The following is a 72089-nucleotide window of genomic DNA, read 5'->3' on the forward strand; positions in this document are numbered from 1 at the left end:
GTTCCGTCCTCGGGCCTCTTCATTACCTCACATATGTAAACAGTCTGGTCAATGTTATAAAGTCTTGTGAATTATACCAATATGCCGACGACACGTGTCTCGTGGCAGCTGACCATGATCTCTCAAATGCTCTCTATCGACTCCAAACAGACTTTACCTTGCTCTGCAAATGGTCCCACGATGTAGGTTTAGTTCTTAACGCTAGCAAAACGAAACTCATGTATATAAGTTCCAGTCACAATAGAAGTCAAATTCCATTTAACTTAATTGCACATGGCCATGTATGTCTTCATAATAGCTCAAGTACCTCTATCTGTCATTGTCCCAAAATTGATGTGGTAGAAAAACAAACTTATCTAGGACTAATTATTGATAGTAGACTGAATTGGAGTGAACATATTAATTACGTATGCGGCAAACTACGATCCCTGCTCGCAAAATTTACACTAATAAACAATAAAACTCCATATTTTATACGTCTACTACTATATAAAGCCCTAGGAGAATCGATCATATCATATGGTCTTAGTAGCTATGGACGCACTTTTAAATCGCACTTGGACAAAATATATGAACTGTTATATATAATATATATAACTATCACGATCTGTTTACATACTGTAAATTGATATCCATACATAACAAAATAAAATACACTATACTGTGCGAACAATACTTTAAGACAGAGAATCAACAGATATCCAGACGAACGAACATAACCCGCGGTGTTACTAATAAAAAACTAGTACTCCCAAGGTTCAATAATTTCTACGGAAAAAGAACTTCGAATTACGTAACAGCTAAACTAATAAATAGTATGCCAACTAATCTTAAAACAGAATTAAATATAAAAAACATAAAATGGAAATTAAAACAATATTATACACCTACTTATTAAATTATAATATGAATAACTAATAATATACACTTTACATCTTTTTATTAATTGTGATATACATAAGTATTTGAAACATCCTATATACGAAGTTACTCACTCACCGGTACTGATACCTACCCTCAATTATTTTACCTCAACTGAACTCACCACATACCCACTCAATTACTAATAATTGTTCAAATATTATTCTAGATTGTATTGCTTGTTTACTAATCATAAAAGCATTTGTTGGCTGGTTTAAAAAGTAGTAAAGTAAGTTGTAATAAGATTTGTATACCTGTCATAAAACTAGCAGATAAGTAATTATTGTATTATATATGGCCCTGTGTGCGCACAAAGTATTCATGCTTTTTAGTACACAGTCATAATTTTGTAAGTCATTGTTATTTTTGAATAACATAAATAAATAAATAAAATAAATAAAAAAAAACAATATTAAGAAAATCAAAGTTTTAACAGTAGTTGTACATTTTGTAATTATTGTGAAACTAGTTCAAATAACTCAAGAGCATATCTAAGGTGTTGTATATACATACATATATATATATATATATATATATATATATATATATATATATATATATATATATATATATATATATATATATATATATATTAATAAGCCGTTCATGGTTTGACCGTCAGGGTATTTAATATTCATCATATATTTTCCGCTTCCTGAAAGTCATCATCATCTGACTGTGTTCCCAACCTATCATTCACTGCAGAGTCTTCTGAATGCGCCGAATCATTTGGTTCATACATTTCTGCTCTTCTCTCTCGGGCCCGGCAACTCCAGTCTGGCGACTCGTACGATAATGCCAATTTTTCCGGGTGCAATAAGGTAGGTGATAACGGAACGGAACCCATTGCTGGCGGTGACACGGGGACAGGCGTTGACGGCAGCGATGACGTCATAGCAAGTGGAGGAGACGACTGGTGCAGCGTCAATCGGGGCCACGGCAGTGACGACGGCGGCAACGGCAGAGGACTAGGTAAGTACGTACTTCCATCTGTACTTTGCTCATGGTTGTTACTACTCCCTTTATATAATAACAACTGATTTTTGTGTCTTTTGACACATTCTAGGCTATATGTACCTTGTATTATATACAACACTTTACCCAATCGTTTAACTATTATGCCCTTACTCCATGTAAAACAATTTTTATTTGTATATTTTTTATACATCACACTATAATTTTTGTTAAAATCCCTCGTTTTAGTTTTCGCGCGTAACTTAATTTGCGTACACTGTTTATTTTGTACATGATTAGATACGGTCGGTGACGAGGGTGATGATGATGTTGGATTAATCAAATCTAGTCGCGATCTTAACTTACGGCCATATACCATTTGAGCGGGCGATAAACCCGTGGTGGTGTGTACGGAGTTACGGTAATCCATGAGATATTTTAGTAATTTAATCTTTGTTTCTCTTACATTACAACGTGACAAAAGACATGATTTAATTCCCTTTTTCACTACTTTGACGAAGCTTTCAGCTTGCCCATTGCTCGCAGGGTGGTATACCGGCGATGTGACGTGTGATATTCCGTTGGAAATACAAAAGCTTTCAAAGTCGTGAGAACAAAAAGCAGTACCGTTATCACTCGCTAGCGTTTTTGGTACTCCATACCTCGACATAAAATCGCATAGTTTTTCGATCGCTGGACGTCGTATTAGTATTCATATTGTACACTTCAACCCATTTCGTGTGGGCGTCTACTACTACTAAATCCGTACAACCTTTTATTGGACCTAAATAGTCATTGTAATTGTAATTGTAATTGTATGTTGGACTCCATTCTCCGCAATTAGCCTCTCATTCGGGCCGTTGTGCGTGTAGAGCCAGACTACTAAAGTAGCCAGCCAAGCTCCTCCCAAAAGCGCAGAAGACTCCTGGTGTCTTCGCAGGCTTCACGGAGCGACCTCACCGTTCCGAGGATTTGTTTTCGTTGTTGGGCCACTGCCGTGCACTCCAGGATTACGTGAGCCGCCGTTTCTTCAGCTTCAAAGCAGCCCCGACAAAGGGGGCTGTCTGTAGCATCAATTTTGTATAAGTGTTTGTTTAAGGAACAATGGCCCGTTATTGTCCCTATCATTATTTTGAGGTTTTGTCTATCTAGATTAAGTAGACGTGTTGTTAACCGATGGTTCGTTTTTGGAATTGCCACTTTAGATTGTTTGCAATCAGTGGTTAGGTTCCATCTTTGGTTTTGTATTTCGGTGGATCTCTGGCGAATCCAGGTGCGAAGTTGCGAGAATGGTATTGGCATAAGCGGGAGGGGGCCTGCAACCACCATACCGGATCCTACTCTCGCTAGTTCGTCCGCGGCGTCATTGCCATATGATCCACTGTGCCCCTTTATCCACTGGATAATTACTCCGTTGTGCGTTGCAATTTTTTCCAGGGCGATGTGGCACTCGATTATTAGTTTGTTGGATTTTCTGTTCTGTAGTGCTTTAAGCACGGCTGCACTGTCCGATATGATTTTAATGTTGAAATTGTTGACCCCTAACCTGTACACGGCTTTTGCTGCCTTTTTTTTTTTTTTTTTTAACGTGTGGAAAAATCTTCAAAAGACCGTCACCCCGCCGGAGGGATGGCGAGGTGGTGTGTGGGACTTGTACCCACTAAAAAACCACACGGTGTACCTACGAGCGCCTATGCCGGAGCCAGGGGATTCGCGAGTGCATTCTACCCCAGCTCCGACGGCGACGGCCCGCCCTGTAGATGTTGTAGGGCAGGCCCCATCTCGTTTTGTGGTTAGGGCGACCTATTTCGCCCTACTCCATTGTGGAGGCGTGTGGGTACACGCGCACACCTCCGGGGCCTTTGGATTGGGGGACTGCCTCCCTCAAGGCAGTCACCCCGGCCCCAGTGGGGGATAGAGGGGGGCGGAGTTGGGTACGCCCCCACCTCTAGGCCTGGCTCTTCTGCGGCGGAGGGAAGCGGGACGATCTGACTCCCGCTCCCTTTCCGCCGCCTCCTTCCGCGAGATAACTTCCTCGCAGAAGGAGCTCACCGCCAGCCACGATCTCTCGCTACTGATCATCCTCCGAACTAAATTCGGCAGCGAGAGATCGTCCCCCACTATTCGTGTGAGGACACGGCGCTCACTCTCGAACGCTGGACATTCGTCCAGCGTGTGTTGCGCCGTGTCCTCAACACCTCCGCACTCGTGGCAGCCGGTCGTCGGCTCCTTCCTCGCCACATGACACAGATACCGCCCGAAGCACCCGTGCCCGGACAGTATCTGTGTCATGCGGTACGTCAGTGGCCATCTCCTATTCATCCATCTTTTGAGGATGGGACGGACAGCCTCGACGGTCCTCAGGCCGGCCGATGGACTGGCCAGCCTTTCTCTCCACCTGATCCTGAGGATCCGCCGAAAGTCGGACCTCCGCGCTCCAATCTCATGACCAGCGGGTGCCTCCCCCATGGAACGTCGCTCCGCGCGCCAGTGATACACTGACGCGTGGAGCTCCGCTACCAAGTCCCACGGAGGAGACCCCGCCAGCAGACCCGCCGCTTCCCCGGATATGGTGCGGTAGCCTCTTATGGCCCGTATGGCCATGACCCTGTGTGGCCTGTTGAGGCAGGCCACATTTTCCCTACCTAGGGCCCCCACCCAGATGGGGGCCCCGTACAGGGCCATGGACCGCACCACGCCGAGGTATAGGCGGCGGGAACCTTCTCCCGGGCCCCTCACATTTGGCAGCAGCCAGCTAAGAGCGCCGGCGGCTGCCATGAGGCGAGGGACCAGGTTCCGGAAGTGAGCGCGGAAGCTCCAACGACTGTCCAGGTCAAGCCCCAAGTATCGAATACAGGGCTTGACCCCCACCCTCCGGCTTTTGCTGCCTCGGTCAGGGCAACACATTCGCACTGAAAGATCGAACTGTGTTTGCCGAGCGGTATAGATATGTTCATGTTGAGGTCAAGGGAATGTGCCCCAGCTCCTGAACCGTTCTGTGTTTTGGAGCCATCTGTGTATATGCGTAGTTCATTTACTGCAGATTGGTCCCTTTCCTCCTCCTTCAATTGTATTTGGTATTTCCTGTTGAACGAGTGGTATGCTTGAGTTCTGTCACACGGAGCGGCAATCAAGGGTTCATATTCGATTGCTTGGTTCAGGATGGTTGTGTGAGAACTGTAATGGTTTTTGCCCCATAGACCAAGATGGTATAATCTTGTGGCAGCTATAGCTGCTTCTTGCTGTATGTATAGGTCAAGGGGTGTTATGTTAAGGGCTATTTCCATTGCCATTGTTGGGGTTGTTTTCATACATCCAGTAACTGAGGAGCACGCAAGTCTTTGGAAAGATCTTAGTTTGTTGACTGTGGTCGTAAGTTTCGACCTTGTCCACCAAACCAAGGCCCCATATACCAGCATTGGTCTTATTACTGATGTGTATAGCCAAAGAGTTATTTTCGGGGAGACACCCTATTTATTACCAAGCATTTTCCTGCATTGATAGAATGCAATTGTGCTTTTGTTAATTTTGTGATCAAGGTGTTTATTCCAGAGAAGTTTACTGTCTAGTATGACTCCCAAGTACTTGACCTCCTCCTTAAGTTTAAGCTCTGTATTAAAGAGTTTCGGTAAATTGAAAGTACCTGGAGCTCTTTTGTTGGTGAACATGATGAGTTCTGTTTTAGAAGGATTAAAAAAAAAAAATAGTCGATGTGTATCCTATCAAAAGGCGAAAATGGATATTCCCAGCAGGAGGGGGGTGCGCGCGGGGGGGACGGCCGTAACTGAATGCATATATCGCATGATCCTATCATTCTTTCCAATGCTTGATCGATTCCTGGAAACCAAAATCGTGACCGCGCCTCGGCCTTAGTTTTGACTATACCTAAATGAGAAGAATGCAATTCATTAAAAATAATCGTGTATAAACTCTCCGGAATGACGACCTTATGACCTCTCATAATACACCCATTTTCTAACGATAATTGTAATCTACAAAGGTGAAACGGTTTGAGACGTATATCATTAATTTTAACTGGCCATCCATTTTGTATATATTTTAATACTCGATTCAAAATTGCATCTTTCATAGTCTCTTCTCGCAACTTAGACAGAGTTATTGGTATACTGCCGTCCATAGTAAAACAAATATACGTCGCCTTATCGCATGTTAACTCGTCGCATTCGTTAGAGATACACTGTTCGGTGCACGCGCACTTAATATTACTAGGCGCGGACGACAGAGGCGGGAGCACCGGCGGGTGGGGGACGGGGCCAGGTACGGTCGCCCGAGACAGGTAGTCTGCGCTGTTATCAGCGCTACGTATATATTCTATAATATAACAATAACCACTAAGAAACAACGCATACCGTTGCAACCTGTTTGCTGTTATTTCCGGTATGCCTTTGTATGGTCCAAATATCGAAATTAAGGGCTTATGATCCGTTCTTATTATAAACGGTACAGATCTACCATATAAATATTGATGGTAACGCCGCACACCGAAGATAATGGCCGTTGCCTCCTTTTGGATTTGTGCGTATCGTTTCTCGGCGGCGTTGAGAGTGCGCGACGCAAATGAAATAGGTCTTTAGATCCCGTCCGCTGCAATTTGTGACAGAATTGCTCCTAAGCCACTGGGTGACGCATCTACCGTTAATATCAATTTTGCGTGTGGATCGAAGTGCGCTAGAGTTTGTTCTGACATCAGTGCCTTTTTTATTGATTTAAAAGCGATGTCATGTTGTATGGGTCCAGTCCCATTTACAACCCTTTTTTAATAGTGCATATAAGAGGTTAAGTATACTTGCTGCATTAGGTACAAAATTCCTATAGTAGTTAATAAGCCCCAAAAATGACTGTAGTTGGTTAACATTAGTGGGAACTGGAGCCTCCACCATAGCTTTAATTTTATCTGGTGACTTTTTAAGGCCTTCCTTGGTAATTATTTAGCCAAGGTATTGGATTTCGTCCATAAAAAATTGACACTTTTCTTTCTGTAACGTTAATCCTACATTTTGCAGACGTTCTAGGACCGTATTTAAATTATTTAAATGCTCTGCCCTGTCCTTTCCCGTTATGAGAATGTCATCGAGCATAGAGATGACTCCGTCCATGCCTGCCAGCACCCCTTCGATTGCACGTTGGAAAATAGCCGGCGCGCTTGCTAAACCGAATACCAGGCGAGTATATAGGCCGCGGTGTGTATTGATGCACGTTAAGCTTTGTGAGTCATCATCTAACAAAAACTGATTGTAGGCCATAAATAAATCTAATTTTGTGAACTGTACTCCACCGTGCAGCTTTGAAAATAATTCACTGATGGTAGGAAGAGGGTACTGTTCCACTAATAACTGTTTATTAAGACTTACCGAGTAGTCCACACATAATCTAACTGAACCATTTCGCTTTAAGACGGGTACTATAGGTGAAACATACTCGCTGTATTCTACAGGTACTAGAATACCTAAATTGACTAACCTATCAATTTCCTCCCCTATTTTGTCTCGTAATGCAAAAGCTATGGGACGAGACTTAAAAAATATAGGGTTAGAACCGTCTTTCAGCAATAACTTAATTTTGTATTTATTAAATGTACCTAAGCTGTCCGAAAATAGCTTGGGGTATTGTTGTTGCAACTGATTAACGGATAAATCTATTTTGTTACAAAAATTTACTGGGCTCAACTCTAATTTAAATAGGGATATAAAATCTCTGCCTAACAGCGGTCGACCACCATCCCGTACCACGGGCACGTCCAGTTCGTGTGTTTGAGTTTTATAATTCACTGGTAACCGTAATATTCCTAAACATACAATTTTTTTACCGTTATATAATAAATAATAATAATAATAAAGACATTTATTCAGCATTACAGTATTCTTAATGCTATCTATCTTATATACTATACAATTTAAAAGCTAAAAGCTAAAACATACTAGTAACGCTGAATGTGACTCCCACTCAGCATTTATACTGCAGTATATATATACCACAGTGCTGATTTTCAGTGGGGCCACCACACACGAGAGAGCGTACGTAAAGATTACTAAAGAAAATAAAACGTTAAAATTAAGACCATTTTATAAACAGGTATGAAAATGTATGTAAAGATAAATGCAATTTTAATTAATGTATGTATTTAGTATATTCTGTATATTATTTAAGTAGGTATATTGCTATGTAATGAGATATTTATTATAATAAAATTTATTAATAATATTTAAATATATAACGTACATAAATGGTGTAGTTGGTACATTTTAGATGCTTATTATATTATATGTGTTCCCTGCTACAATGATTTTTGTTCTTTAAAGAGGTGAGTGAATAATTTATGTTTGAAAGAACTAACTGTCACTGAATTAAGGATAGGAGGAGGCAGATTATTCCAGCACTTAGTGGCAGAGTATTTAAAACTACCACGAAATGCTGTGGTGTTAAATTGGGGATATATTAATCGAGAACAAGTTTGGCCAAAATTACGATTAGAAAATCGAAGTTTATCAAATAAGTAAGAAGGCTTTTGATGTTTAATTATTCCAAATAACAACGTAGCGAAGTGTAGCTTGTTCCGTCTATCCATTTTTAACCAATTAGTTTGTTTTATAAATGGAGTAACATGTCCTCGAAATGGTATGGAAAAACAAAACCTAGCACAAGCATTCTGTACTCTCTGTATCAGGTTTTTAGTACGGACCAATGTACATTGTCCATAAACAGCATCAGCGTAATTGAATTTGGATAATATCAAAGAATCACAGAGTGTCTTACGCAGATCTTCACAAACAAAGTTACGTACACGATATAGCACTTTTAATCTATAAAAACAATTACGCACTGTCTGCAATATATGATTTTCAAAACGAAGGGTTCCATCGAAAATTACACCTAGATTACGAGCTTCATTCGTTTGTTGTAGAGGAATCCCTCCTATCAATACTGTGGGCTTATAAGACGTGATCTGCTTAATTTGATTTTTACTGCCAGCAACATAAATTTTGATTTAGCTGGATTTAATGTAAGATTATTGAGTTTCGCCCATTCAATTATTCTATTCAGATCTTTATTTAACTTATACGTAGCTGAATGTGTTTCTGTAGGTTTAAATGTAATGTATAACTGCAGATCGTCTGCGTATAAGTGATAACTGCAATGTTTAATACAATTAATTATGTCGGCGGAGTATAATATAAATAATATAGGTCCTAAAATTGACCCCTGGGGAACCCCTCTTCTCACGGGGGAAGCCGATGATGTTACTGGTAAACCTACTACACTACGCAGCTCTATCACTTGAAACCTGTCACTTAGATAACTTGAAATCCATTTTACAGCTTTGCTATCAAAGCCGTAAAATGATAACTTTGCTAATAATAAGGAAATATTTATTGTATCAAAAGCACGGGAAAAATCCAACAAAGTTAAAATAGAACCCATACCCTTATCTTGCCCTGTCAATATATCATCCACCACATGTACAAGAGCTGTTGTAGTGCTACGACCCTTCCTGAATCCGGACTGTAATGCAGGTAATATGTGGTTAGCTTCCAAATAGTCTCTTATTTGTAAGCATATCGCTTTTTCTACTATTTTCGATAAGCAAGCTAAGATACTAATCGGTCTTAAGTCGTTTACATCAAGAGGGTTTGTAATCTTGGGTATAGGCTTAATCAACGCGGTCTTCCATGCATCAGGAAAGGTACAAGTTTCAATAGATAAATTAACTATTGTGGTAATAAAATAAAGTGTGCGTGGTAGTGTTAACAAAATCATATCCAATGAAATATTATCACTCCCAGTAGCATTAGTTTTGAGTAATTTGATAATGTTTATTACAGTGTTTTGATCAACTGTTTTGAATTTAAAATTTGAAGAGTTATATTTATTAGAAGAATAATATAATAAATTAGATAAATTGGCGTGTTCTTCTCCTGGCAAATCAAGAAAATGTTTATTTATTAGATTCGGATCATTTATATGAGATGGAATATCTAATTGTTTTTTATTAAAGTTAGCAACCGTTTTTTTTAGGGTTTTCCATAGCTTTTTAGGGTTCTTAAGATTATTATTAATATTTTGTTTAAAATATGCACGTTTCTCATTACGTAGAGCTCGTTCAACAATTACTTTTAGTTCCTTGTAATATTTTTTATGCACTGTGCTTTTCATTTTATGGTATTTCCTATAGGCTTTATCGCGCAAAATCATCATTTCCTTGATAGTATGTGTAATCCAAGGGTAATTATTCTCCTTAACATAAATAATTTTTTTGGGCGCAAAGTAATCAAATAATTGTATAACTTGATTATTGAATTTTTCCACTGTATCATTTATGTCGTTACTTAAATATGATTCCCAATTAATTAAATTAACAGCAACATTAAATTCTTCCAAATTTATATTTTTAATGGGTCTATATTGTACATAATTAGATTTTAACTTGTCTTTTTTAATATTGAAAGTACATGTAACAAAAGCATGGCTACTAAGATTGTGAATATAATCCACAGAAGATTCTTTTAGTTGGATGTTTGAACAAATTATATCTTTATTTATTTATTAAAACTTTAATGCACATAATTGAAAGTACATATGGCGGACTTAACACTATGCGGCATTATCTACCAGTCAACCATGGGTGGTGCAGAGAATAATTGTTGGCGGTGCAAATATAAAAAATATATTAAACGATACACATAAAAATATATATGAATAAATAACTACATATATATATATATATACATACATAAACCATACATAAATACATATTTAATAATCTGACAATGAAATATCATGTACTGCCACAATAATGGAAATAAATAAAAAAAAACCTATACGTAAAAATGAAAAACAATAAGAAAACAGGACACAGGTTACAAGTTTAAATAATGTTCCCGTAATTTACGTTTGAAAGAAAATCTACTCGTGGCGGTTTTGATATGAAGGGGTAAGTCGTTCCAAAGTTTGATTGCCTGAATGGCGAAAGAATAATGGACGAAACCAGACAAATGAGCCGGGATATGAAGTAATAATTTTCTAGTAGTGCGAAGAGAGCGATTGGTGTTGTCCCCATGGAAATGAAATTTGCTGCTAATGTATTCAGGATAGTTTGGATCGTACAGAATAGAATAGAGAGTGCATAAAATACGGACATTTCTACGATAACGGATAGGCAGCCATTTAAGCTGTGAACGAAAAGAGGAGATATGATCGAACTTACGTAAATTAAAAATGAAGCGGATAGAATTATTGAGAAGACGATCCAATTTATTTAGAAGGTCTACATTCATGTCAGAGCAACACACATCAGCATAGTCGAGGGTAGGGAGCACTAAGGACTGGATGAGTAAAATTTTTGTGCTTACAGGGAGAAAGTTTTTTAACCTATATAAGTTGCGCAATGTAAGTGTGACTTTACGGCCAATTTCGCTAACATAGTTCTGCCAGCTGAGAGTACTATCCATCAATAAACCTAGGTTCTTAACTTTAGTACTGTATGGGATAGGTTGATTGTTGAACAGGAGTGGAGGTAGAGTATTGAAATTAATTTTACTGACTTGGGCACTGCTTCCAAGAATGATTGCCTGACACTTAGAAGGGTTAACAAATACACCAAACTTTTGGACCAATTGAATATATGACCAAGATCATTATTCAATTGGTCGATGGCTTCATTGACCTCAGCAGCAACTGTCTGACAATATATCTGAAGATCGTCTGCATATAAATGGTAAGAACATTTTAAACTCATAGTGATAAAATCTATAAAGATAGAAAAAAGTAATGGAGACAAAATACCGCCTTGGGGGACGCCAGCGTCAAGATCGCACCAATCAGATAATGACTGATTGACACGAACCGCCTGTTGACGTCCCCGAAGATAGGAGGAAAACCATTTAAGGACTGATGATGAAATCCCAAGGTGAGAAAGGATAGCTAGTAAGATATTATGGTCAACAGTGTTAAAAGCATTTGAGAAATCGACTAGAATGAGAACAGTTAATTTTGAACGTTCCATACCCTCTCTCGTATCCTCGGTGATTTTCAATAAGGCACTAGTGGTGCTGTGTCCAGGTCGAAAACCCGATTGGAATGGGTTTAACAGTTTGTTTTTAAAAACAAAGTCGGATAACTGTCTGTGGACAACAGCTTCAAGTATTTTAGAGAGAAAGGGCAGGATTGAGATAGGTCTGAAGTCCTTAAGAAGATTTGGGGATGACACTTTAGGAAGTGGAAGAACAAAAGCATTTAACCATGCTGCAGGGAATTCGGAAGAGAGTAGAGAAAAATTAATGATGTGAGAAATGATAGGGAGCAAATGCTCAAGTAAGAGAATTATCATAGGTCTACTCACATCATCAGAACCAATACAATTAGATTTAATTGAGGATATTATCTTAAAGATTTCATCATCAGAGGTGGGTGTAAATAAAAATTCAGCTACAGGAAGTTTAGGCCATGAAGTTATTTCAGCTAAAGTACTTGTCTTTTGAGAAACACTCAAAGCAGGAACGGTGGAAAAGTGCCTATTAAGGTCATTCAATGAAAAAGAAGAGGAAATCTCATTAGGTTGTTTGCACAACCCAAGTGATTTGAGAAACTTCCAAGTATTGGCCGAAGAGGAGTTTTGAATATTCGAATGGATGTAACGGCGTTTAGCTGCTCTTACCATATAGTTGCAGGTGTTGCGGGCAGTTTTGAAATTACTCCAATTCTCATCGCAACGATCCCTTCTAAACAACCTAAAAGCACGATTTCGTTTTCTCATGGCCATGCGTACTGCCTCAGTTATCCAGGGAGCTGGCTCTCTTCTAACCTTGACTAGATGGACCGGTGCATGTTTATCCATGATTTGAAGCACAGTACGATTAAACTCGGACACCTTGTCATTAATACATGAGGAGGACAGGACACATGACCAATCAACTGAAGTTAGATCCTTGCCCAATTTAGTCATGTCAACTCTTGAGAAATTTCGAAGACGAACTACTGCCGGTTTTGGTTTAAAAGTTTTAATATCATACGAAACATATAATAGGTCATGTCGAGAGAATTCAGGTGCAGGTAGTTGGCCATATTTTAGTACGGATGCTGGTGATGAGATAAAGATGTGGTCCAACCAAGTGTCAGGAGAATCTTTGTTGATATGCGTGGCACCAAGGGGTAATACAGAAAGGCTTACCGAATCTACAATATTGCGCAGTTTGAGAGACCTGTGAGTATCTTGTAGCAAGTCAGTATTAAAGTCTCCCATGATAATGTGATGTGTGTGCTCCGTCATAACAAACTCGAAAACAGACTCGAGGTCTTGAAAGTAATCGATGGAAGGAGGACAATAAACAACACCGAGAACGATCTTGGTACCCCTAATATCAACCGCCACGAATAAATATTCAGCGCTACCGGTGATGGATGAACTAACTAAAATTTTATAAGTAATACTACCCCGCAGGTAAATGGCCACACCTCCTCCTCGCCTATCAGTGCGATCATTACGTAGCAAAATGAAACCAGGTAAACTAACATAGGTGGAGGGAATAGTAGCATTTAACCAGCTTTCAGATACCAGGATCACATCGACTGTATTCGTACTAAAAGTATTCATTAGATCTCCATGGTGCTGTGGTAAACTCTGCGCATTAATATGACATATATTCAAGGTTCGACCGGTGCTCACAAGTTCCCGGCTGAGATAGGTGGAAAGAGAAGGTTCAAATATCGATCCATCTAGCGACTGAAAAGAATCATTCGAACTATTGGCTGTACAAAAAGAATCACTATCAGACATTTAAGAATAAATATAATAGTAATAAATATATATATAATATAATATACACAACACGATATATTTATACAAAAGGTATAAATAAAGTAAAAAAAAAAATGAATTGCAAGCGTATCGCCGACAAGGATGCAATGCACAAACCGCCGGCCATCTGCTGTTAAAGCTAATAACTAATTAGAAAAATAATCACAAGTTCACAATTGCGTTATAGGAATTGAAAAGATATAAATGACACTTATACTACATATTATCAATTGTACAAAAAAAAAAAAAAAGAAAAGGAGAAAGTAATATAGCTGAATAAACTCAGTATCCAGTCACCAACAGTAATTAAAAGTTTATAACAACAGACGGTTTACGTCACCGATTACAGATTACTTCATAGAATGAATGAATGACATTTATGTTTATTAAATGAATCTGTCACTGTCATTACTGTTACATGACAATCTTTGACAATCCAGTCATGTAAACATTACATCTTTACAACCTAATAATAATAAAAAAATAAAAATAGAATACAAACATAAAAGTGGGTGAAATAAAAATAAAAATATAAAGAAAAATAAAGGTATATCAGTAAATGCATCCTATACTATTGTTTCGCCTTCACGGTACGCTTAGAGCGCGCAGGACCGCCAGTAGCTACTTGAGTATGCTTAACTGCGACATCAACCGCCTGTGCGGGCTTAGAAGATACATCAGCAGCTTCTGATGCAGGCAAACTTGACTCCGCAGAAATGCTCTCCAGTATTTCCAAGCTTGAAATACGCTGACGTGCGCCAGAGGCGGTTTTCGCAAATATACTGCCATTATGAGTCCACACCCGTCGAATACCTAGACGTTTACGAGCCTCCAGGAATAACAGCTGTCTCCGTCTAGTCAGGAATTCAGATAGGACAAACTGGGTTCCTTTTAAACGCGATTTGTTTGCCCATATGTCTAATTTGATAACCGAATTAATAGGTCGGAAAACAACTGGTCTACACCGACCCTCAGTGAATGAACCCATTCGATAGCAGCTAATGATGTCAGCCTCCCCAAGAGAACGGCCCACACGGTCTCGCAGTATTCCAGTCACGGTGGTAGTCAGTTTTTCATTTGTGCTTTCAGGCACACCGCTGAGCATAAGGTATTTGGCCCGATGACGCATTTCAATATCATCATAAGATATATTGAGTTCCGTAATTTGCTGCCTGAGAAGTGTGAAGATAGTGAGCATGAACTCTTTAAACTCACGGAATTCTTGCTGCAGTTGACTGATTGTTGGGGTTGGGGAAGATGCATTCTTCAGCTGGGACTCTAGCTCAGACATCTTCTTAAAAAGTGTAGCTTCCATAGTTTTCTGGATGGATGCAATATCAGCAATACTCGTCATGATGTCCAGATGGATGATAAAGTGATATTGGAGTACAGTGAACTTGTGATGTCAAAAATAGTAGCAGTGGCAGGCGGGTTAGTGCAAATAAATTATACTATAAATACATAGAAACGGCTACAAACACTAGATGATAATAATTACTATAAGAATAATAAAAAAATATTGATATTTAATTAGAAATATGTAAATTTGATAATAAAGTTAATTAATTTTGAGAGAATGCTGTTTTAATAGACTGAACTATGCAACTACCCGCCAAAAAAAAAAAAAAAGTTATATCAATCAATGTAGAACTATTTTCTGTGAAATGCGTCGGTTCTTTTATATGTTGGATTAAATCCATGTACTTTATAAATTTTAATAGTTTATCAGTTTGACGATCTTGAGTGGCTAACAGGTTAATATTAAAGTCACCTAACAATATAAAATGTTCAAAACATCCCAAGGTAGCCAACGAATCTGTGAGTGCATCTAAAAATGTATCAACATCTAACCAGGGTGGACGATATGCAGTACCGATAGCAATTTTTTTTGAATTAATATGAACACTCAGCCACAGTTGTTCGACAGATGATGAATTCAGGTGTGTCAATTGACGAATATTCAGACCACGACGTGTATAAAAGCCGACTCCACCACCCCGTGAACGGACATGTGCGGGTCGAGGAATGTGATGTAGCTGATAGCCTGGGACTGCAGGAGCGCGTTCTTCCTCTCCCGCTCTGAGCCATGTTTCATTAATGGCCATAATATCCACGTTATGACGTGACATTGCAGAAAGAAATTCATCATGTTTTGTACCAAGGGAACATGGGTTTAAGAGGCCGATAGAAAAATTTTCCCTTTTAATTTGAAATTTCATTACATACGAATATAACACTAACAAATTTTTATTGTTTAGCAAAAATAATGTTAAAAGAGTTATGTGTCTGTAGGTATAAACTGATATAGACTTGACTACTATTGTATATTGTAGTGTGCTATAACGTATCTTTGTGAGTTGTGTAAAAATACAAAACATATCATTATAATTACAAATCAGTCTGTGTATATAATATATATTCAAATGTATAGTATATATGTATTTGTTTGTGCCAATATACACAAAGTAATATATTACTGTATTTGTATTTATCATAAGCAAAAACAAAATTTCTTTAAGTACCTTATATAAATATATAGAAATTATATACAAGAAAGTATATGTATCTAACGAATTAATAATATATACTGAGTTCTCATATAAAATATTCCACATAATGGTGACCCCACTGAATACAACAACGGATTTAAGCAATAACACAACTACATACTCATTAACATAATCTATAAACATGAAAATATGTACACATACAGTATAATAAAAGTAAGAAAACAAAAACAATATATTAACTCTGAACAAAACAAAAAATAACAAAATTAGAAATAACATTGTAATAGTAATTTCAAACACAACCAACATGATCATTATTAAAAACCCTATCGAGGTCTAAGGTAGTACGAAATCTTATGGCCGGTCCTCCCACATGTTGCCGTGCGAAAAGCTTTCCATTTCGTGTCCACGAAAATTTCCAGTTGTATTGTTCACATGCCTCTCTAACTTTATAAAATAACTGCTTGTTTTCACGAGTGAGCCGTTCATTAATATAAAACTTGCATGGGGCACTCGAGAGATCAAGGCCACTTGTATCCAGTCCACGTCGCACGCGAGCCGCATGCAGCAGCTCCTCCCGCAGCTGTCGGCGCGTTAAGCGCACCACTAAGGAGCGCGGCCGTGCTCTGGCGTTCGCCTCATCTGCAGAGCTCGATGTTTTATGATTATTATAATAGTATTGGCCAAAACGATTTGCACTTACCACATCTCCCTCATTAATATCCACACCAAGTTTTTTGGCAGCCAGCACTGCTAAATGTACTCCACTCTCTCCTTTTTCTTCTGGGAGTCCCGTAATTTCCAAGTCATTGGAAAATAACTCTTGGCTTTGTTCATTTAACTCAATTTGTAAGCTAGCTACCTTCACTGCGAGATCTTTTCTGGATTCAAGACATTTTTCAATCGACTGTACTCTCATCTCAACATCAGTCATGCGACTATTAAATTTTTCCAATGCTGATGTAAATTTCTCCATCTCCATAGTAAAGTGGTTGGTTATACTTATATAGTGCTCTGAAAGATGTTGTTCAATAACAACTTTAAGAGATTCTGTAATCTCTTGTTTAATAATGTTTCGAATTGTGTTTTCGGTCATATTACAGTTGCAGCTTTGCTCAGTTGGAATACGTTTTTGGGTACGTTTTGTTATATTGCTATCGTCATGATCAGACAAATCTACAGAATCACTAGTGGCGTTTGCTAAGTTTTGAACTGGTAGCTGTTGTGGAGAATTAACTTTATTTGTTTTAGGCATCTTTTTAATACATGTATTACAATTCCAGCTATTTTTTCTGTCCTTTTCCATAATATTAAAACGTTTCTCTGACACGTTAGCACATTCCAAATCATAATATAATTTGCAAGACGCACAGCACAACATCTGTTTATTTTTAATAACAACTTTACATCGCGTACAGTAGCGATGACCGGCGCCATTTGTATTAGGTGTCATTTTGACTATAAAGCGAAAAACGCAATTTGAGTTCAGAAGTGCTTCAATCACGTGTACACGTACTAAATATTACAGCGCTGTGGTTTATTGCTTTTGTGCTGCACTCACTGTGTGACGAACGATAGCGCGGGTTGTCGTAGGTCAAGTTTTCACTAATTGTTGAACAAAAATAAAAATGTTTTTGAAGATTACTCACTAATTATAATGAATCCAATGATAATATATATATTAATTGGTAGCACTTTTCACTTAGTTTCTATCGATATGTTGCACTGTTCGCAAAACGAACTATTACTCAAGATATTATTTATTTTGACTGAGCGAATCATTTATGGTCTAATGGCGTACGTTGAACACCGTATACCATACATATTTATTTTATTTTTTATAAAATAAATATGTATGGTATACGGTGTTAATAATTAATTATACCATATATATGTCGACAATTGTTTACGAGCGTTTGATAACGGCACATTTTTAAAATGTAAATTATAATAAAATTCTGAAATCACCGTCACTGCCGAACCGCTATCAATTTCAAATTTGAATGGCAAGCTATTAATAAATATTATCACCACCATGGGTTCTCCCTTAATGATCGGATATGATACAACTTACCATCATCATCACTCTTGTCACCGCCATCCACGTCTACGTAATTCACTTTTGAACACATTTTACGCAAGTGGCCTTTTTTGTGATACTTTTTGCACTGATAATTAGCAAATTTGCATTCGGACGATTTATGATTTGTGTAACCACAGACACTGCACTTCACTTTACCCGTATTTGAGTTATTTCTGGTTTTTGTAATCTGATTTATATGACTGTCAGCCGGTAGGACGTCTCTGGGCGCTGCCAGACTACTCGCACTGACTGCGGCTGCCACTCGGCCTTACTTAAAATACCAAACTGCGTTGTCGCCATTTTGCTTTTAATTCTGCCAATATGTGGGTACCTCGTCGCCAATGATATGCGTAGTGAAGACAAGTGAAACGTACACGGGTTCGTATCGCACTGCTTTATTATAAGACAGCTTGATGGTGGGCGCAGCCACACAGGTGTACCAACATACCTAACAGGATGATTACAGAATGGTGCCGCGTGACCAGGATTATACGTCAGACAATCTTGAATTACTCCGTAGTTCAAGAACGTGTAATTAAAAGAATTTGGGTTACTACTGTTTATCTTACGTCATGTTGCGTTACGTTTACGGGTTCTCTATTCGTTTCTTTACGGTTTACTTTGCGTTACGTTGCGTTATGTTCACGGGTTCTCTATTCGTTTCTTTGCAGATTACCTTGCATTAAGTTTACGAATTCTCTTCTTCGTTCCGTTTCTTTTAATTTTATTTCGGTTTCGATTTGTTTTCGGTTTTATTTGTAACTTAAATTTGGTTTTATTTCTTTTGTTTTACTACTTTGATTTGGATTTTGCTCTATGTTACGTTTTTTTAACTTTTATGTGTTAGGTTAAGTAATTCTAATATAATGATTCTCTTTCAGGAACCTGATCGCCTTGTTGCTATGCGTAGGTTTGATTACCACTACTTGTAGTCATTTCTATTATAAGGTCATAGGGGCGTAGGAACTTAATTTTACTAATATTATAATCACGGAAGTTTTGAGTGTAGATGAATGGATGGATGTTTATTACTCTTTCGGTCATAATTTTTGAATGGATTTCAATGAAGCTTTAAAATAATGTAGCTTATACATCAGAATAACACATAAGCTAGAAATTACAAGCGGGTGAAACCGCGGGCGCAGCTAGTATGTAATATAGTAATATAATAAAAAAAAAGTTTAAGTAGAGGCTAGGGGCGTAGTAGGAAACCTTGTAACGCCAAGTTAGATATGAGGGGTATACTCGTTCAGCATAGTTTAGAATATGGACTAGATGTTATCATATGTATACACTGGCAAACAACAGAGTAGAGAGTAGGTCCTCAACTAGCAGAACTGACCTAACAGCAGTTTCAGGGTAGTAAGGGTTTAGGGGCGTAGTATTTAGGGTAGTTAGTATAATCAATATACATATATATCGTTAAACAAGGGGTATAGAATGAATATAATTATAATAGCTGTATAATTTAAATAGGGGTAGATTGCCGATTATCTTGTATGTATGTGCTTTGTTTACTATGGTATATATATATTTGTTAAACAATGTTTTTCAGGGATTGACTATCTGATGACCGGCCGACAGATAAGTAAGACGTGGACGTGGAGGCAAATTGCTTGAGCATTCTTCAGAACAATGGAGACCGGTATATGTATCATTTTAATATATTTACTGTAGATCTAAATGATCTACAGTTCGCGTAAACAAAATTTATATGACCTGTCTTGTGGTACTTAGTCATTTCTAATTGATAGTACATAAATGATTACATTTTTATTTAGCATATAAACTAGTAATAGATTTTATAATTCTCGGTATCTTACGATATACGGTATAACGTCTTCATAATATTACGAATTGTGCTCTATATAGCTATATAGGTGATCTATAATTAAACATTTTAAAATGAGGAAACAAAAAAAAAATGACAAATAGTTTCTTTAAGTGAGTTAAGTACGTATCTAAGAGTTGAATTTTAAAAATTTTAATTTTCGCACGGGAAAGGGATATAAACATGATAATTGATTGATAGGGAAATTTGTGTCATTAATTATCTCTTTTAGTCGCAAATAAAAAGGGAAGGGGGAGGTGTAGTACCAAACTTATGTATTATAAAAAATAATTATCAAAATCACGTTATACTAAAACAAGAAAATAGAATTAGGTAGATAATTAATCTCCTTTTTAGAATAATAAATTAACATTTGGTCGTCAGGGAAGTTTGTATGGTTTATTTGTTTCGGTCACAAATGTGTGATAATTTAGCCATACCAAGAGGAATCATCAAAATCATATTTACCAAATACTAAAATGTGTATTTTGTATAATTTATTATGCTTCCTTAGGAATGTTATACAATTAATCGGTTGACAGGAAAAGTTTGTATGATTTGTTTTAATATATTGTCAAGATTATTTCCGATTAGTCAAAATGTCCTATGGATACTATTTATTATGAATCGAAAGAATCATCATAATCAGTTCTATCTTTTAACAATGATGAAAGACTACTGTTCACCGGAGGAGTCATCTAAATCAGTCAGTCGAATTACAGGAGGTACAAAATTTGTCTTTTGTTATAAATCAGACTTCAAAGATCAGACAAAAGGATGGTTAATTTTAAAATAAACTAATTAGATTACGCTTGGTGTTGATAGAACAATAATTGTAAAACTACAAGAGTGAGATAATTCAGGTTCAGTAGTTAGCTAAGAATTAATAGTCAGGTACGTTTTAATTTTAATTTAGTTAGGACTACATAAACATATATTGTTTTTTCCCTCTTATACCCCATAGGTGGCAAACAAGTATACGGCCCATCTGATGGTAAACGGTTACCGTAGCCTATTGTTCATAGCCATAAATTATTATAGATGGTTAAAAAAAAAAAAAAAAAGAAAAAAAGGGGAAACAAAGTACAGCCTCGTTGGTCTAGTGGTTTAAAAACGTCGCCTCACTTTCAGTGGTAGCGGGTTCGATTCCTCACATGGCACAAGCATCTTTATTCATGTGTAGTATGACTGTTTCCTATATAAGTTAGCTTTACAACATCGCCTCACTCTCGAACGACGTCACGTCGACGTCAAAATGTTATTGGTGAGATAGAATAGCTACCACATGACAGGTCGTATAAAACTTTAATTATTATTTAAATTTAATGTAATATTATTTTAGTCATAAGGTAGATAATCTGGATACACTTTGGATCCCCTCCAAAGTGTATCCAAGCGCGGTGATATTAATAATTGTATTATAGATATGGTAATATCTATGATACATAAGATTGGGTTCCATTCATGTATATAGGTGACAATGACAAACAAGCTTAATTCACCATGTTTTAAATTTTATTAACGGCTGCTGTAACTAGAATGGATTCTAAGTACTGAATAAAGTATTAATTATTATAATATGCTCAGTGTAATCAACAAACTACTGGACCGATATTTAAGGAGGAGCGACTGAAATGATGATGATATTTTATTTATTCTGATATAACACTACACTATTTAATATAATTTAATAGATTTTGTTATTGATTTACTAAATGTGCTCCTGTCCATATGATTAATATTTAATTATTAAGTACGGCTTAATAACTGATCTAGACACGCGGTAGCGTGTTAAAGCCGAGTTTCAAGTTAACTGGCCTGCAGCACCGTGTGTATATTTACACGAACCATTTGGAGCCACTTTTGACCCCCTCATAACTCAAAAACTCTTTCACACAAACCTGTCAAATTTGGTTCATATATTGAGACTTGCGAGATAAATATGTGTTCCAAATTTCATAAACATATCTCAAACGGTTATTTAGATATTAATGTCCAAAAATCGTCATTTTTATCACTGATCAACTATAGATCAAAATTATAACCCACTTCCAGATGACCTAGGAAGTTCAAATTTGGCATGCAGATAGGTAATTAGGTGAATATAAAGGAAAAAATCTGAAACTGGTAAATTGTTATCATTTTACTACAATTTTTCACTTTAATTGATTCTATTTCAACTTATACTGGACTAATACTAAAATTCTATGAAAACGTCGATAGCCACCAATTGACATTGATCCCTGGCGAAATATCTCATCTTGTACTGGACGGAAAGTAATATTGTATGAAAACGTCGATCATTACCAATTTACGTTGACCCCTTCACATCAGTGTCGATAACTAGCAAACTTCAAATATTGCATTGAGCAGTAAACACTAGTTGCTATAATTTAGATTCTGTCTAAAATATACTCGTACTTATAACTAGGAGTATAGTCGAATTTCGTATTTATTATGTTATTAACTGAGTTTTGGTATTAATTATTGTTTCAATATTTAGCGCACATCGATAGTGTAAAATCATTATTTTTATAAATAATTATTAAATAATAGACATTTCGGTATAAGGCGCCGCGGCGGCGCGGCGCGGCGCCGTGTGGGAGCGGTGCGATAAAACTCAATGTTTTGTTTCTCGATATCTAACCTATAAGGTTGCGATTTATGCTACGAAATTCATAGCTTTCTTAAATTATACTTATATATTTGTGGTTATATTATTATTACATTATTTTAGTAAATACGTATGGTATAGACAATAGTTTAAACCAAAAATTAATAACAATTTTAGTATAGTTATAAGTAGGAATGTATAGTTAACTCGAGAATGAGAACTCATTGGTAATAAATTGTTTTCTTGAGAATTCAATAGATAACAGTCAATTTGTTACATAATCGTCTTTACGAACTATAACGTGTCAATACCAAGTTTCAGATATTAAATAATGTATATGTTGAAAGAGAACAATTCCGTATTTGCTTAACATATGCTATTACTATCCACAAATCACAAGGCCTTAGTTTTAGCAGTCCTCTTCTCAACATAGGCTCCTCTATATTTAATAAAGGGCAGGTTTACGTTGGACTCTCCAGAGTTACAACCTTAGATGGAGTAGGTACGTCTTAACAATTTAGATCCAAGTCACGAGAGCTCTATTGTAGAGTACAACCATCTGTGGACGTTATACCGCCCCGATTTGCCCAAAAATTCCTGATACTGAATTGGCAATGCACTTGAACATTTAAAAGTTACAAGAAAATATAGAAAATAACACAAAAAAAGACAATTATACCCCGTAAATATACGAAAATACAGTAATTTATCAAAAATAATTTGGTATTAATTTAGTTATAAATAAGTACCTCGTATAATTTATGTACAAAAAGTAATGATATCCCATCAAAAACATAAATGTGAAATGATAGCCGAGTTTAATATTATGATATATACCTTGATTGTTGACTTCTACGACAAAAGAGATGAGATCTAAATGGGTGCCAAGTTCAATGGTCTGTCCTGAAATGTATTTATAACAATATAAAATATCATTTCTTCTTATAACTTAGGATAATATACTGTAGCCTAAGGTCTAACTTGGCTAGTTTTCATATACGAAATATACTGTAGCCTTCACAAGTTCTAAACATGTTACTTGTCGGTTCCTATTTTAATATTAATAGTAACTAGCAATCGAAAGTAATAATTGGTATATGATAAATAAACACCCACACATTATTTCTGTATAACCTACAAAAATGGGTAAATAATTTAATATCGGATAGTGCCACACCACAACATTATTTAAAGAATGTAAAAAATAAAATGTGAAGAAATTGTGATTGTTATTAAGTTTCGTTAGAACAGAGAAACAACATTTGACATTTATTATTATTTGACATTGGACATTGACTTTAATTTTTGTAATTTATAGAAACTTTAAGTTGGGCTAAAATAAAACAAATTAATAAAAATAGTTGCCAAATTTGTCTCGCAATCGGCCAATTTCAGGTTTAAAGAAAAAACACAGACACACGATATACGATTTTATCATAAAAAAATGTCAAAAAGCAAGATCTTTCGTTTTACATCATGTTATCTGTGGTTTTGTTCTCTGTGATGGACACCTTATTGGCGCAAACACACGCGATGTGTTGATTGGTTGTTAGCTAGTGAATTGAACAGATGGCGAATGGCGCAAACGCACGCGATGTGTTGATTGGTTGTTAGCTAGTGAAATGAAAAGATGACGAATAAGTGTGCGATGTATTCAACCGCATAAAGATAACCTTGTATTTCCATTTTTAACCCCTTACAACCCTTTTTTCGCATTAAAAAGTAGCCTATGTCCATCCTCGGCGTCTAGACTATCTGCGTACTAAATTTCATTTAAATCGGTTCAGTAGTTTTGGCGTGAAAGCGAGACAGACAGACAGACAGACAGACTTTCGCATTTAAAATATTAGTAAGGAAGTAAGGATAAGGATTAGTAAGGATAAGGATAAGGATGTTGAGCAGAAAGACAGTGCTTTCTTTAATTATTGTGATGGATGTTTGTACATTTCCACAAGGTGGAGATTGCGAGTAATGAATAAGTAAATATTATGTTATTCACAAGGTGGAGAATATATTGAAATGGAATATTTAAAAGAACCACGTCATTAATATGAACATATTGACTGAGCATATTGAAGATAATCACCGGAGTAATAATATTAATTATTAAGGGATAATATTGACTATCTCTTTATGGAACGAGTTGTGAATATATCCTTTCTGGGACTATCAATTAGAATTTTTAACTAATCGGGTTATCAAGAATAATACAATCATACGAATGTGATACATATTACAAAGCGAATTGTAGTTAAACTATAGAATTATTCAAATACTAGATCGCGTATTTTTGTTAACCTCATAATCTTCGGGTTGCCTGCGAAGTTATGCAAATGGGTCGCCAGCTTTCTCGCTGATTCTAATTCGGAGCATAAAGATCGTTGTCGATGGTGCTTGCTCCGACCCACACTCTGTGAATGCTGGTGTTCCACAAGGCTGTGTGCTGTCTCCGACTCTGTTCCTTCTGCATATCAATGACATGTTACAAATCAACAACATTCATTGCTATGCGGATGACAGTACCGGAGATGCCTTGTACAGCGGCCATGCTAATATGTCGCAGGCAAAAGTTATAGAGTACCGGAACAGACTTGTGTCTGAAATCGGCACTCCATCAAGTTTCGGTTTGGGGTCAGGAAAATTGTGTTCAATTCAACCCCAAGAAGACACAAGTTTGCGCGTTTACCGCTAAAAAGAATCCATTTATCGTATCTCCTCAGTTTCAAGACACTCTCCTTGATGTGAAGCCAAATCTCGAGGTCCTTGGCGTTGATATATCCAGTGACGTTCAGTTTTGCGGTCATTTGGAGGACAAGGCTAAAATAGATAAAAAGCTTGGTGTGCTCAGTAAAAGAGACGGTATTTCACGGCGGCCCATCGCTTGCAATTATACAAGGCGCAGATCCGGCCGCACATGGAATACTGTTCTCTTATCTCTCGGGAGCATAATAATACCAGCTACTTCCATTTGACCGCATTCAGAACCGAGCAGCCAGAATCATTGGTAATCAACGTCTATGTGAAACTCGACCCGACTTTGCGGCGTGATATTGCATCTCTGTGCATTTTCTACCGCATATATCACGGGGAGTGTATGAAAACTAGCAAGTTAGACCTTAGGCTACAGTATATTATCCTAAGTTATAAGAAGAAATGATATTGTATATTGTTATAAATACATTTCAGGACAGACCATTGAACTTGGCACCCATTTAGATCTCATCTCTTTTGTCGTAGAAGTCAACAATCAAGGCATATATCATAATATTAAACTCGGCTATCATTTCACATTTATGTTTTTGATGGGATATCGTTACTTTTTGTACATAAATTATACGAGGTACTTATTTATAACTAAATTAATACCAAATTATTTTTGATAAATTACTGTATTTTCGTATATTTACGGGGTATAATTGTCTTTTTTTTTTGTGTTATTTTCTATATTTTCTTGTAACTTTTAAATGTTCAAGTGCAATGCCAATTCAGTATCAGGAATTTTTGGGCAAATCGGGGCGGTATAACGTCCACAGATGGTTGTACTCTACAATAGAGCTCTCGTGACTTGGATCTAAATTGTTAAGACGTACTCCATCTAAGGTTTTAACTCTGGAGAGTCCAAACTAAACCTGCACTTTATTAAATATAGAGGAGGCTATGTTGAGAAGAGGACTGCCAAAACTAAGGCCTTGTGATTTGTGGATAGTAATAGCATATGTTAAGCAAATACAGAATTGTTCTCTATCAACATATACATTATTTAATATCTGAAACTTCGTATTGACACGTTATAGTTCGTAAAGACGATTATGTAACAAATTGACTGTTATCTATTGAATTCTCAAGAAAACAATTTGTTACCAATGAGTTCTCATTCTCGAGTTAACTATACATTCCTACTTATAACTATACTAAAATTGTTATTAATTTTTGGTTTAAACTATTGTCTATACCATACGTATTTACTAAAATAATGTAATAATAATATAACCACAAATATATAAGTATAATTTAAGAAAGCTATAAATTTCGTAGCATAAATCGCAACCTTATAGGTTAGATATCGAGAAACAAAACATTGAGACATGAGGGCAGCTGCCATTCGCTCGGACAGGTTCGCGTCAACGTTTTATCGCACCGCTCCCACACGGCGCCTCCGCGGCGCCCTATACCGAAATGCCTATTATTTAATAATTATTTATAAAAATAATGATTTTACACTATCGATGTGCGCTAAATATTGAAACAATAATTAATACCAAATCTCAGTTAATAACATAATAAATACGAAATTCGACTATACTCCTAGTTATAAGTACGAGTATATTTTAGACAGAATCTAAATTATAGCAACTAGTGTTTACCGCTCAATGCAATATTTGAAGTTTGCTAGTTATCGACACTGATGTGAAGGGGTCAACGTAAATTGGTAATGATGATGACGTTTTCATACAATATTACTTTCCGTCCAGTACAAGATGAGATTTTTCGCCAGGGATCAATGTCAATTGGTGGCTATCGACGTTTTCATAGAATTTTAGTATTAGTCCAGTATAAGTTGAAATAGAATCAATTAAAGTGAAAAATTGTAGTAAAATGATAACAATTTACCAGTTTCAGATTTTTTCCTTTATATTCACCTAATTACCTATCTGCATGCCAAATTTGAACTTCCTAGGTCATCTGGAAGTGGGTTATAATTTTGATCTATAGTTGATCAGTGATAAAAATGACGATTTTTGGACATTAATATCTAAATAACCGTTTGAGATATGTTTATGAAATTTGGAACACATATTTATCTCGCAAGTCTCAATATATGAACCAAATTTGACAGGTTTGTGTGAAAGAGTTTTTGAGTTATGAGGGGGTCAAAAGTGGCTCCAAATGGTTCGTGTAAATATACACACGGTGCTGCAGGCCAGTTTACTTGAAACTCGGCTTGATACGCTACCGCGTGTCTAGATATTTACATCAATCTTGTATATGTTATCGCGTAATTCAATTTAAATTATTATAACATTCCTTTATTATTACTTATTCTGTGTTATGTTAATATTGTGGTAACTTTAAAAGTGAATTCAAGTTGTGCGTCGAGGAAAAAAAAATTACCCACTAACCAAATATTATTGTAAGTACTAACTGTAAGTTCTTACAAATAATAATCTTTAGTATTGTTATTTATAATTAACATATTTACTAACATTACTTACATATTATATATTTATAAATGTAGATGAAGTGATTGAGATGCACTTATTATCATTCCCAATCGTATTTGAATTTCTTTCGACAAATGCAGCTCTGCAGTTCGACGAAATATGGCCGTATGAATGACATTTGTAACACTTCACTCCTTTCGAACATGTTGTCGCAATATGACCATTTTCACCACATTTGTAGCATTTTCTGCTGTCTCTGTAATGTTCTTTCGTTACTATGGGTTTTCTTTCTCTTGTAGTTACGTACATCTTTTTCTTCATGGATTCGTATATCATTAATTTTTCTTTTAACGAGGCATAGGTAGTAACCCCGTACAACATGACCTTGTTTATCTCATAATCTATAATACCGTCTATTATGTACTAATCAGGTAACTTGCCGCGCTTGCCCAACTCCTTCATTATCAGCATATATTCATAACAACTTTCGTTTTTCCCTTTCTTTAAATACGACGTGTCCACCTCGACATTCGTATTCTTCGTCCGCGTCACCGTCTGTACCGCGCCGCAATTCGGGTACTTCCGTCTTCCATAAAAATCCGTTAACATCCAAGTAATCTTTGATCCTCTATCCCGGGCGAGCCCCCAAAATTGTGGGAATGAGGATTTGCGAATAACAGGATGATTATTTTATAGAACTCCTTTTATTTAAATTACAAAAAAAAACATTTACTATGATACATGAAACGACCTAACTATATGGCAGTCTACGAGGAAGAGAGCGATGCCCATCCTCTTTTTCCGTTCATTCCTTTCTCCATCCATTCACTCTTTCGTTTCTATCCATTTGCTCCTCTGTTTCCATTCATTCATACTCATTCGTTCCCATTCGTTCATACCGCCAAGTTTCAAATCCTACATAAATAAATTTTATTGTAAGGAAATAGCACAAGTTTTAAATTCCGTTAAGTTCCTTTATATTTAAATTTATTACTCAGCATATTTAATAATGATGTCCCGAAGAGCCTGTGATCTTGATGCTAAACTTAAGGTGGCACTCGTTGAATTAAAGAAAATCCAAGACTTGAATAAAGTATTGTTACAGGAACGGGATGATAGTGAAATAGAGATGAAATCTCTATTTGACAAATATGTGGCCCTGAAGGGGGAACTTGTAAACATTAATGTGTTCTGTGAGGACATACGCGTTGACAGGGATATACTTCAGGAACTTGTTAATGAATATGATCACTGCAGGGACACATATGAGTCAAATCTACAGCGTATCACTCACCTCGAGAGACACCTTGAGGAAGCTCAAGTACATAGTGAATCTATGTTGGAACACAAACGGGTGAGTAGCTATAATAACACCTTAGATCTGTATACAGAATTGTTAAATGTCACATGTGATCAAAAGTCTACTCAGCCGTTGGTGACCATAGATTTAACAAATACATCCAGCTCAAATAGTTGTACTAGTCAATTTAATAGTGTCAATAAATTAAAAATATATATAAAAATAAACAAATTTATTAAAAAGTCAGAAAAGTTAGTGAGAACTCATACTAAATGTTTAAAATCTATAAATATTAGAAGACAAAAATTAGACCTGTTACAAGAACTTCAAAATTGTAAAACAAATTTACATGATAAAGATTTGGAACAAAACAAATTAAAGAGTAAAATTCAAGAGTTAGAATCTTTATTATATAATTTAACAAATAAATATGAGCACACTCATATTTATTTGTTAAATTATATAATCAACATGAAATTAATAACTATAGTAAATCACTGGATAAATTAATAGAGTTGGGAAATTACAACATGGAGCGGTTCACCTCATTGGCAGAGAAATGTTGTTGTGAGACACCTGAATCTCCTAAATCTTGTCAATATAGCCCTAATGGAAATAATAATAAGTCAATCACATCAGTCTTGACTGAGTCAATCACTCCTTGTTCAAATTTACTCAATTCTAACTTGTCTTTAAAAACTGATAATTGTAATATTGCACCAGTACGAAGGACAATTATTTATTCAGATGAATATGGTAAGGGTCTGGGCCGTTCATTATCAGAAAGTTTATCTCAACATGTTATAAATAATTGTCTACCTGGTGCTTCATTGCCTAATATTTTAAATAAGGTGGTTAATGGTAGGTATGATAAGTTAACCACATTAGTCATTGCTTTAGGCAACTGTTTATATATAAAAAAAAGTCATGTCATTAAACTTGTAAACTCTTTGCTTAATATTGCTGAGCTGGGCATAGGTAAAATAATTTTATGTGCATTTCCTTACTGTCGTTCTCTGACTATTGAACAAAATAAGTTCATATATTATATTAATAATTTAATTTATAATATGACATGTCGTCATAATGACTTTTTATTTTTTGATAGTAACAAATTTGTTACAAAGTTTTGTATGACTGGAGATAGATTTTATCTGCCTAAAAAACAAATAAGAAATATAGCTAGTTTACTAGCTTATAATATAAATGACCCCATTATAAGTAATATACTGGGTTGCACTAATCCAATTAGTAGTACTTGTACTAATGCTAATACTAAACATACTGAACATATTGACATAAATATGGATTCTAGCAAGAATCATTTTATTTACAATAATTTAAATATGACTGCAGATTTAAACTGCTGAAAAAGACAAAGGGGAAGCTATCAGAATTGAAAATTGTTCACCAGAACATACAAAGTTTTCTCGGCTGTGAATTAATTATTCAATTGTTTTTAGAAAAAAATAATGTAGATGTTCTATGTTTAACTGAACATTGGCTCAAAGGGAGCAATATGATGTTAAGCTTAAACAATTATAATATTGTCAGCTGCTTTAATAGAAAAATAGTAAATAGAGGAGGTTCCATGATATTGGTGAAAAATAATATAAAAGTAAAAGAACGTAGTGATATTGGCAATCTTTCCGTTGAGTGTTGTATTGAAATTTCCTGTGTGGAACTAGAAAATTATATAGTTATGTGTGTATATAGACCTCCAAATAGTGATTATAATTTATTTGAAGAGGTAATGGAGGATATTTTAAAAAGAGTATTTAATATTAACAAAAAATTTAGAGTGTGTGGTGATTTCAATGTTGACATTTTATCACATAACACCACAAAAACTAAATTAATGAGTTTATTTCAATCTTTTGACTTGAGTAATGTCTTCCACGAACCCACTCGTATTACAGCCACGTCTGCTACTTGTTTGGATAACATATTTAGCAACAGTGAATATTTAGATAAAATAATAATAAACAACCTACCTTCTGATCACTGTACTTCTGATTTCTGATCACTGTGGAATACTTAAAAGGAGAAATATTTTGTTTGATTTATACGATCAAAAAAAATATCGATTTGATGACAAATTCACCACTTATGTGAAAAATTATTCTAAAATTTTTAAAAAAGTTTGTATTATGGCTAAATCTAATTATATTAATAAACAATTTAAGTAGTCTTCTGACAAAATTAAAACCTATCTGGAGCATTATAAATAAAGAAACTGGAAGATCTAAAATAGCCTGTAATCAATTTATTAATATAAATTTGATTATTATAATAAATTAATAACAACAACAATAGATGTAGTTAATATTTTTGAAGATTTTTTTGCTAATATTCCGATTGATATTACATCTTCTCGGGACTCATCTCCATCTCGAGCAAAAACATTACTAGAGACTAATATCGGTTGTTGTTCTTTAAGATTTAAATTTTCACATGTTAGCCCCTTTCATATCATAAAAATATTCAAACAGCTAAATTTAAAAAATACGGAAGACCTTTGGGGCATGTCTGTAAAAGTAGTTAGTTTTTTAATAGATATTGTTGCTCCATATCTAGCCACTATTTTTAATAAATGTATTGATAATGGCGTTTTTCCACATTTAATGAAATTTAGCAAATTAATCCCACTATTTAAATCAGGACATAAATTTGAGCCAGGGAACTATAGACCTATATCTATTTTGCCAGTTCTAAGTAAGGTGTTTGAAAAGATAATGTTAAATCAAATGTTACAACACTTCAGGGTTAACGGACTGCTTCACAGTCAGCAATATGGTTTCACCGCCGGCAAGTCTACCACTGACGCAGGTGTTGCGCTAATGACACATATTTTCGAATCTTGGGAGAAGTCACAGGATGCACTCGGAGTTTTTTGTGACCTATCAAAGGCATTTGATTGTGTGGATCATAAAACGCTTTTGTACAAGCTCGAACATTATGGTATAAGAGATAATGATCTAAAATTAATGAGAACTTATTTAGAGGATAGGGTCCAAACTGTAGATATTGACGGTGTAAAATCTAAGGGAGCTAATATTAAGATGGGCGTTCCACAAGGGTCAATCTTAAGCCCCTTTCTCTTTTAATCTACATAAATGACCTTCCCTTTATGGTAGAGAAAATTGCAGATATAGTGCTGTTTGCAGATGATACTTCGTTAGTGTTTAAAATTGGACGTCAAAGTAATCAATTAGACGATGTAAATTGTGCTATGTCTGCAATATTAAATTGGTTTACATGTAATAACCTATTATTAAATTCTAGCAAAACAAAGTGTATAAAATTTACACTTCCTAATGTAAGACCAATAAATACACAGTTATTGCTTAATGATGAAATAGTAAATTTTGTTAATGATACAGTTTTTTTAGTTATAACAGTGGACTCGAAATTACAATGGGGGCCCCATATTTCAAAATTGGCCAGTAGACTCAGTTCTGCTGCATATGCAATTAGAAGAATTAGGCAATTAACAGACGTGGCGACGGCTAAACTTGTATATTTTAGTTATTTCCATAGCATAATGTCTTATGGCATACTGCTGTGGGGTAAAGCAGCCGATATAAATACTATATTTGTTTTATTGTTTTACAAAAGAGAGCCATACATTCTATTTATGGTATAGGTTCAAGAGAGTCATTACGTCAGTACTTTAAAGACTCAAATATCCTCACAGTTACTTCACAATACATTTATGAAAATATTATGTATACACGGAAGAACTTAGAGAGTTTTAAAAAACTCAAAGACTGTACAAGTAGAAACTTACGCAATATAAATAAGCTTATTTTACCTAAATGCCGTCTGCACAAAATCAGTAATTCATTCTATGGTAATTGCATAAGATTTTATAATAAACTGCCAGAATCTGCATTAAATCTGACAGAGAGGCAATTCAAATCTTATATTAAACAATTTTTATGTAAGAAAGCCTATTACAGGATAGACGAATTCATAGATGACAACATATCAAGTAAATAATTAGTTTATTAGCATACAATGTTATGATTTTATTTTCTCATTGCTTTCTTGATTTAATTGATTGATTTTAGAAATATGAAAGCGTAGCGGTTTTTGTATTAATTGCCGCATGCATTCTTATGTAAAATGTGAATACTATAACTATCAGATGGCAATTGTGAGTAGCTTTGACGTGGTCTAGTGTTTTGAGTAGTCATGCTCACTAAAATGTCCAGACTTGTGGCGGCGTGGTGGGCCGGGTCATTGGGCTCCCTAAAATATGGTCGAGCGCAGTGATGGCTGGCTCATCCGTCATACTCGTGAACGGGTGCTGCTGGTAGGGACTGGTCTGCTCTAATCACTATGACTGATTTCCTCTTATTAATTGTTTAACCAGTGGGTTATATATTCAATATTTTTTCTTTTTGAGTATTTAATTGAATTAGTGCTAATTGGTGGTTTGTATTCACACACTTAAACTTAAAAATGTAAAGTAATAATAAAATTATTTAAAAGAGCAACACGCAAGTTTCCTGCTCGTTCTTCTTGTGATGAGACAGCTTTCCGAACGAGCGGTAGATTAAAAAAAATGTAATGACTATTCAAAAGTGCTTCAATGTAAGTTTATTTGAATAAATGATTTTCTATTCTATTCTACTGTGGTCAAATAGTAATTTTTCCAAATCACGTAAACAAAATTAGGAAAATTAATTTTTTAAAAAAAGACTTGACTGGTTATAAGATAAATAAATTTAAAATATCAGTTCGTAGTAAATTAGATTTTTGTCCTCAATCTGATGAACCTAACAAACTTTATACAGATTTCTTCAATATTGTTTCTTACGAATATAATAAGGCTTTTAACAAAAAAACTATCAGTATTAGCAGTGGCACTCCGTGAGGAAGTAGCCATTATTATTGCTAAAAGTTGCATATAGATGGCGTGATTGGTATCGATGGAATTCTTCATAGTTTTGCAAACGTTTTAAAAAACAAAACTGTGTTTTCAAAAATGTTTAATCAATTTTTAAAAAGTTATATGTTAAAAAGAAATAATGCGTTTAGAAAAGTAATTTTCATATATTTACTCATTTTGTTATTTTCCAGTACTTAATTACACTTTAATCAGTGCTAATACGAGGCTCAATGTTTTCAAAATGCTTTCATAGATGGCATTGTTGTCATTTGTATCGGCCTAATTAAATGTCTTTTTTATATTTTCCAATAATAAGCACGTAATATATTATTATTGTAAATTAAACATATAAAAAAAGTTTAAGTAAATTAAAAATAGCCGAACAAGCAAGTAATACTATTTCCAATAATACTTATGTATGAAGTGTTGTCATATTAAAAATAAATACATGTATTATCGATTTTTTTTGAATAATCGATAACAGGATTTTATTACAGCGCATTATTCGATGATGCTTTTAATAAGTCGTTGTGAACAGTAAATTTTCATTATTTTGTATTATAGCAGTGTTCCGTTTCATTGAACGGAATATAGTAGTACTTTATTAGTGTCGTTGGTTATTTACATTTGTACTGAAAAATCGATTACATAATAATTTAAAATATCGAGTACGAATCGTAGCTGTCTTCGAATACTGGCAACTGGTAAGATTAAAATAGTATTTAAAAAAAAGAGAGAAATCGACCCTAACTCGAATACCATAAAGTTGATTTTCCTTTCTCATTAATATCATAGCAGTTTGTTTTTAACTTGCGTATGACTCTGTGGTATGATGTTAATGAGGCCTATTACAAAATGATGCCGCTCAACTTTAGGTTTAATCGCATGGATTTACGCACACACACAGTAATACACGCACACACACGCAAATAACCGTGTAGCGCAATCGGTGTGGATTTTGTATGAACCATTTTGATCCTTGTAATATTTTAATTAATAATGTGATATGTTTCTACTTAACTGAGTAACATAAACTACTTATTGGATTTTTTTAAATAACGTGATTTATCTTAATTATCAAAGTGCTAATAATGACCATATTTTTTTATTATATTATTCCTAGAGGGTTGATGTCAGGATGCTGGCCGATTGTACAACTAAAAGCCAAAACCTTAAGTAATATGAGTAACAAATAATTGGGATAAGGACAGGAAGATGAAATTACTATAACATAAATTTACTAATTAATTCTTCTTACATATTAATTCAGTTTATTTATTAATAGATACAATATAATTTATTATAAGAGTCGGATACATTATTGCCATATTCACTTGTTCTAAATACTTAGCAAATAATTATTTTATTTATATATAATAGTTGTGTTTTCAAGGCTTTGTTTTGATTTAAAGGTACCATCCATATATGTATATTAGGTGTGTCCGCGACTTCGTCTGCGTGGTATAATAAAATTGACCAAATAAAGTAAATATATTTAGATTATAACCTAAAAAAGTTTCATTGTTTCACTTAAACAATGACGATACTTTTATACAACCTTTCATCTCCGCTTTTAATCCCTTACAATACTTTTTTCGCACTATAGAGTAGTCTATGACCTTTCTCAGGGTATACTATCTGTGTATATGTATATCTATCTATATAGACTTCCTGTGTATATATATGGTAGTGAATTTACAGGGTACAGGGGAATAACACCCGAGTTTTCAGGAATGGCAACGCATGGGGGTCTCATGGGGGAAACAATATGCTGATATGGACATGGCAGGTACTGCTCATGTATATAGGCGACGGTTACCCCTTTCCATCAGGAGAACCGTCAGCTTGTTTGCCATTCTAAGTTGTAAAAAAAAGCTTCAACTGCTATCATTGCTGTTCCTGCATCATTGACGTCGCCGCATGATATTGGCTGATATTGCAGCTTCTCGTTCTTGGTTGGCCGATTCTTGATTCTTGATAAATAATTACTTGTTAATATCAAACCTTTTTATAAATTATTACAAGACGCCTCATCCTTACTTCCTTACTAATCCTTACTAATATTATAAATGCGAAAGTAACTCTGTCTATCCGTCTGTCTCGCTTTGACGCCAAAACTACTGAAACGATTTCAATTAAATTTGTTTCACATATAGTTTAGACCCTGGGAAAGGACATAGCTACTTTTTAATGCGAAAAAAGAGTTGTAAGGGGTTGAAATTGGGGATGAAAGATTGTATGGAAGAATCGTCATTTTTGAAGGTAGAAGCTTGAAACTTATTTCTGAGGCTGCTAAATAAATATAAATAAATATGATATACAAAGTTTTTAAAATTTTTACCCTTAAGGGGGTTAAATAAATTAGGGGATATTTTTTTTATGTAAATTCGTTATTATTGAAGCTAGAAGATTGAAACTTATTTTTGAGGCTGTTGATTAAATATAAATAAATATAACATACTAAGTTTGTATAAAATCTTACCCTTAAGGGGTAAAATAAAATAGGGCATGAAAGTTTTTATGTAAATTTGTCATTTTTGAAGCTAGAAACTGATTTTTGAGGCTGTTGATTGACTATAAATAAATAAGCCTGGAAATTTTGTAAAAATGTTAACCTTAAGGGGGTAAAATAAAATAGGGGATGAAAGTTTTTATGTAAATTCGTCATTTTTGAAGCTAGAAGCTTGAAACTTATTTTTGAGGCTGTTGATTAAATATAAATAAATAGGCCATCAAAGTTTATAAAAATGTTAGCCTTAAGAGGTTAAATAATATAGGGGATGAAAGTTTTTATGTAAATTCGTCTTTTTGGAAGCCAGGAGCTTGAAACCTATTTTTGAAGCTGTTGATTAAATATAAATGAATATGACATTCAAAATTTGTATAAAATTACCCTTAAGGGGGTAAAGTAAAATAGGGGACGAAAGATTTTAGGTAAATTCGCCATTATTGGAACCAGATCTATGAAACTTTTTTATTGAATTTAGTTAGTTTATTAAATACCTTACTAATATTATAACTGTAAAAGTAATTCTGTCTGTCTGTCAGTCTCACTTACACGCCAAAACTACTGAACAGATTTAAGTGAAATTTGGTACACAATTAGTCTAGATCTTGAGAAAGCACATAGGATACTTTTGGATGCGATAGAAGGGTTATAAGGGGTTGAAAGGGTACATGCCATGCATACGAGGTTGTCCGACCTACGGTTCCGGCTGGGTGTGACTGGATGTCGCATCCTAGAAGTGCCAGGCGCCGATACCGGCGACAAAGCGAACTCACTAGCTGCAAGGTTAGTGATCTTGCCAGTAGAAAAAGTCCGGGTCACCAGGCCGGAGAAATCAGCTGAGCTGAGACTATGTGACCTGGACGACTCGGTAACATCTGAGAACGTCGTTGCCGCGAGTGGGAGGATGCGCGGATACAAGCATACAGGCGGGCGAGGTCCGGTGCACTCCCTCCGGCGTGGGCTCAAACTGGGTGCGATGCCCGGTTGCAGCAGCCTAAACTCTAATCCCGGCGGGTCGGATTAAGGTAAGGTGCTTGCTCACGGGGCACGTAGGCCAACGGTGCACTGCAGGGGAAGACTGCAGCGATAGGTGCTATCGCTGTGGTCAGGGCGGCCACAAGACCGCGAGATGTGTCGCGCCATTGCCACGTTGCTGGTACTGCGCTGCGGCTAACCGCAAGTCGGACCATGGAGTCGGTAGCACAAAATTGTGTCGCTTGCCAAGGCCAGGGCCGCGGCCGCAGCGCAGGTCACCGGCGGGAGGGGAGGATTCGATGGACACCTGTGTCTATCAGCATGGCCATCGAATCCATATTTGACCCTAGGGTGGAGGATTGTTAGGGCGATCCGAAGCTCACAAGGGAGGCATTACGGTGGCGTGCAGAGGCTATTCCCTGCACGCCTAGATGAAAGGTCCCTTCAATGGGAACCGTGCGGGTAGTCTTGGAGAATGCATATGCGATCCTATAGCTACGGCGACATGTTCGAGGAGGAATAGTCGTCAGGTTTTTGGCCGATATGAATCCGGCAGTCCCCATTTGGCCCCTAAGCCGGTGGGCCTCTATGAAGATTTTTTCCTGATGGTAAAAAAACACGGTCGTACGTAAGAATCGTCATTTTTAAAGCTAGAAGCTTGAAACTTATATTTTAGGTTGGTGATGATTGACCAACCTTGTAATAATTTTACCCTTAAGGGGTACAATAAAATAGGGGATCAAAATTTTTATGTAAATTCATGACTTTTTAAGCTAGAATGATGAAACTGTTTTCATTGGCTTTTTTGGGTTTATTTATTAAACACCTCACTAATATTATAACTCTCGATCTCGCTTACATGCCAAAACTACTGAACCGATTTAAATGAAATTTAGAACATATAATATAGAAGACCCTGAGAATGGATATAGGGTATTTTTTAATGTGGAAAAGGGTTGTAAGGGAAGGGTTGAAAGGTGCAAGGTTGTATAGATATATCGCCATTTTCAAAGCCTGAAACTGATTTTTAGACTGTTGATTAAATATAAATAAAGAAAAATGGGTTGTAAGGAATTTAAAAGAGAGTCAAATGTTTACATACAATATTGTCGTTTTTAAAGCTAGAAGCTTGAAGTTTAATTTTTAGCCTATTTATTAAATATATATTAAGAAAAGAAGTTATAAGGGGTTGAAAGAGTTATGTATGTTAGTTATGTATGGAAGTATCATTTTTGAAGATGAAATGATGAAACTTTTTCATTAGGCTTTTATTGGGTTAGATCATTAAATATTTTTTTCATTATTTAGTCAAGTTCACTATTTTACGCGGACGAAGTCGCGGGTACAGCTAGTAAAATATAAAGATATAACTCACGAGTATTTATAAAGGCCAAATAAAATATAATAATAAAAATTATTAATATATTATCAGTAATCAACTATATTTTCAACCAAATCAAGAATGTACCTAAATATTACTTAATACAGAGTGAGCATACAAAGTACCATAAACACAATATTCTCGCATACAGAAAACCAGTTTAAAATCATAACAAGTTGTTATCAATAAAAGAATGTAGGTAGGTACCAAGCAAACAATTTTAACAAGACGCTTTATATTGACAACTTAGTAGGTAGTACGATGTAACCATGAGATAATTCACTCAATTTATATCAATACATTACGCTAATATGCAATGATACATTTATAACTTTTATTGAAATGTATTAATTATTAATAAACACCTACTCAACAAAATACTAGGTTTATATACGCAAATAGTAATTTTAATTTACGATGTTAAACACGATCACAAGTTATAGGTAAAGGTCAAAAGGTCAAGACGAGTAATGTAATAGTATTAATTTAATTTAAGACAAACTAAGCACAGATTTATTTGGAATAAACAATTAATAGGGTGTTCCGGGTACGGAACGGGCCAGATCAAATGTAATCAGAGGTTTCCAAACCACGCTCTGCTACCAAAATATTTGGGAAACTACTCTGCTACCAAAATGTTAGGGAAACGTCAGTCATTTACCTTTATGGTTCTGCGGATTTCTTGGGCTTCAGGGTCTCGAAGGTATCTTCGCTAGCTTTCCAGTTTCACAGGTTTAACACAGTTCTAATTTATTTTAATTCACAACACAATGCGCGCGCGCGTCAAGGCCGCTGTACCGTCCGTTTGTTACTAGTGTTAGGGTTCGCATGGATACTTTCGAAAAATCTGATATTTTATATTAAAAGAAGGTAGTTTCATTATTACTCGGTATCGTTAAACTAGTTGCATATAACCCCCACTCATATCTTCTCTGTATAAAAGGGAGGGTTTTTGTAAAAAATTAACATTAATCAGTGTAATACTGAAGAGAAGTGAGGCAGTAGTCTAATGTTGACAGATCTATTGGCTACTGAAAGGAGTTGATATAATTGAAACCCAAAATCATACTTTCCGTATAAAGTTTATTCTCCATACATGCATACAATCTCAGTACATAATGGATACCACTACAATGTTACATAAACTAAGCAATTAAGCCTATTTAACATAATAAATTAAGTAAAACTGACCTGCTTCCTTGGTTAGTGATGATCCTTTCTGTGATGTTATCCGACAATGTCTTCACACAACAACCGCTACTCGTTTTATGCCCCAATAATCCAATTGTAGTTTTAAAAATAACTATTATCTACAAAGTACGGTACGTGGGGCGCTAAGGTAGCGCCATCTATGTTACTAACAAGAGAAACTATTGCTACTTTACCAATGTACGCTTACAACTCGGCCATCCTGCTGAGACGAGTCCCTTCGTCGGGCCCACAGATGTAACTGTACATACATCAAATCTAACTAAAACAATTAATATTGACTTCACAATTATAAGAACACAATTCAATATGTTGAAATTAATTTAATATTATTAACCTAATTATGTAACTATTATAACAGTACTAATTATTTGTTTCCTTATTTTTCACAAACATATTCAAATTTATTTCAGTTTAGGACTCTGAAGTTAACGTGATATACTTCAGCATATTAACGACAAAGAAAATAACTAAAATTCATTCATAACCTGATTTGATATTAAATATACTATACTGACTATATAATGATTACACAACTTTGTGAATTGTTGTGAACAAATTGTGAACACAACTTAATTAACTAGCTTAGTTTACTAAGTTGATAATATAATCTATATTATGTTATTAATATGTTTGTAACACTTTAATGTTGTAGTAATTTATCATTCTAGTTACAATACATTAAAACAATTACATCAAAACGTTATTCTTACAGAGAAAGTATAATATTCTAACTACAGATATATAGACATGTATAAATGTTGTATATATCTGGAAACTAAGAAATAATATATTGTAAAAATATAATTGTATATAATATTCGCCAACTTAAAATTAAATGATGATATTATGAAATACTTGTATATAATAATTTAACTTTTCTACATGATAATTATTACATTTTAGTTTACAACTTCAGGTTCGGATTCGGAACTGGACCCAAAATTATTATCAAAATGTAACCAAGGTTTTATTCTGTCTACAGCCACAACATTGTTGTAGTGGCGGTATCCTTTACTCTTGGTTAGAGGAGTGTCCTCGACTACAAACCTTTCATTGGGTAATATTTTCCTTATACGATATGGCCCTTGGAATTTCATAGGCAACTTCATGGACTGGCCATCACTAGGAACATCTCTTCTGATGCTCACCAAGTCACCTACAGAATACACGGTGCTAGCTTTCCTTTTAGAATCAAACTTTTCCTTCTCCTTCCTCTGCTGGTTCTCAATGTTCTTACTTGCGTCAGATCGTATGTCTTCAAGGTCCTCTGCCGATTTCTTATTGATGGTTTCAATAATTACATCACTTAGTATATTTTCTGAACCACTATTAATTTTAAACCCGAAGAGCAACTCGGATGGGCTTTTTCCAGTTGTTTTGTGAACTGTCGTATTTAAGCCCAGCTGAATACTGTATATATATTCATCCCAGTGTTTATCATTTTTATCTGAGCACTTTGTGGACAGGGCTTCTAAAATAGAGCGATTGAATCTCTCCACTTGTCCATTAGCTCTTGGTGTAGATAAAGCGTTTAAGATGTGCTTTACCCCGTTGGACTTACAAAAGGTTTGAAACGCTGAGCTCGTAAATGTGGTTCCTCGGTCACTGATAAGCCTCGTCGGGGTGCCGAAGTAACTCATATGTTCCTGTATAACCTTTGTAGTAGTACTAGTTTTAGTGTTCCTTACTGGTTTAATATTCACGTATTTCGTAAAACCATCTACTATAACAAGAAGATACGAGTTACCTCTGCTGCTCCGCACAAAAGGCCCAAGATGATCTACATGGATGGTGTGAAAGGGAATCTCAATCTTTGGTATAGGATGTAACTCGCCTTCCTGTCTACCCGTAATCCCTTTATGGTGAGCACATTGCAAACATGCTCGAACATACTTTTTAACAAAGCGCCTCATTTTGGGAAACCAGAATGTCTCTTGTATACGTGCAAGAGTTTTGTCAAAGCCGAAATGACCTAAATCATCATGATTCATCTTTAAAATCTGCCAACGAACTCCTTTTGGTACCACCCATCGCAAATCTGAGCCACTACTACCTGTAATCCGAAACACTTTATCATTTTTGACCTTATAATTCTTTAATATATCGGCCACTTCTGCTGATTCGGAATTTCCCAGTACGTCCTTGATACGACAGATTTCTTCGTCATTAGATTGGACTGTCGCGATCCAATCATCAATGTTGGTATTTAACCCATCTAGTATGTGTATATCATTTTCAGGTTCTCCAACTGAGTTGCGGCTTAATGCATCCGCGTGTTGCATGGCGGATCCGGCACGATATTCTATTTCACAGTCGAACTCTTGTAGCTGAATCCACCAACGTGCAATTCGAGGAATAAGATCCCTTTTAGTCATGGTAGTCCGTAGGGCGTTACAATCCGTCAAGACTTTGAACGGAATACCAACTAGATATACTCGAAATCTGGCTAAAGATGCCACTACCGCCAGAGTTTCCAATTCAAACGAGTGCAGTCGTTGTTCTTCAGTTGTAGTTTTACGACTGTAGTATGCCACCGGTTTGAATAGACCTTCATCATTTTTTTGAACCAACACGCCTCCAACGCCGTTCTTACATGCGTCAGTATGTACTTGAGTTTCACGTTTAGGGTCATACAGAGTGAGAACGGGTCTTTGTACCAAATTGGCTTTTAATTTACCAAATGCTTCCTCCTGTGGAGCATCCCATTTCCATTCGGAATTCTTCTTGAGGAGATCGGTGAGCGGTCTCGCAATTAACGCGAATCCCTTTACAAATCTTCTAAAAAAACTAGCCAGACCCACGAACTGCCGTAGTTCGTGCACGCTCCTAGGAGCTGGGAATTTATCCACAGCTTCAGTCTTCTTACTGCCAGGTTTAATGCCATCCGCGCCAACTTCGAAACCAAGAAAATCGATCCTGTCAAAAAAGAACCTGCATTTACTTACATAATTTGAGGGTTAGGCCACCCCGCTTTATTAATGCGAGAACTTCTTCCAACCTATCTAAACCTTGTTCAAAAGAAGTTGCGGGAATAAGAAAGTCGTCCATATAAATTAGTGCGTATTTAATTTTTGCATCTGCTAGTATTTTATTCATTGTTCTCTGGAAGACAGACGGGGCGTTTACAAGGCCAAAAGGCATTCTTGTAAACCGGTATTGACCATCGGGGGTCACGAAGGCTGTTTTCTCCTGAGAGGCTTCAGCGATGGGAATTTGGTAGTATCCTGATGCTAGATCCAGAGATATAAACATCTTACTGCCTGCAAGCTGGTCTAGTTGATCTTCAATACGGGGAGTGGATAATGATCCTTCTTCGTTCTTCGATTAAGAGCGCGATAATCGATGCATAAACGTTTCTCTCCAGTCTTCTTTTGTACCAACACTATAGGGCTAGCATAAGGAGATGACGTTTCCCGTACGATACCAGCATCCATCATCTCTTGTACCATATTCCTTACTTGGTCTCTCTCACCCCAAGACAGTCTATATGGTCTGTATACTACTGGTTCCGAATCATTAAGTTCGATTGTCATCTCGCCCGCCGTCGTAAAACCAAGATCTTTTAGTCCCGTGGAAAAGCAATCACTGTATTTAGATAAAAGATTTTGTAATGCTAGTTTCTCCTTTATAGTAATCTGCGTACCACATAAAACCTTTTCGTCTGACTTGAATTCAGCAAACGTCATAGAATATATATCGTATTTATGCGATACCGGAATTGCTCGTGTTAAAATTGAGTTATGATCAACTATAAGATTTTTGTTACTCACATTGTGAATGAGTAGGCGACCGATGCCTGCTTCCAAAGAATATTCACCTGGTAAAAGATAATGTTCTTCTCCACTCGGACCTCTTATACTGCCATTCACCAGCACTTTGCCTGCATACTCCGGGGTGGTCACCACAGGTATCACTCTCGTACTATGAGGTGGTACATTGGTTTCCATTTGAACTCTCAAAAGTATTTTATTAGGCATGATCCTCTCAAAAATTATTTGTTCAGGAGTCTTTGTAATAACTATATTTGGTTTTTCTGTAAAAGAATGTCCTAGCAGCATTGGGTACTTTAATATATTATTATTTACAATGAAAATTTCAATACTTTCCTTTATTCCCTGTACTTTAATATCGCCATAACAGCGGCCTAATGGCACAAAACAGTCTCCACCTACTCCCTGCATTACAGGTAAGTCATTAGTCGTTACGACGAGATTTAGTTCATTCGAGATTTGTTCCCTAATTAGAGTACATTGACTACCAAGATCTACGTAACATTCCATGCTTAGCCCATTTAATTCTACCTGTATTATATATTTTCTATTAACTTTATCAGAAGTAGTTAGTGAGGCGATTTGCTTCTCATCTCTCAAATATGTTCCATGTCTGTCTTGTGTATGTTTGTTTGTGTTATCTATCGTATTCTGCGAGTAATTCCTACTAGTTTTCTGAGTAAACAATGCTCTACAATGAATATCCAAATGCCCAACTTTATTGCATTTTGAGCATTTATTGGCTGGCTGCTGTATCACAGTTATAACATTTGAAAACTCTTTTAGTCTGTCCTGTCCTGTATTTATTAGAAGTAATGCGTCGATCTTGTCTTGTTTTGTCACTGTCCTTCACGTTTGCAACCTTAACGGTCTTAAAATACCTTAACACATCTTCTGGCTCTTGGAATCGGGCCGCTTGTGCACCCACTCTCACTGCCCTATCTTCGACTCCGTGTAATAAACAGTCTACCGCTTTGCGACCTTTAATGGAACTTCTGTTAAGTAAATTCATTTTATCATAATAATACTGTTCAAGCGATTCGCCATAACGAACACGCTTGGCCAGCATCTCCGTTAGTAACTCCGCATAGTCCTCTCGACATGGGAAAGATTCTATAAGTTTCTTTTTCCACATGTTCCATGATAGCATGACTGTGTCCAAACCCTGATACCATGACTTTGCGACACCAACGAGCTTTGGCAATGCAAAATGTATCGTTTCTCGCTCATTCCACCCATAGATCGAGGAACATTCCTCGACTTTCGTGAGCCAAGTCAAGATGGTTTGATCCTTTTTCATTGGGTCGAATTCTGGAACCACATTATTTAAGGATAGTTTAGAGCTCGAACCTTTCATGCTATCTAGGATATGTAGAAACTTATCTAAGATCTCATTGGTATTACTTTCCCGAATTTTATGAGTCGGGGGGCTACCACTTGCACTGCGATGTCGATTCCGTTTCAGACTATTGCTTGCATAATTTTCGCGTACACAGTAACTTGTGTGGCTATGCATCCCATTGTTTGCCTTGTGGCTAATTGGCCTATGATGTAGGTTGGGAATGTTTCGGCTCTCGTTGTGAAGTCCTATTTCCGGTGATCTACTTCTAGAACTGTAACGGCGTCTTTGCCTACTATTTGATCGACTACGCTGCGAATAATTAATAGCTGCTGCTGCTATTCGCGACTGACTACATGAGCGCCTATATTGTTGCTCATTATTACTACGACTATTAACTGCTGACTCACCATTCCGTCGATGATCTAGACGATCAGGAGTTTGTAACACCCGACGATGACTCACGCTTCGCCGATTTGATGAACGAGAAGTCTCAAACCGGTGAATACTTTCACGGTAGCATTCAGTCATCTGACCAGTGTTACCCCTGCGGGACTCGCCTTCCCGACGAGTACTTGGTGAAGGGCGAGTCTCTACCTGATCAGACTGACCTTCCCGATGATTTCCCGATGAAAAGTGAGTCGTTACCCGGCGAGACTCATTTTCCCGTTGCACACCCGATGATAAGTGAGTCTTTACCCGACGAGACTCACTTTCCCGTTGCATACCCGATGATAAGTGAGTCTTTACCCGACGAGACTCACTTTCCCGTTGCATACCCGATGATAAGTGAGTCTTTACCCGACGAGACTCACTTTCCCGATGAATACCCGATGTGTCACGAGTCATTACCCGGCGAGACTCACCACTTGTTTGTCCATGTACGTCTACGGAATATCACTCACCCATTAGTGTTACTTCAGGCTCTCTAGCCCGTATATCCTGCACCAGGTGACGGTCCTGATGATGTATTTCCAAGTTCATCCCAGTTGTATTCTCGTTGTCACTGGCGTCCATGATACTGAAACGTGTAATACGTAAACAAGAGTAGTATATGTTTATTTTACTGGTAACCCAACTTGAGTTAATACCTTAGACAATGTTAAATATAAGTTCCCCGCGTGTAGTTGGCATAGTATTGGAGCATATTAGTTACTATCTAAAAACGAACTTAAACAGATTTCATATCAATTACAACTTGTATATTTGTATACCTAGAAGCCAATTCTGCACTCTATCAAGAAATCATTGCATAGATTCTTTACTATATGTGAACAATATACGTTATAATATACTATAATACAATATACCTATAATTGTATCATCTTAATACCGATTAAATATTAACCTCAATGTTACTTCTTACATAATGGTACGGTAAAATACGGATAATTATCTAGTATACTAGAATGCGGCAAACGACAATTGTAGGTAGCACAGCATACTTTTATTAGTACCTCTGTTTGGAGATGTTTAAGTATTACCAGCACCTAATTGGATTCTAATCATGCTACTTATTGTGTATATGAGGTCTTAGTGATTACCATATCATAATACTCACGATTTTACACCACCATTTCCATCCAAATAACAATTAATCTCAATCAGTAGCAACTCAATTATTTAATCAATAATTGTGTCTATAACTCGAGTGGGTAGATTTTAAATTATATTGGAAGATTATCTTCATATTAATTATATGTATTATTTTTTTTTTAAGTAACTGCATAAATACTTCATTACACTTATATCACCAATAATTTCTATGAGACATTGTAGTGGTATACGCATACAGAAAAAAAAAGAAATTTTAAACACGTACAATTTCGCTCAAAAACTTTCACTACGGTGGGCAAGGATAGACAGGCAATCGTACTGCTAAGGTTAACTCGGCCATAGGTAGTCTGCCTGCCTATCCCACTTCTGAGTTGAAAGGAGTTGATATAATTGAAACCCAAAATCATACTTTCCGTATAAAGTTTATTCTCCATACATGCATACAATCTCAGTACATAATGGATACCACTACAATGTTACATAAACTAAGCAATTAAGCCTATTTAACATAATAAATTAAGTAAAACTGACCTGCTTCCTTGGTTAGTGATGATCCTTTCTGTGATGTTATCCGACAATGTCTTCACACAACAACCGCTACTCGTTTTATGCCCCAATAATCCAATTGTAGTTTAAAAATAACTATTATCTACAAAGTACGGTACGTGGGGCGCTAAAGTAACGCCATCTATGATACTAACAAGAGAAACTATTGCTACTTTACCAATGTACGCTTACACTACAGACCTTTGCAATCGTAATGTATTAGATTATGTAGCGAATTATGTATTACTATTGCAGCAACAATGTTGACAGATCCATTGTTGAAGTGAGGCATTAGTCTAATGTTGACAGATCCATTGACTGCAGACCTTTTCGATCGTAATACATATATAAGATTATGTAGAGAATTATTGAGTCGCTTTATGAAAGTTTTTCAAAATAAGTTAATACTTTTACGTATACACAGAATGTGTGGGTATATATTATATTGAGAAGTAACAGTGAAATCGGCTGCTTTTCTCCAATAATAATATTCCGTAAGATAATAGATTGTGGTAGTAACGAATATAGACTATATCTTAGAATTGATATATTATCTAACCTTGTGTACTGTATAAGCTAATGACTTGTGTTGCGGGGTAATAATACGATGTTGTCTATTGAGATGATGTATACTACAGATGATAATAGACTGACAATGTGTACATAAAAATATTGATCTTATATACTAAATGACAATAGGAAAATGTAAGGTGGGGTGACACAGTTTAGACACAGCAGTGCTTAGTACACAATATTGAATTTGTCTTACTAGACATTGTCAAATGCAATTATTATTTTGATGTATCTAGGTAACTTTGTCCCATATCGTTTCTGGAATAACAGTAGACTCTATAAAGTCTAGAGATTCGTTGGTAAATTTGTATTGGTATTGAAATGAGAACCAAGGAGAACACGTTTTGTTTTCTCAAAGTTTGATCCATGTTTGTTAGTCGTAAACTAGTGCAAGAGATGCAGTAACGCACTATTTACCTCGCTATAATTGTGTAGTAATTAAGGTCGGATTTCACCAAAGAAACTGATCACGTTTAGTTCGAACTGAACGCCATTAAAATATTTAAACGTGTTCAAAGCTTCATTTTGCATTTCACCACTACAAATTTCGCTAAACACGTTTATAAATTCTGAACGTCTGATTTCCTACAGTTAACTCTTTAAATGCATTTAAAACAGCTGTCAGTTATTAAACAGTAATCAATCCAATTTTTAACATTGTAATATAATGTAATAAAAAGAAAATTGCCAGTAGTTTATTATAGGTAAAGGTTGTTGTTTTATATTTTGTAGTCGACAGTACTTATTAAATTAGAATTTATTAGCCAACAACATTCGATCTTAATACAAAAAGTATAACACTATTATTACATCTACCTTATTTTAACAAAATGTTCAAATTCAATTATTTACTTGTGAAGTACAGGTAACAAAAATCTTTGAAGAAATAACATGTTTCACTGTCTTCTGCAATTAGGTGTGCAAAAATAATTTAAAAAAAATAAGGGAGGAATATATTATCGAATTACAATAAATTTACAATTATACAATACATAAATATATACAAGATGACGATTACTGATTTAAAGTGTTCATGAGTGAATAATGAACTCGTCTTGACTTATTTCAAACAGTGCGGTCTAGAATTGTGATACTCGTATTTGGATAGTAGAATTTATATTTCAGATATTATTATGGGATATTGGAAAGAAACGAGTGCTTAGTGCTTTTTGATGTATGTAGGTACGGACAGCCGGGAGAGAATTAAGCGAAGACATGTAAACTATGATATTGTGAAATTAGAGGAGAAAAGATAAATCGGATAGTACCTATTGTTAACAGGTTGATGTAGCTTACTATTTATATATTCGTACGCAACAGTTTGTTTCAGGAATGTAATATATTTTATGATTTTACTAATAAAGTTTCGGTATATAAATTAGTTTATTATTAAATAGATTCTGTGGAAGACAAAGTACATAAGCTTTGAAATTGTTATTGAGGCACAATTATGATACACAGACAGAAAAGATTATTATGAAAGAGATTTGAATATTCTGGAAAATTTTATGATGACCTTGGCAATGTGACTATTAATAGGCTACATCAGTTTTCCGGTATATAGAAATTGTTTCCCACCAAATACAACCGCTAAATAGCTGGGATAAGGCCGGAGTAAGTTGGTATTATGAAGATAGCACTTCTTTGCTTTTGCGGAGCTTCCGATTATATTCTATGAATCTACTGTACTGTAAAGATGCATGGCGACTTCGTATAGATGTGTCAGGAATACCTATGTAATGTTATTAATGCCAGTTAATCATTGCACATGTAACTAGGATTGAAAATGACATGTCCGTATGTCCTGGGGTGAACAGTGATTCACAAGCGCAATGTTTAATATATAGGAAGAAAAGGAAATTTATATAAATAGCAATGATTGAAAAGATTGTCGAATTGAAGATTCATATTTACGGGTGTAAATAATACATGTAAGGACCTATTTAACATATAAATGGTATAATTGTGACCGATGGTAGTGTATGACGTCACACAATGAAAAGAAAAAATGAATAAGCCAAGAACCCAGTGATAGTAAAAGAATGATAGATATATGTATACAATTGTTACTTATATGATAAGGAAGGGCACAACATTCCCTTAATACGAACATGTGACATGGTAGCTATTATTGCACTTAGAACGTGTTGAGTTGTCTTGTTTTGTTGTTGTTGTGAGTATCTATGGTATCCAGTTTTGACGATAGTAGATATTCGTAGTCAGTGTGGACGAGCTGGTTTATAAGCATGGATAATAAACTACTTTATAATAGCATATAGAATGTAAATAAGTAGTACCACATGTTCTAAGTTGTTTTAGTAAGCCCAAAAGTAAGAGCCGACTGTTGCCGCAGATCAGATGCTGACGTGTATTCACAATATTGCTCTAAAAGTGAACAATGATACTACTAGTGGGAGTGATTAATTAGGATACATAGTCATAGCGCGAGTCTCAAGGCGTTTGTGGTACGAGTTCCCACCAACATGCTGACCACCTTCATGAGGGGGACTGCTGGCCGACGGGTGTGGTCTATCGGCGCTGCCGTGGCAGATTACCATCATCAGTGCCGTGATCACACAGACAATTTATATTTCTTTCTTATAATTATATTATTCATACGTATGTTGGTCTGTAGGGTGTTTATAATATGGACATTAACTGCCTGATTTTAATTAATTAATTAATTTCGATCTCATTTTTCTATGATTATTGTACTTGCACATTTTTTTTTTAGTCTGTTTCATTAATTTGTGGTGATAATGTCGTGGCTCACAAAACTCCGATTGTTAGGGTTGCACCAGGCATCGTGTGCGAGGACGCACACATTGTCAGGATGGTCGATTGTTAGGGTTCGCATGGATATTTTCGAAAAATCTGATATTTTATATTAAAAGAAGGTAGTTTCATTATTACTCGGTATCGTTAAACTAGTTGCATATAACCCCCACTCATATCTTCTCTGTATAAAAGGGAGGGTTTTTGTAAGCCGCGGCATTCGGTCTTTGAGCACAGGATGTGCTGGTTGTATTTTAATTGCTAAAGTGAATTGTGTTAGAGACATAGTTAAATTAATGTTATATAGTTGTTATTTTATTATAATACATACTTTTACTAGTACATAGATTTGATATATCTAACACTAGTTGAGGGAGGGGAAGGCAAAGCGCGGGAACACAAACTAACGGACTCTAATGTAATAATCTGTGCTTACGATGATACCGGGTAGATTTTGAACAGTTTCCATAACATTTTGGTAGCAGAGCGTGGTTTGGAAACCTCTAATTACATTTGATCTGGCCCGTTCCGTACCCGGAACACCTTATTAATTGTTTATTCCAAATAAATCTGTGCTTAGTTTGCCTTAAGAGGCCTATTACAAAATGATGCCGCTCAACTTTAGGTTTAATCGCATGGATTTACGCACACACACAGTAATACACGCACACAGACGCAAATAACCGTGTAGCGCAATCGGTGTGGATTTAGTATGAACCATTTTGATCCTTGTAATATTTTAATTAATAATGTGATATGTTTCTACTTAACTGAGTAACATAAACTACTTATTGGATTTTTTTAAATAACGTGATTTATCTTAATTGTCAAAGTGCTAATAATGACCATATTTTTTTATTATATTATTCCTAGAGGGTTGATGTCAGGATGCTGGCCGATTGTACAACTAAAAGCCAAAACCTTAAGTAATATGAGTAACAAATAATTGGGATAAGGACAAGAAGATGAAATTACTATAACATAAATTTACTAATTAATTCTTCTTACATATTAATTCAGTTTATTTATTAATAGATACAATATAATTTATTATAAGAGTCGGATACATTATTGCCATATTCACTTGTTCTAAATATTATACTTAGCAAATAATTATTTTATTTGTATATAATAGTTGTGTTTTCAAGGCTTTGTTTTGATTTAAAGGTCCCATCCTTCTGTGTATATTAGGTGTGTCCGCGACTTCGTCAGCGTGGTATAATAAAATTGACCAAATAAAGGAAATATATTTAGATTATAACCTAAAAAAGTTTCTTTGTTTCAATTAAACAATGACGATACTTTTATACAACCTTTTATCTCCGCTTTTAATCCCTTACAATACTTTTTTCGCACTATAAAGTAGTCTATGACCTTTCTCAGGGTATACTATTTGTGTATATGTATATCTATCTATATAGACTACCTGTGTATATATATGGTAGTGAATTTATAGGGTACAGGGGAATAACACCCGAGTTTTCAGGAATGGCAACGCATGAGGGAAACAATATGCTGATATGAACATGTCAGGTACTGCTCATGTATATAGGCGACGGTTACCCCTTTCCATCAGGAGAGCCGTCAGCTTGTTTGCCATTCTAAGTTGTCTAAGTTGCTGTTCCTGCATCATTGACGTCGCCGCATGATATTGGCTGATATTGCAGCTTCTCGTTCTTGGTTGGCCGATTCTTGATTCTTGATAAATAATTACTTGTTAATATCAAACCTTTTCATAAATTATTACAAGACGCCTCATTAACCCTTATCGTGGCAAGATTGCTTTTTTTAGAAATAGCAAAAAAAATGTATATAGTTAGCTTCTTTGGGTTATATAAAACATTAAAAAAATAAATAAAAAAATCGTGACATAATAATTTCGGAAAAACAAGGTGTATACTATTCTATACATTGCTACACGTGTAGTGATTATCGCATTTTTAGGAATGTATATTATGCTATACATTGCTATGTTTAGGAGAGTTGGAATGTTACTATTAGTTTTTAACATATACCAAAAGATTATTATTATTTGATTATTACATGATTTTAAATAAAAATAACTGTCTTGATTGAAGAAAAAATGTTTATTAAAAAAATATTTCTTGAATAATAATAATTTGTAATAATTGAACATCCTACTGCTTGCGGTGGTACTCCAAAAAACAGTTACGATTCTTCACATAACAAAGGTGAACCTTACATTTTGTGCACATATTGTACTTGCCTGGCCTGGCCTTAGATAATGCAAAACTATTTTGCTTCCAACACCCACAGTCTCTTCTTCTTCAGTAAATGTAATGTCTCTAAAAGTGTCATCTCCCGCGTAGAGCAAGAAGTCGTAAATGATGCCAGATACACCAGCCCTGACTAAGTTCTTGAAGCCCCATTTACAAGGCTTTTTTGGGTTATATTGACGACGACTTCTTCCCTTTGTACGGTATAACCATTTCGTCAATACTAAAAGCGTTCTCTTCTTCTACGGATAAACACTGTGTTCGAATGCTATCAATTATAGGACGTAGTTTATAATATCTATCTAATGTATCGGCTTCAGAATTATTGGTAAAATGTAAAAATCGTTGATCTGACCTGATCTGTTACATGTGCTACCTTGCCATAACAAAAGGACTTTTTCCAATAATCTTTGTATGATGGCAAAACTACAATACCCATCATAACATTTATTGCCAAAATGTCTAGTATATCTTCCCTTGAAACTGTTATAGATCTTCATGTTCTTTGTACGCTATATAAATTTGTGTGAATGGTAATAGTATCTACTAATTCTTCGGTAAAAAATCTATAAAAATAATCTAGAGGTGGCCAATCAGATGGTACAGGTTCCAAAAATGTAGGGCCTGCTATTTCAGCCTTGTGTTGAAATTGAGCTCTTTGCCAACGAAAAGATTCTTCTGCGATTTTGCGCTTCTGGAGATTTGCGCTTCATTTTTTGAGCGCGCGTCAATGGTGTCCTGACAGGCGTGGATGCAATTGGTTGATTCGAAAGCAAAGATGGCAAAGATAAAATTGAGGGTAGAGCGTCATAATTACTTTCTGATGGATTAGGAAATACTTGAGTAAGAATAGGTGTAAGAGGCACATCGGTTGTATCGACATAAATATCATCTACATGCGTTCCTATCTGATCATCAGAGATTTGTAGGAGGTTTAACCTTTCGAGACTGGAATTTATCGATGGCGCTGGAGAACTCTCTGCTGATCCAATCATTCCAGCTTCATCACCGCTACTAGCGCCGTCACTTGTGTCGGAATTTGCATTCTTTTCAGGCACCAAAGATAAAATACGCCTAGCTCTTTCACTCATAGCAGTCTAAAACCAAAGCAAAAGAAACATGCAAAAAACCATCACCATAGTAAAGCCATACTACATTGTATTATAGATAGGTAAATAATGTATGTAATAATATTTGTCTCTTTATACAGGTAGATAGTCATGCGGTAATAATAATAGTAGTATTTTTTGTGGGAATCAAACCCACAACTTTGTTTATCGCTTTCCAAAACCACTATATCAACGAGGCAGTCAAACATCACTACAACTTTATTTTAAATTTACTTGCAATTTAAATTTTATAGGAAAGTCCAAGAACATTATGATCCCATGAAGTTAGCAATGTATATTATTCTATACAGCATCGACGAAAGGTAGATTACTGCAGCTGCGGCATTGTATAGTATAATATACGTTAGTAAAAAAAACACGACAAAAACATGCTAATTCTCATAGCGACAACAGCATATATATAAAAATATGTAAGAACAAACTTTTAGGCATGCGAATTTTATAATAAACATACATATTTAGGGGTAAAAACATAAAAATAAAATTAAACTTACCTTAGTTAAACCAGAGCGGCGCATCTTGATGGTTATTTTTCACAACTGATTTAAAATTATGACAGATAAACGACTATTTTTATTTTTGAAGTATAAATAAACGTCCAGAAATGTTATGTGTTAATAAAACGAAGTTAAAAATTAATTTATAGTGATCATAGAATTTTATAAAGTTGTATGTATGGTATACTATACAAAATGAACTTAAGGGTTAATATGTATGTAAGGAAATCACCATGAGCTATAGAGATTTTGGACAGAACCTTAAAAGACCTTAGAAACACCTCTGCTTTCATTAGCGGGATTACTTTTATACTTTTGCTGGAGATTTCTGAAAGACTCTCTGTGTCATTAACATCGTCTCCCTTATGGACTTTAATTGAAAGTTTAAAACTACTGACAAATTTGAGAGCTCATTTTTATGGAAGCACAGATAGTGATTTCCCACACTAACTGCTCAAAGTCGAGGAAGGAATTTCTCAAAAGCATGATCCAGTCATGAAATTTAAGCCCGCCGAACATGTGCAATGGCGTCCCATTGGATATGTTGCTTACTAAAGAATTGAAAGACAATTTAATTGTAGACCATTATAACCGGTACGTTACGCTTTAGATAATGCCATCAGCAAAATTAGAACAGCCTCATCATCCGGCTACCAAGTCCTAGCCGTATCCCTTGACATCAAAGCCGCCTTTGATCACGCTTGGTGGCCTAACATCCTAAATAGACTTAGACTCATCGGTTGCCCCAGAAACGTCTACGCTGTTCTGGCCAGCTATCTGAGGGACAGAACAGTCTCACTAAATCTGGCAGATGCCTCAGCCGCCAAACCACTGTCGAGAGGTTGCATACAGGGTTCTGTATGTGGGCCGGCAATGTGGAACCTGGTCCTGGACGGGCTTTTCGACCTGAGCCTTCCGGAAGGATGCCATCTTCAAGCATTCGCTGATGATGTGCTCCTGATTGTTCAGGCGAAAAGCGCGGCCAGACTTCAGGAGACCGCGGATGAGGCTCTGCATCAAATTCACAACTGGGGTTTAGATTCCAAACTCTCATTCGGACCATCCAAAACTGTCGCCATCACCTTCACTAGTAAAGCTCGTAAGTGCCGTATCCATATGGACGGTCACATCATCCCATTTCATAACCATATCAAACTACTCGGAGTCATCATCGATCGCAAACTCACCTTCATCCAACATGTCAACCACTCCATCGACAAATGTAAAAAATTATACCATAAAATCATCAAATTCATCCGTCCCACATGGGGTGTCAGCCCCGGAAACATTAGAACCATCTATCATCAAGTCATTGAACCCATTATCTGTTACGCTTCCGGAATTTGGAGCTCAGCGCTCAAGTTCAAACTCTGTCAAACCAAACTCACCTCATTGCAACGATCATTCGCTATCACCATCATCAGAGGGTTCAGGACGATCAGCACACCCGCGGCTATCGTCCTGGCCGGTCTTCATCCCATATGTGGCAGGGTTCGGGCGGCTGCGCAGGCCGAGCTTGCTCGGGTGCGCAGAGTAGCCGGAATTCTGCCACATGACATTCCACTCGATTCACCCACTCCACCATCCGATCTCCTACATCCTAGGCAGAGAAGGGGAATCTCCTTCATGGAGGCCGACTCTGCCGAGGAACTCACTCACATTCTCGACCCCACCTCATTCACTTGCTACACTGACGGTAGTAAGCATCACGGCAAGGTCGGTGCAGCGGTCGGAACCCGAGCGGCTCTACAGTTCTGAGCAAGAAGCTCAAACTGCATGATGTCTGCTCGGTGTTCCAAGCGGAGATGGCCGCCATCGACCAAGCATGCCAACTCATCATCACAAAAAAACTGTCACCCGCAATCATCCTCACGGACAGCAAGTCATCGCTGATGGAACTGTCCAATCATAACAGCACCAATCATCTTTGTAATAACATCTTTAAATCACTCCATCTAGCCAAACATCACAACATCAACATTTCATTCATTTGGATCCGTTCACACATCGGGATATCTGGCAATGAGGAGGCCGACCTCGCGGCCAAATCAGCAGCCAACTCCCATTCATCCCCTTCATTCTCCAAATTCCCCCTCAGCTACATAAAACATCACTTCATGCAATTAAGTAAAGCCGAATTAGAGGACTTATATATATTATATATACGACACGACAGACAATTGCCAGTATACCAAGCAGTGGTGCAGCAATTACGCTGAGCTGCTGCTTGTGATACAGGCCTTCCCTCCAAACTTTCATTTCACCCAGCTTCTCACCGGTCATTCATACTCCAAATCATACCTCAAACGGTTCGGGATCACCTCGGACGACAAATGCCCTTGCAACGATGATGCTCCGCAAACTATGGAGCATCTCGTCAAGGAGTGTCCGAGGTTTGGTCCCACGAGGCTCGACCATGAGACGGCCTGTAGCATGGTTCGAGTCTCAGAACCATTCCATCTCCCATCCATCATCAAACATCAATCAACCATCGACACTTTCACATCACACATATCATACATCATTCACAACCTCAAACATTTTAATCAGACATAATCATCATCACCAACATTCCCATACCTCCATCATCAACATTCTCATACCATCATCATATCCATACCATCGTCATCCAAACCACCAACGTCTTTATTTTACTTTTCGTTTTGTTATTTTGTTTAATTTTTTGTTTTGTTTTATCTCTATTGTTGTTTTGTTTTGTTCTTTTATTTCTGTTTTATATTGTTTTGATAGTCTTCGTATATTTTTTTTTATTTATTTTATTTTTTGTTTGTTTTTTGTTAATTCGTTAATCTTGTCTTTTGTTTTATTATATAAACAATTGTATATATTTATAAAAATGTATATATTTCAATAATTATATTCTTATATTCTAATTACAACTCTATCAAAATCATAACTTGCTAAAACACAGTAAACTCTGCTGAAGCGAGCGTAAACCACAGGCGCAAACGCTAAAGCATTGAGTACAACAGACTCAATTTAAAAAAAAACCGGTACGTTAGCTGAGCAACCAGCTTATATACCAAGAATACCGATGATTGCAACTGATCTGCCAATACCATTTTAACGGCTTCAATTTCCGGCTAAAATATCATCTACACATGTAATAGATCTATGTACATATGTTTTGATCTTAAAAAACTACGCAGATTTTGATTCGTTGTTATTTAATAGACAGAATAGATAGACTCAAGAGGAAGGTTTATATATAACGTCCCAATACTGTACACGGATCTTTAATCGCGCGATAACCTATATATCCCATATTCACGCGGGCGATGCCGCGAGCTAAAAGCTAGTCTCTAAATAAAAACATTTATAATGTTGTTGACTTTTCACCCAAACACGCATAATTATTTGACATAACTGTACAGTAATGAAAGTCCAACGAGTATAATAACAGAATGGCTGCAATTTAGAAATATCTGCATTGTGTAAAATAAAATAAAGCAAATTGGATAAAATATCTCTAAACATTAAGGAATATAATTTATATATAATTTGGTAATTTATTTACAATCCACATTGCATACTAGATGATATAACACAAGACAAATGTACGTAAAAATAATAATGGTATTTTTATAAACAATATAGGGTTATTGTTTATAAAAATAATAATAATTTAATTTAGAAAAAAACTACAAAATAAACATAAAGTAAAATTGGTTTACATTTTCTTACATTTTTCTCTCAGATAAGCGTTATTTTTAAAAATACTAAAATGTTCTCTTTTTTAATTTTAACAATTAATTGCCATTAGTGTGACGAAATACCATGCTCTTGTGCTTTTCATAGTGCAGCAGGGTAGGTAGGTTTTATTTGTAGCATAACTGTACTTTTGTCTTGGGATGCTAAAATAAATATAATATATATATTATAGCGCAAACTCAATACAATGACTATTTTCATTGTTAATTGATTAATTTAATTATATTCGACCTGTATTGATCAAATCACTGTTATTTAATATTTAACATAATGAAGTATTAAAGTTAAGGATTATTATAAATATTGTAAATAGCGCCATCTAGTACTTATAGACCGAACTAAGTTGTTTGTCATAAGATAATCGTTACGCCTGCTTCTCTCCCTACTACACTGAATTCGGTCTATAAATACGGAGGTCGGTAATTGAATAACTCTCTTTCTGTGTGTAACCGTTGCACCGAATACATCTCTGGAATTTGATAAAAGTGTTTATTATTTAATTATCGTAACGATGAGTTGTCTGGTATCAATCCTCGCTCTAACATCAGAAGAGAGGGATGATCATCGCGCCCAAGAAACTAATAACAATCTAATAAACCATCGTGTCATTCACTGACATTGAGAATAACAAATCATTTATTTAAATAAACCTACATTGAAGCACTATCTACCGCCCATTCGCAAATTTGTCTTATGAAAAATGAGCAAAAAACTTGCGTGTTACTCTTTTGAATAATTTAGTTGTAATTTTACATTTTTAAGCTGGACGATAAGAATACAAACTACCACCAGCACCAATTCAATAGACTCACAATAAGAAATACACAACTGGTTGAGTAACTAAATGAAAGTAAATCAGTCGTAGTGGTTAGAGCAGACTAATGTCTACTCAACCATAATTTAGAGAGCCCAATGATTCGTCTCACCATTCCGCCACGTGTCTCGACATGTTAGTGAGCATGACTATGACGCTCAACCACGTCATAACTATTTAGAATTATTATGTGATAGTTATTCATAACATTAAGGATAAGAACATCTTCTTTAAAGTATTGACCGCGTCACTGCCAAAATAATTAGCAACAACGAATTTAATATTCTACAAAAACAAATAGAACTATACAAACGGAAACTTAATGAAGTATATTTATCGGATTTCAATCCTGATAATCGTAGGCTTACAATAGTAAAATGGTGCCAGCAAGTAGATTCATTGATTGAATTGTGAGGTCGTTCTACAACCGAGTATAACTACTATGATGATAATAATTTAATTACTTTAGATCAAAAAAAAAAAAGGGGTATGAATAATTAAATTTTATAAAATACAGCTTTCAATTTTGAATTACTAAATAAAATATAAAATTAATTATACAAAGTCCAAAATAACGGGCTACTCCCTTTTATAGCTATAATAACAATAAAAGGTTCTTCATTCTTCTACCATTGAAAAAATAAAATGCAACCAAAAAAATATTTCAGTCAGAATAACCGAACAAGCTTCAAAAAATAAAAACAGATTTGACATTAGATATGGCAATGGTACCCCTACAAACTTAACGATTTCGGTTTCCGTAAGGATACCCAACGATTAAAAAAAAATAATAATAATAATAAAAGACAAATATAAAGAAATTTAAAAAATATTAGAAACCTGTTCACAACTCGTCTGGTCGGTTCGCGTGCTGCTCGTATAATGCCTTTTTTTAATCAGTCTGTGACGAAAGTGGCGGCGCCACTGTCAGTATAAACTTTACGCTCTGCTTAATAAATTACATTAACGTAATAAAATATTACAAAAATGTTTTTATGTTAAAAAATAAGTAACTAATATTATGTGCCAGTATTAGTGATAGTTTCTACAGTTTGTGATAAATACGTTTTGTAAAAAATCCAAGGACTGATACTGTTTTGTGTTAAAATCGTATGTGTAATCAAGTTAAATTGAAATCACAACCGTACAATAGTTAAAACAAACAAAATAAATACTAGGCCATTATAATACATAATCTTCACTAACAGGCAAGACATTACGAACATTTAATTACAATAATCTCTTTAATGTGGGTATGTGGATAATTGTTATCAATTCAAATATCCACTATTGTAAGGTACTGACATAAACCGTTATAGCACTTGAAATGAATTCGTAAATTAGAACAAAATATTGCAGTAGATCTGGTTCAATGGCAACGAGTCTGAATTTAAATATAAATTCGCAGGATCTAATCCTAACAACTTATCTCACTTTTTGTGAAGCCAAAACAATTTATCAACAATATTGTGTGCATTGTTATTATTCTGTATAGTATTTGGGCTGCTTATTACAATATTATTAACATATTACGAAGCTAGATTCAGTGTAGTCTTACCTTCAAAGTTTAAAGAGCAAAACTGTAGACTAACTAAATTGACAACATTTTAAATAATTACCAAATGAAATTGCTCCACATGACTACAGTCCCAGCCTACAAGAAAGATATGAAGGGAAAATTAAAATATATACCGTCTTATGAAAAAAAAAAAAAAAAAAAATAAACCTGGTTTAACACTAGTAATAAACCATTGACCAAAGTATTTTTATTAATACATAAAGAAGTTTATCTCTAAACTGTGATTCGCCTATGGTCTAAAGTTAGACCTGCGATGCCCCTAGTTTAACTGTAGTACTGAGAAGTTCTCTGTTAGATCTGGATTCGTAATAATGTAACGTTTATTCCAAGTATTAACTTCAGGGTTTAAACCAGGATTATTTAGACACGTTTCGTCAGAGTTTTAACAGATTTTTTGTAATAAGACCGATAATGTCATTAAGAGGAATACTACTCTTAAAGCATAATTAGCGGAATGTCTGGTTATTGTGAAAGAATTTGTTTAGAAAGGGATCGCTTACAAGAAATCTTCCACGCATATGACCAATGCTCATATGAGGCTACATTGGAACGAATATCTTTCCCAGAAAATAAATTGAGTGAAGCTCAAGCTCAAATTTCTTTTCTCATATCGTAGAAACAAGTTCTTTTTCAGAAAAATACATGCCATTTATGTAGTGAACTGATTACTTGCAACAACATCGCGGGATCTGAAAAAGCTAAGGCGATAGATTTAACCGCCACATCTACCTGTTAATTCGATCAAGCGAAATTTTATGGGTAGTAATCAAACAAATAAATATGTCAAGTTAAACAAATAAATAAAAAAAAAAAAACGCAAATTTATTCAAGACACATGAAGTAAAATTAAAATCTATATCGCTCAAAATGAAATAAAAGAGTATTTATTAGCTATAGAACATTTAGTTGGGTTAAGCCCTAAATAACTTATATCGTATAATCATTACACATCTGCAAGTTGTAACAGTGTTAATGGGACTAGAGAGTCACAGTCTATGACATTTCCCTCTGTACAGGATACTTTAGCTGAGACTCAACCAATAGAAAATGTAATTGACAACTGTCAACTAACTAGTTCTTTTAAAACGTATATCATCTCAGATAGTTTGCGTATACATATGGGTAAAATATTATCAAAACCCAGAAAGTATTTAAAGTAAATGAAATGAAAGTACTGCTTCCCGGGTTTTTAATCTTTGGCACATAACTAACAAAATAATAAATGAAAAGAATTTTGACAGTAATAGTACTATTATACTTTGTTTTGGCAATTCGTGGAATGTAAATAAACAGGATTATAGATTGTATACACGCACTGGCAAATATTATTGAGCAGGGTGTAGGTAGACTAATAATATCATCTTTGCTAATATTAATGAATTGCATCAGTAAAATGATAAAATATTGAAACTTAATTTGTGATGGCACAATTTGTCAGTGCATAGTGAAAAACTGTTATTTTTTTTTATACAAATAAAATAGTTAATAATTGTTATGACAGGAGGTACAATACGCCTTTATTGTAAACAAAAGTTGGCCTATACTAAATTACTAGCATATAATTTATTTAACGATAAATTAAATGTAGTTTAACGAAGTACTGTAATAAAACGACAATAAACATAGAATGTACTAAATAGTATACCAATAAATGAATGTATTGTATAAACTGTTTATTTTGGATAGATATAACTTTCTTCTAAAGATTGTATAGATAGAAATTATTTAATTTCTATTGACTAGAGTAGTACCTGTAAGGGCCTACTTATAAAAATAAATATTTCAATTTGTGTCACCGTTCATAGGCCGCCATCTTATGACAATACTTATCAACTACCCTCGAAGAAACAAAAGTGACAACATCAAAAACAATAAGAGTAGTGACTAGTGACACATGAACACATGAAGTCGATCCTGAGTTCAAAACTTCACAGATCCATGATAACCGTGATAGCTGTACTGAAGAAAATTAGCAATGAATAATGAAGCCACTTGTCTGTACGGGTGTAAACACTTAGTCTGACAACTGGGCACAACTTTTTGCTATTATTATTACAAAAATATGAAAGCCACTTGTCTGTACGGGAGTAAAAACTCAGTCTGACAACTGGGCTCAACTTTTTGCAATTATTATTACAAAGATATGAAAGCCACTTATCTGTACGGGTGTAAACACTCAGTCTGACAACTGGGCTCAATTTTTTGCTATTATCATTACAATTATAAGCAAGCCACTTGTCTGGACGAGTGTAAACAACTGTCTGACAACTGGGCCAACATTTCTATTAAGTTTTTCTTTAATAATAGAATTATAACATTATTTCTGTTACAGATTAGGATATTCGCATGCTCAGAGCACGAGCAGCTTATCAGGATAGCCGTGATAGCGCAAACTCAATACAATGACTATTTTCATTGTTAATTGATTAATTTAATTATATTCGACCTGTATTGATCAAATCACTGTTATTTAATATTTAACATAATGAAGTATTAAAGTTAAGGATTATTATAAATATTGTAAATAGCGCCATCTAGTACTTATAGACCGAACTAAGTTGTTTGTCATAAGATAATCGTTACGCCTGCTTCTCTCCCTACTACACTGAATTCGGTCTATAAATACGGAGGTCGGTAATTGAATAACTCTCTTTCTGTGTGTAACCGTTGCACCGAATACATCTCTGGAATTTGATAAAAGTGTTTATTATTTAATTATCGTAACGATGAGTTGTCTGGTATCAATCCCCGCTCTAACATATATATATATATATTTAACAACAACTTTAAATTAATATTCGTAGAAATAAGTATATATTAGCAAAATTAATTAAATATTACTTAAATTATCAAAATTGTTTAGTCGCACTATACTAATGTTCACTGACAATCGTTTACAAATGTCTTATCGTAGCGGTGTCGTAAAAAATAGCATAAGTCCTACCTCGACGAGCGCTAGCGCAGCACTGAGAATTTACTTTTGGCGCAACGGAATTTATACAACTTTAAATTATTATTATTGTTTATTTTTTTCTTAGAAATTTTTTTTTTTTTTTATATTTCTAATTTACAAGTATATTAACTTTATTATTATGTTTATTTTTATGCAAAAATTTCGTTGTATTTATGAGAAAATTAGAAATGATTATGGCAAAGTTTTGTTGAAATTTCGGGTTTAATTATGATCAATTTTTTAGATATTTAAGTTGAAAATGAAAAAACGGACGATGCTGTCTCAATTTATAAAGTAATTATTAAGTTTTAGTAAAGATATCATATCAATTTATGTTTGTTCATTAATGAACGACGACCCCAAACTTCTGTCTCTTAGCGTTTTTGAATAAACTATTTTAGAAATTAGGAAGACTAACAGAGAGAAAATTAACATTTCAAAGATGTTGTTTTTAAGATTAGATATCTATCTATATAATTCAGGAATCAAAATGTATATCCGACTCCTAATTTCTTAAAACCAGAACCCCAAAGACCCTGCTTTTAGGCCAAAAAATGTGAAAGGCCTCTTAACGTGTATTGTTATTGTACGGTGCATACATTTCAAAAATTATATTTTAATATAGGTACATACATTTCTTTCATACATCAAAGATATTATTATTGTAGATATCGAAAGTTATGTATACAAGTAATTCTGAATGTTATCAAGTTCAAAATAAGCACACATTACTGGCTTAGATAATAGAGTAATATTACTTGTAATAAAAACATTTGTGACACCCATATCGCACTATTCCTGGAAAAAGGAAGTAAGTGATTTTCACCAACTTTTCAGGAGCTTAAAAAAACTGTCATATATTTTTTGTATGAGTTCTAGAAATAAGTTTCAAAGAGAAAATCGTAGGTCACAGTTGCCTTCAACTACATGTGTTATTTAATTTAGGAACAGCTTCATGTACTTCCAGATAATCTAAAAAAACACGGTTACTTCTGTATTCCACGAAACACAAAGAACATTTGCAGGGGTAACTACAATTATTGCTTTTTTGTTATGTATTTTGAAATATATGAACAAATTTAACTCTACTTACGCCTTTATACTCTTCTATATTTCATTATAATCTAGAGTTGCAAGTGTAATTACGTTGTTATTTAATGGAAAATCATTTTTTGTACATCGAGTTACATATTTCTAGGGAGCTATTTATTTTAGTTTAGTTAGTGTATTTATAAAAATAGCTTGTATAATGCGGAAAGTAACTGAATATTTATTTTGTATCATGTAATACCTACTTCTTATAGTAAATAGTCCATTATATGCGTGCATGTAAGTCAAAAGTATAAATATAGGGACAAATTAATTTAGAGAATATGAAAACAAGCAGGGTTATTATTAATTTTTTATTATTTTTAAAGAAATGTTTATTGCCTCCATAATCAGCTTAATCAAAAAATGTTAAAAATAGTGATATTTTTATTATTTTTATTAACCTTCATTATCCTCAACTTCGGAATCGGACTCTGTGGTAGCAGATTTAGCACTTAAGCTCTTATAAAACCTCTGGTAGTGTGGTGGTATGTTATTATCTTTATATAGATTCATCAAGTCTTTGTATATATTTTAGGTATCGGTAGCGGCGCATCATACTAATGCCTGATTTCAGAAGGCTCGCTATGTGCAGCTCTTTTTTCTCATAACTCTTCCGCTTCTATTTGTCTACAATGATTGGTGTCTCATCAGCGAATGCGTATTTTATTTGGAATTTCCCCGAACATTGAGGATCTGCCGAAATCTCTTTAATTTTACTCCAACTCGTGTAGTAAATATATTAGGTCCCTTGCAAGAAATTATCCAAATTTTGAAAGAAAGCAGCACGGCGCGGTGTCACCTAAGGAGGTATGAGGCCAGGAGTAGGCGCGCGTGGTGTCCGCGCGTGCCACTCAGGAGTTGGGCTGAAGAGCCCGCGCTGCCGGGGTTTACGGTTGAATATCATTTGATCCCGTAACCCCGGCACCAAAGCGCTCGGAGGACACCAAGGGGTTTTAGCCGGTAGGAGTCCGGCAGTACCCCCACGCTTCCCCCGGGGCGTGCGGGTCTCCATGACGGATTTCCCCTTGAAAAAAAAAAAAAAATTTAGGTTAGGGATGATTATAATGTTAAACTAGGTATAACTTATTTTTCATAGGAGGATACGTTTGATTTACATATTCCATCTGGGTATGTAGCAATTAACTTGAAATCAGATAGTGACTTTTGTTATCATTATAATAGGATTTTATAAATATTAATATGATTAGAATGATTTTCATTAAGAGTAACAAAATTGAAAGCACTGCACTTTTAATAAAGAAACTAGAGACTGCGTGTGTACGCGGGCCTAGTCAGTCGCCTTTTTTATCTTGAAGATTTTCTTTTCAAATAGTTTTGGATGGCAAAAATTTATATGTTTTAATTTCTGTATACTATTTTGATCTGTGGCCATACATACTATGGTAATGCCATCACATTACAAAACCTAACCTAAACGACTTTTTTTTATTGCTCATATATAGATATGTGGCTACAATTTTCATTTTAGTGGTCATGAAAACCAACCTACTTTTCTATATATATACATATCATGGTGACCTGTGACTATAATAAATATACTTTGTAACGTTTCACCCCCTTCCTAAGAATAGAATAGAAAATCATTTATTCAAATAAACTTAATTTAAGCACTTTTGAACAGTCAATAATTTTTTTAAATCTACCGCTCATTTGGAAAGCTGTCTCATCACAAGAAAATAAGCAAGAAACTTGTGTGTTGCTCTTTTAAACAATCCTTGTAAGTTCACATTTTACAATTCGAAATGTGTGAATGAATACAAACTACCAACTACCAAGCACTAATTTATTTAGGCTCAAATATAAAAACACAATAAGATTAAATCAGTCGTAGTGATAAGAGCAGACCAGTCCCTACAAGCGGCACTCGTTCACGAGTATGACTGATGAGCCCGCCACGCCGCCACATATCTGGACATTTTAGTGAACATGACTACTCAAAACACCAGACCACATACCTACTTAAAATTACTATATGGTAGTTTATTATTCGCACTTTACATGAGGATGCATGCGGCAATCAATACAAAAGCCGCTACGCTATCATATTTCAAGAAAGCAGTATGTAAAAGAAATTATAACGTTGTCTGCTAAAAAACTTATTATTGTTAGATATTGCTGTCATTTATGAATTCATCTATCCTATAATAGGCTTCTTTACATAATATTTGTTTAATATAAATTTTGAATTGATACAGAGAAGCACTGTCAGATTTATTGTAGATTCTCGTAGTTTATTATAGAATCTTACGCGATTACCATAGGATGAGTTACGAACTTTGTGTAGACGGCATTTAGGTAAAGTTAGCTTATTTTTATTGTGTAAGTTTCTACTTGTACAGTCTTTAAGTTTTTTGAAACTATCTAAGTTTTTCCTTGTATACATAATATTTTCATAAATGTACTGCGAGGCAACGGTGAGGATATTTAATTCTTTAAAACATTGACGTAATGACTCTCTCGAACCCATACCATAAATGACTCTCTTTTTGTAAAATAAATATAGTATTTAAATCGGCAGCTTTACTTCACAGCAGTATGCCATATGACATAATGCTATGGAGACTAATTAAAGATACAAGTTTTGGCGACGCCACGTCTGTTATTTGCCTTATTCTTCTAATTGCATAAGCAGCAGAACCGAATCTACTGGCTAATTTTGAAATATGGGGCCCCCATTGTAACTTCGAGTCCACTGTTATTTAAAAAAAAAATTGTATCATTAACTAAATACATTATTTCATCATGAAGCAATAGCTGCGTATTTATTTGTCTTGCATTAGGAAACGTGAATTTAATACACTTAGGTTTGTTAGAATTTAATAATAGGTTATTACATGTCAACCAATTTAAATATAGCAGAGATAGCATAATTTACATCGTCTAATAGATTACTTTGGCGACCAATTTTAAACACTAACGAAGCATCATCTGCAAATAACACTTTATCTGCAATTTTCTCTGCCATGTAGGGAAGGTCATTTATATAAATTAAAAAGAGAAATGTCTCTAAGATTGAACCTTGAAAAACGCTGAGAGCATCCTGTGACTTCTCCCATGATTTGAATATATATGTAATAACGCCACGCCTGCATCACTAGTAGACTTACCGACTTTCACTTAGAACTGGCAATATAGAAATTGATTTATAGCTGCCTAGCTCAAATCTATCTACTGATTTAAGAGGCCTTTCACATTTTTTGGCCTAAAAGCAGGGTCTTTGGGGTTCTGGTTCTAAGAAATTAAGAGTCGGATATACATTTTGATTCCTGAATTATATAGATAGATATCTAATCTTAAAAACAACATCTTTGAAATGTTAATTTTCTCTTTGTTAGTCTTCCTAATTTCTAAAATAGTTTATTCAAAAACGCTAAGAGACAGAAGTTTGGGGTCGTCGTTCATTAATAAATAAACATAAATTGATATGATATCTTTACTAAAACTTAATAATTACTTTATAAATTGAGACAGCATCGTCCGTTTTTTCATTTTCAACTTAAATATCTAAAAAATTGATCATAATTAAACCCGAAATTTCAACAAAACTTTGCCATAATCATTTCTAATTTTCTCATAAATACAACGAAATTTTTGCATAAAAAAAACATAATAATAAAGTTAATATACTTGTAAATTAGAAATATAAAAATAAAATATAAGTTTCTAAGAAAAAAATAAACAATAATAATAATTTAAAGTTGTATAAATTCCGTTGCGCCAAAAGTAAATTCTCAGTGCTGCGCTAGAGCTCGTCGAGCTAGGACTTGTGGTATTTTTTTTTTTTTTACGACACCGCTTCGATAAGACATTCGTAAACATTTGTCAGTGAACATTAGTATAGTGCGACTAAACAATTTTGATAATTTAAGTAATATTTAATTAATTTTGCTAATATATACTTATTTCTACGAATATTAATTTAAAGTTGTTGTTAAATATATATATATATATAATATTTATTTTAGCATGCCAAAACAAAAGTACAGTTATGCTACAAATAAAACCTACCTACCCTGCTGCACTATGAAAAGCACAAGAGCATGGTATTTCGTCACACTAATGGCAATTAATTGTTAAAATTAAAAAAGAGAACATTTTAGTATTTTTAAAAATAACGCTTATCTGAGAGAAAAATGTAAGAAAATGTAAACCAATTTTCAATTTTATGTTTATTTTGTAGTTTTTTTCTAAATTAAAATAGGGTTATTGTTTATAAAAATACCATTATTATTTTTACGTACATTTGTCTCGTGTTATATCATCTAGTATACAATGTGGATTGTAAATAAATTACCAAATTATATATAAATTATATTCCTTAATGTTTAGAGATATTTTGTCCAATTTACTTTATTTTATTTTACACAATACAGATATTTCTAAATTGCAGCCATTCTGTTATTATACTCGTTGGACTTTCATTACTGTACAGTTATGTCAAATAATTATGCGTGTTTGGGTGAAAAGTCAACAACATTATAAATGTTTTTATTTAGAGACTAGCTTTTAGCTCGCGGCTTCGCCCGCGTGAATATGGGATATATAGCTTATCGCGCATTTAAAGATCCCTGTACAGTATTGGGTCGTTATATATAAACCTTCCTCTTGAGTCTATCTATTCTGTCTATTAAATAATAACGAATCAAAATCTGCGTAGTTTTTTAAGATCAAAACATACATAGATCTATTACATGTGTAGATGATATTTTAACCGGAAATTGAAGCCGTTAAAATGGTATTGGCAGATCAGTTGGAATCATCGGTATTCTTGGTATATAAGCTGGTTGCCCAGCTAACGTACCGGTTATAATGGTCTACAATTAAATTGTCTTTCAATTCTTTAGTAAGCAACATATCCAATGGGACGCCATTGCACATGTTCGGCGGGCTTAAATTTCATGACTGGATCAATTCCTTCCTCAAGTTTGAGAAGTTAGTGTGGGAAATCACTATCTGTGCTTCCATAAATATGAGCTCTCAAATTTGTCAGTAGTTTTAAACTTTCAATTAAAGTCCATAAGGGAGACGATGTTAATGACACAGAGAGTCTTTTAGAAATCTCCAGCAAAAGTATAAAAATAATCCCGCCAATGAGAGCAGAGGTGTTTGTAAGGTCTTTTAAGGTTCTGTCCAAAATCTCTATAGCTCATGGTGATTTCATTACATATACACATTGAGGCGTCTTGTAATAATTTATAAAAAGGTTTGATATTAACAAGTAATTATTTATCAAGAATCAAGAATCGGCCAACCAAGAACGAGAAGCTGCAATATCAGCCAATATCATGCGGCGACGTCAATGATGCAGGAACAGCAATGATAGCAGTTGAAGCTTTTTTTTTACAACTTAGAATGGCAAACAAGCTGACAGCTCTCCTGATGGAAAGGGGTAACCGTCGCCTATATACATGAGCAGTACCTGACATGTTCATATCAGCATATTGTTTCCCTCATGCGTTGCCATTCCTGAAAACTCGGGTGTTATTCCCCTGTACCCTATAAATTCACTACCATATATATACACAGGTAGTCTATATAGATAGATATACATATACACAGATAGTATACCCTGAGAAAGGTCATAGACTACTTTATAGTGCGAAAAAGTATTGTAAGGGATTAAAAGCGGAGATGAAAGGTTGTATAAAAGTATCGTCATTGTTTAAGTGAAACAATGAAACTTTTTTAGGTTATAATCTAAATATATTTCCTTTATTTGGTCAATTTCATTATACCACGCTGACGAAGTCGCGGACACACCTAATATACATATAAGGATGGGATCTTTAAATCAAAACAAAGCCTTGAAAACACAACTATTATATATAAATAAAATAATTATTTGCTAAGTATAATATTTAGAACAAGTGAATATGGCAATAATGTATCCGACTCCTATAATAAATTATATTGTATATATTAATAAATAAACTTAATTAATATGTAAGTAGAATTAATTAGTAAATTTATGTTATAGTAATTTCATCTTCTTGTCCTTATCCCAATTATTTGTTACTCATATTACTGCCAGCCAGCATCCTGATATCAACCCTCTAGGAATAATATAATAAAAAAATATGGTCATTATTAGCACTTTGACAATTAAGATAAATCACGTTATTTAAAAAAATCCAATAAGTAGTTTATGTTACTCAGTTAAGTAGAAACATATCACATTATTAATTAAAATATTACAAGGATCAAAATGGTTCATACTAAATCCACACCGATTGCGCTACACGGTTATTTGCGTCTGTGTGCGTGTATTACTGTGTGTGTGCGTAAATCCATGCGATTAAACCTAAAGTTGAGCGGCATCATTTTGTAATAGGCCTCTTAAGCAGTGAAATTAATTTGCTAAATTTGCTAAAATCATTAGTTGAGGAAAAACGCCATTATCAACACATTTATTGAAAATAGTAGCTAGATAAGAAGCAACAATATCTATGAATGAACTAACTACTTTAACTGACATGCCCCAGAGATCTTTCGTTTTTTTTAACTGTTTGAATACTTTTATTATATGAAAAGGGCTGACACGTGAAAATTTAAATGTTAAAGAACAAGGGCCGACATTAGCCTCCAGGAATGTTTTTGCTTGAATGGGAGATGAATCCAGAGAAGATGTAATGTCAATCGGAATATTAGCAAAAAAATCTTGGAAAATATGAACTATATCTTTTGTTGCTGTTATTAACTTATTGTCATAATTTAATGAGAATTGATAGCTGGCTTTTCAGATAAAATAAAATAAATATTCTGATAAACTTGGTGTAAAGAATATCAGGATTATTGCTAGATTGTAACTGTAAATCTAATTTATATTTAACAGTGCCTTTATATTTATTAATATTGTAAGCATTTATGTGTCTTTTTATTTTTTGTTATTGTTAATTTTTTTAGTCTGATTAGTTACGTGCGTCGCAGCCGCAGGAATTAAAAAAAAACGAAAATATTTTAGTATATTTAATTAAAACTAAAATATGACTATAACTATCTTCGGACGAAGTTGGTACCGAATTAAGTTAAATTCACAAATACTGAGACGCGGAAACACTAGTTAAGATGTCGAGTTAGCAGTTGCCCAGCGCGGTGGGTCAACGAAGATGTGGGGCGCTGATTCGTCATTTTGAAGTACGGGCACAAAGTACAAGGCCGTGCTCCTCATCAGCAATTTCCGTATTAGCAACAGCTATAACACCTCCCCTCGTAGACATGCAACTATTTCAATACGTTTAGGGAAAATGTTGCGGGATGAATCTCGTCGTGGGATGAATCTGGCATCGTCACAGCATCTGGTTGATTAGCATCTG

At 35.0% G+C, this 72089-nt stretch overlaps 1 pseudogene; it reads right to left on the reverse strand.

Annotated features, from left to right (window-relative positions):
* Nucleotides 1-1558: 1558 nt before the first annotated feature.
* LOC131842828 (uncharacterized protein K02A2.6-like) lies at nucleotides 1559-18580 on the reverse strand (annotated as a pseudogene).
* Nucleotides 18581-72089: the final 53509 nt, after the last annotated feature.

Source organism: Achroia grisella, unplaced genomic scaffold (genome assembly GCF_030625045.1).
Source record: "Achroia grisella isolate CSIRO2021 unplaced genomic scaffold, CSIRO_AGI_Agris_v1 utg25068, whole genome shotgun sequence".
Classification (NCBI taxonomy): Eukaryota; Metazoa; Arthropoda; class Insecta; order Lepidoptera; family Pyralidae; genus Achroia; species Achroia grisella.